General features: G+C 31.9%; 2 protein-coding genes and 1 long non-coding RNA gene across 3 annotated transcripts; 1 reads left to right on the top strand and 2 right to left on the bottom strand.

Annotated features, from left to right (window-relative positions):
• Window positions 1-3072: 3072 nt before the first annotated feature.
• Window positions 3073-4678, top strand: LOC132725841 (uncharacterized). Its single transcript, XR_009625119.1, has 2 exons — window positions 3073-3211; window positions 3551-4678. It is a non-coding gene; the product is annotated as an uncharacterized LOC132725841 (long non-coding RNA).
• A 23753-nt stretch (window positions 4679-28431) lies between these two features.
• LOC132725838 (homeobox protein slou-like) lies at window positions 28432-39357 on the bottom strand. The gene is made up of 2 exons (XM_060711022.1): window positions 38351-39357; window positions 28432-29708 (listed from the first exon to the last, which is right to left on the bottom strand). Exons 1-2 carry the CDS (start codon window positions 38913-38915, stop codon window positions 29164-29166), a joined length of 1110 nt encoding a protein of 369 aa, XP_060567005.1. The 5' UTR covers window positions 38916-39357; the 3' UTR covers window positions 28432-29163.
• A 13497-nt stretch (window positions 39358-52854) lies between these two features.
• On the bottom strand, window positions 52855-63466 carry LOC132725839 (homeobox protein slou-like). The gene is made up of 2 exons (XM_060711023.1): window positions 62809-63466; window positions 52855-54534 (listed from the first exon to the last, which is right to left on the bottom strand). Exons 1-2 carry the CDS (start codon window positions 63272-63274, stop codon window positions 53999-54001), a joined length of 1002 nt encoding a protein of 333 aa, XP_060567006.1. The 5' UTR covers window positions 63275-63466; the 3' UTR covers window positions 52855-53998.
• Window positions 63467-72089: the final 8623 nt, after the last annotated feature.

The raw sequence follows: 72089 nt of genomic DNA, 5'->3' as shown, positions 1-72089 counted from the left end.
TTATGTGTTGAGTTTAAGTGATTGTTGATGGTTGTTGTTATAAAATGTGATTCTGGCCAGACTACGTGATGCGCCCGCGATTTTTTTGATATACTCGCGTTTTTTTTAAAAAAAAATATGTAAGTTATCCCTGTACCCCCTGTAGTTAGTAATGTGTTGAGTTGAAGTGATTGTTGATGGTTGTTGTTATAAAATGTGATTTTGGCCAGACTACGTGATGCGCGCGCGTTTTTTTGATATACTTACGATTTACAAAAAAAAATCTTTATATACGTTATCCCTGAACCCCTGTAGTTATGTTTTGAGTTGAAGTTATTGTTGATGGTTGTTGTAATAAAATGTGATTCTGGCCAGGCTACGTGATCCGCCCGCGGTTTTTTGATATACTCGCGATTTATAAAAAATCTTTATGTAAGTTATCCCTGTAGTTAGTAATGTGTTGAGTTGAAGTTATTGTTGATGGTTGTTATAAAATGTGATTCTGGCCAGGCTACGTGATGCGCCCGCAGTTTTTTGATATACTTATACTCGCGTATTGTATTTGACTTGTGTTTTTAGAATTTGTGTACTATGATTATGTTTGATATGTTTAATTATGTATTTGTTTGCTCTAATACCTATAATTTTGTATTGCAGATCTATTTGCCAGGTTCTTTAAATGTTTTTTTTTTGCCTATATTCTAATGTTTTGTGTTGTTTTTTTTGTCTTTTTGGAAACCTCCTGGAAAGAAGATGTTGGTGTTCTAGTTCTACATTGTGGCGGAGACGTGAGGATGTGGATGGATGTGTATCATTGGTTGAAAACTAGCATGATGGAGAAATTAGGTATTTTACAATATTATACTTTAAGGATTTTTTTTGTAACCGTTTATTTGTGTCTGAATAGTATCATCTATTTAAGAGATAAAAAAAATTCAGCTATTTCAACAAACAGTTGATAGAAATTGTCTATTGGAGATAGTCTTTTAGCTAGCTAGACTGGAAGGTAAGTGGTTCTACTAGGCATGAACTTGCCCCACCCTGAAACTCTTTTGACGCCTTTATCTGCCATATAATAAAGTATGGGTCATCATATGATATAAAACCAATGAAATATTGATAATAACTTGCTTATTTGAAAAGTAATTTGTAAAGACATGATAATTATTAACATTATAAGATTAGAATGTTATTTTGTAAACACATGGGTGACTAGGAAAATAATAGGTATTGGTACATTTTCTTTGATTCTTTTTATTCTGTTTTACTTGTGTGTCTTATTTTAAGCCTTGTGAATTAGAATGTTATTTTGTAAACCCTGGTAATTTTTCAGACCATGGAGGAGTGATGAAGTGGAAGTGGACAAGACTATCAGTTCTTCGAGAGTTCCAGTGCCTATATACTCGCAAGAAGGATATGATATGGAATAGCTTAAAGTACATCTATGTGCTGGCAGATTTGTACAACAAGAAGTTGTTCCAGTGTGAGGAGAGATGCATGACAAAAGGTAAACCTTGCTCTTTGATGCTATTGTAAATCATAATGAGGATAATGAATCATAATAAAATCAAAATACAAATTTGGTTGAAATCCTGTGCAATTTAAACCAAATGAATATAGAGGTGAATATCCTGTCAGACATTTTGGAGACTTGGGTTCCATTCCCTATCTATGTTTACTTACAAAATACAATTTTGTTATATTACTTATGAATAAAGTATACATTTGATAGGCATTGTCAGTTGTAGTTGTCTAACAGGCGAACTTTTGGTATGTTGGTGGTTCTGTAACTTTTTGTGTTGCCTCTACAGAGTAGTGGTGACATATAGGGATCACTTCTCCGTCGTCTGTCTGTCCGTGCAAAACACATGGGTGACTAGGAAAATAATAGGTATTGGTACATTTTCTTTGATTCTTTTTATTCTTTTTTACTTGTGTGTCTTCGTTTAAGCCTGGTGAATTAGAATGTTATTTTGTATCCCCTGGATTCAGTGTGGAGAGAGATGGACACGGTCAGTATGCAATTTGATAGGAATTATCTATATTAGCTAGTCTATAACTATGTAGACTAGAATATCTGTGGTTCTACCCTAAATTTTCCCTGCCCTTGTCTGTCCATTTTGGGGCATATTTTTTCTGCCAATAAAGGTGGAGAGTCGCCATATGGCTTGAGAACCAACAAAACAAAAGTGATGTGTTTATTTAAAAAGACTGTTCAACATATATGATTGGAATGTTGTTTTGTTAACCCCAGTGAAATTTCAGTTAATCTTAAGACCAAGGAGGCAGATTTGCAAGAATGGCATGAAACATGGTGATGATGGATGGACGTGTGGATCGTTAAAGCCCAACAGTGACAGAGTATTGGAGTACTTGACGTGCATTGTGAAAGTTGATCGAGACTATCAATTCTTCGAGAGTCCCAGTGCCTATATACTCGCAAGAAGGATATGGTATGAAATACAGCTTGGTACACATCTGTGCTGGTAGATTTGTACATTTGGAAGTTGTTTCAGTGTGGAGAGAGATGGACACGGTGTATTGTACGGTAAACCTTGCTCTTTGATTTCATTGGTAAATCTATTTTAGCTAGTCTACAACTAGGTAAAGCTAGTCTATAACTAGGTAAAGCTGGAACGTCGCCATATGACCTATACTGTGTCGGAACGTCGCCATATGACCTATACTGTGTCGGAACGTCGCCATATGACCTATACTGTGTATATGACCTATACTGTGTCGGTGTGACGTAAAGTCCATTCAAACAAACAAACAAAACCTGCCCTTGTCTGTCCGTTTTGGGAAATATTTTTTCTGCCAATAAAGGTGGGGAGATGTCATATGACTTAAGAACCAACAAAACAAATGTGATTTGTTTAGTTAAAAAGACTTTGTTCAACATATAATATATGATTTGAATGTTTTTTGTTAACCCCAGTGAAATTTCAGTTAATCTTAAGACCAAGGAGGCAGATTTGCAAGAATGGCATGAAACATGGTGATGATGGATGGACGTGTGGATCGTTAAAGCCCAACAGTGACAGAGTATTGGAGTACTTGACGTGCATTGTGAAAGTTGATCGATACTATCAATTCTTCGAGAGTCCCAGTGCCTATATACTCGCAAGAAGGATATGGTATGAAATACAGCTTGGTACACATCTGTGCTGGTAGATTTGTACATTTGGAAGTTGTTTCAGTGTGGAGAGAGATGGACACGGTGTATTGTACGGTAAACCTTGCTCTTTGATTTCATTGGTAAATCTATAAATATCTATTTTCGCTAGTCTACAACTAGGTAAAGCTAGTCTATAACTAGATAAAGCTGGAACGTTGCCATATGACCTTTACTGTGTCGGAACGTCGCCATATGACCTATACTGTGTCGGTGTGACGTAAAGCCCAATCAAACAAACAAACAATACCTGCCCTTGTCTGTCCATTTTGGGGAATATTTTTTCTGCCAATAAAGGTGGAGAGATGTCATATGACTTAAGAAGCACTTTAACAAATGTGATTTGTTGACAAATGAGATTGGAATGTTGTTTTGTTAACCCCAGTGATCTTTCAGTTAATCTTAAGACCAAAGAATGGCATGAAACATGGTGTTGATGGATGGATGTGTGATGAGATTGGAATGTTGTTTCGTTAAGGCAAGGCAAGTACAGAACAGAAAGGTAAAATTATTAAAAAGATGTTATATTGTATTTATAATAGGGGAATGATATTATGAACAACATAATATGTTAGATGAAATTGAAATTGTGTATATGAAAGTTGAGAGTAAACATTATTGAAAGTAACATTGTAAATTGTGAAATGATCCCTGGTGGATGACATGAAGTCATTAATGAAAACTGGACATGGAAGTTTACTGCAGTGAAAATTAGTGAAAAATGAAATGGAAAGTATCTGTTGAAATATGAAAGAAATGAATTGAATCAGCAATAGGAAAATACGAAAAGTGAAAGTGAAAATGAATGAAAATAAATTGAAAAAGGAAGGAATGCATGAAAATTTGAATTTTCAAAAAAATTGAGAACAATAATGTAAATAATATAGATATTATGAAGAGTTGAATGAAGAAATTTGAAAGTGAAAATATAAAGATAGTGAAAAATGGAAAGTATCTGTTGAAATATGAATGAAATATAAATGAAGAGCACAAGAGATCAGCAATAACAAAAGGAAATGTGAAAGTGAAAAATGAATGAAAATAAATTGAAAAAGGAGGAATGCATGGAAATTTGAATTTTCAAAATATTGAATCGGCTTCAAAGAAATGAAAAAGGAGAACAATAATATAGGAATTTATGAATGAAATTTGAAAGTGAAATGAGTTCATAACGAAATAAAAAATGAATGAATAATGTAATGGAAGATAATTTGGTGGTGCAAAGATCAGACATGTGAAAATATAAATGAAATAGATTTGAAACAATTGGCTTTTCTTGACTGTAGAAAGTCAATGATTGTTGATTGTCTGCTCCTCCCATTCATAGTTCTACCATGATGTGGAAGTGCAGACAATGCAGTTATTCTAATTGATTGTTTTTCTATTTCAGCTCAATTTTATATTGACCTTTGACTTGACCTTAATCAATCTGCAAGTCCTTACCAACCTGACCACCTCATTTGATGATCATAAGCCATGGCTTTCCCTAGTTGACCAATCAACTTTTTTAACTACTTGGCATAATTAACGTAAAGGCCCAATCTTTGACCAAAACTTTCTCCGGTTATTGGTCAGACATGGATATTGGATATTGAAGCTCTGATTATGGAATGGTGGGGGATGTGTAGCAAAACCAAAACGCGTGACTATCTAAACCATATCCTGTACAGTGACAGACTTACCATTCTTCAGAGCTTCAATCAAAGGTTAATAATTTGAAAAACTAGCTAAACGCCATTTTCCGGTACTTTCTGTACATAGCTCTCGGGAATTCAATGAAACGTTGTATAATAATGTAACGATCTGTATTTTTTTGGCCTTTTCGGGATTGAATAGAGGATATTTGTTTAGTTCAGTGTAAGATCGGAATATATTTCACCGAGTGAGCACCAAAAGGTATATTTCACGAGTGGCGCAGCCACGAGTGAAATATGAACTTTTGGTGTTCACAAGGTGAAATATATTTCAATCTTACATTAAACTAAACAAATTTTCTTTTTATTATATGCAAAGAAACGTTTTAAAAAGACATTTAACCTAATACTAAATGGAAAGCGCGCCAAATAATAATATAACGTCATTTACGACGTCACGTCATTAAGTTGGTTCTCAGTACTGTGCACGCTGGTATTTCGTGAAATTATCAAAGTGGTAATTTCACTGTTTCAAACAGTGAAATTACCATTTTTATATCACTGATATATTTCTATAAACCACCGAAAAGCATGTAATAAAGTGAAATAAAATGATTATTTCATTGTTAGATCTTGTTATTAATAATTCCATGAAAGAAAATGTGATTTTCTCAAATAGTGATTTTATAGCTAAACAAAATCACTGTTTGGAGTTCGGATGTGATGAATTATATCACAAGGTCATAGCCCGAGTGACATAATGATGCACATCTTAATGACAAACAATTATTTTATCAAGCGATAAAATCACTGATTTGGATAATTATTTTATCAAGCGATAAAATCACTGATTTGGATATCTTATTTCAATTTTAACACATCAACAAATAAATGTGTAAAATTTGCGATAGATAAACGGTGAAATCTTGTGGTATGAAAATTATCATATTTCACTCGTAGCTACCACCACTCGTGAAATTTTTCATTTTCATACCACTCCATGAAAATAAATCATGTATTTATAGAAAAAACTTGAATATCGTCTATATACTTCATTAGGTGTAATTCCCAAGATCTTCATATGTAAAGTACTGGAAAATGATGTGCAGCTAGGTTTTCGAAAAGGTCAATCGCTACACTTCTCCCAATGCTGCCTAGTTGTAAAACAGCACACTTCCAGATTCATATTTAAATAAAATTAATTATATGTTGCATAATTAAGTTAAATATTTAGATTTGAAGTTCAGAAAACTTTATAAAATTTACAAAGCCATAAGTAAGACTTTTATTTATTTCCTATTATGTATTAAAATATTTAGTACCTGCGTAATATTATTTTGTTAATAAGTGGGTAGAATTAATATAACAATATTTTTAAATATTTGTAATAAGCTAATTTTGAATTGAATGGAAGAAGTATGCATATCTTTTTTTTTACTTTTCCTAAATTTGGATTGATTTTTGAAGAAATTTAAATATCTGGATGTGTGCAGTTTTAACTTCTAGCATGTCCCAAGCCATGGTAAAAGCAGAGGGGGAGAAATGAATCTTGTATTTGTATTATCAATGTTATTTTACATATCACTAATTTTTTTTTACATTTTTGATTGCATTGTTCGCCATTTTCTTGATGTCTGAAGTGATAGAGAATAATTAATAGGTTGGTGCCTTGGATCTAGCGAGGCGGAGGAATTTTTTTGGTGAGCCTTTGGCCAGATAGTTTAAGTTCTCCATCCATAGCACCAATCATTCTATTTATCCTGTTATCGATTTTTTTTATAAAAGAGTTTCATTTAGAACAGAGTTAAATTGTAATGTGTTTTTGAAAGTTTTGGCCTGTGCGCAGTAAAAAAGTAGTTCTTATTATTCTGAAATATTTAACAAGCAAAAATGTCAAACCAGTCTTTTTTAGTGATTTTTAGTCATTTTTACTTGTTTTGCCGCGTAACGTCATGCGTTCTTTTTCATGACGTCATCATATGATGTCACAGTACCAATGTTGAAATTTAGTTCCGTAAAATTTCTCGAATTTGTTACATTTTAACACAATGTATGCAGTTATTTACTTGCTTCTCCTATAGAAGCAAAATTTACGTACATGACAGAATTTATTCCTGTTGATAATTCAATTTAGTGTTGTTTTTTCATTCATCATAACAGCACATGCCTTAGATTCGTAAAATAAGAACCAATTGTCAATATTTTTCAAAATCTTTTAGAAATATGTAATCCGGATGATAAAAAAAACATTTTAAGTGTGCTTTTTAAAAAAATTCTTATGTGCTAAATAGTTGAAATGATTCTGAGAAATCCTTTATAAAAGTAAGGAATTTTTAGGATAAAATTGTGAATTTTGGCCAGTTTTGTTTTTTTAAATAGACCTATATTTGACCCTTACCTATATTTGGCTATTTAAAAACTATATATAGATGCAAAAAAGTAGGAAGAATGTTAATCTTTTAAATAACAAGCCATGGTTAGTAAGTTTTAAGCTCTTGTAGTTTAATTTTTAAAATGCCTCTTTTATTGTATCACATACATAAGAGGAGTTCTGAGTTCAAATCTCAGTGGGAGCACTTATTTGCTGATTCATGGTTTGTAAAATTAAAACAGGGCTGTAAATTTTATGTATATATTAAAGTTATGCTTTTATAAGTCATTGTTTTTATAAATCATTGTTTTTATTTGACATTTATTAAATCAAGGTTTTTGAAACTTGATAAGAAATTTGACAGTATGATTTTAAAAACTATATGATTTTAAAATTGTGCAACTATATTTTTTGCTGTACCTCAAATCATAATTCTCTTTTATTCCCGAGACTAAAGAGTATACAGTTGTTGATCCAGATGGTGTTCAATAGTGCCTTAGCTTTACAGGTACCTAGAATGCCCTTTTCATAGAGAATGTTAATTTCCAGGTCAAGATATTGGGCAGTAGACTTCATTGGCTTATCTCCTTTTCCTAGTCTTTTAAGTGACAACAACAACGAGGATACCGGAAGTTCAAAGTGAAAGTACATTCAGGAGAGACAGATATTTCATGGTATTGTTTAGATTTCGTCTAAGTGCAAGTATTTTGTTAATTAAACATTGATACAATGTGTAGAAAAATAGTGTTTCTATTGATCATATTAATGCAAAGACATGTCTAATTCGCCTAAGTATTAATCAAAATCAATTATTTATTGTGAAATAGTGTCGACAATATAAGCGGCAGATTTATAGCAAATTAAAGGTACTTTCAGGACTTACCATTTTACATCTAGTTATATCAAAAACAAGCAAAGAATGTCATCTTAAACACCGAACATTATACGCTGTCCATAAAAAAGATGCAATTAAACACATAGCATATTAAAACATGTGAGTTTAATGGTTCAGAAAGGAACACATGAAGTTGCGATTACATGATAGTGCATTCAGTAATCATAATGCATGATTGTATTCAGCAATACGTAGGTTTCCATTGTCATAAAGAAGTATGGAAGCAAGCGTAATGTAAGTCCAAATATCATCAAGCAAGATGGAATAAATGCACTAATTCTGTTCCATAGTTAAAGACTTCTTACAAGTCCGATCGTTTTGAATGAACCCGCCCACAACCAGTGAAGTTATTTTGTGAACATTAGTCAAAATGTAAACCGCAACTCTTGTAGTTCTGGCTTCCATAACTTTATAATTATGTCGCTGTTATTTTGACGTTGTGCAGCAGGTCTAGCAGTACTATAAAACCTGTTCGCTGAAATCTCTTTAGCTACAACTCTTGCGGAATAAAACGAATTAACAAATTAAAACAAATTAATGGTTGTCTCCCTTATATCACCAAAGTGGTGTTGCAAGAACGTGTTGCCTACCACATTTGCTTTTTGTTATATACTTATCAATTGTATAATATTTTACAATATTTGATGCAATAAAATATGTTTTAACTAAAAAAGGGGGGGGGGTAAATCGCTGTACATAGGTATACTTGTTGGGTTTGGATGCTTGAGTTGGGCTTGAGTTGGGCTTGGGCTTGAGTTGGGTTTTACCGAAATTGTATGCATGAAAGCATGCGTAATATTTTGAACAGTTAGAATTATTTAAAAGAACTTTGTTAAGGCTTTTTTACAATTTTATTAGTTTTTTATCTCAATTTTCAAACAAAATGTCCGATATGAACCCGCCCAAAACCACGTACATTGTAATTTTCTGTAAGTACATGTAAATTATAGTACGGTATCTGCCAAAACTTATAAGTTATGTTATAGTTTTATCAGCTAGGGTCTTTCCTGGTTTTAGGTAATCTTAGTATGCTTATAACCAAACCATTTTACAATACATACAATGCAGCTTTACAATGTACTTTTACAGTAGAAATGCTTAAATTCATAGTTTTATTTAATGCATTGTAATTATATATACTTATATATGATTTTACTCCCAAAAACACTCAGATGTTATAACGTGTGTTCTTCTTGCAAGTTGTCAGAACAGTATCAAATGTACATGCAACTCTTACGGAATAAAAAGAAATCAAATTAAAGGTTGTTTCCCTTATGTCATCAAATTCTTACCTGTAAATTATCCTGTTGTTTTGGGCTTAGTTTTGGTTAGATGGTTGAGTTTGGGTTCATGTGGTTTGAGTTCAGCTCAGTCAGATATTGTATGACTGTATTTTACATGTATACTTTCCATGGAACTGAACTTCAAATGAGAAATCTGTTGAATTCTCAAATACTTTAGTGGTACATTATATAATACCCCAGCCTATACGTGCTATGTATATACAAACATGTATATTCAACAAGTTACCATGATATACATAAATGTTAAGCATTTCATATAACATTTCAAAAAAAGTGATATTTAAAAAAATAACATATTCGAGACAAATGTTTATATAATCAAAGGTGAAACAAACAAAAACAATAACCAGAAATACGTATTTAACAAAAAACACAATATTACATATTTGTATGTATTAAGCTGATAGCCATTGACATTGACGTTCTTGAAACACTTACACATTTATTTTGCTCTTGTAGTCCCTCTTTCCACATCTTACACCCTAAAATCAAAAGTGGAAATGGTCCGCATTTAGATCGGATAAAACATACATTTTATTGATTTTTTTTAAAAAAAAAGGCAACAAAAATACATAAACACGAGTTCATCTGTAGTAAACTGACATTTTGTCGTTTGCTTTGAATTGATTTGCTACATTCATTGAAGACACACAATGGAGTCGATGATTAATTGGAACTGGCACCATGTTATAGGGAAAAACAGTTTGTTGTGCTTATGTCGTTTACAAAATGACAACAAGAAAAGTGAAGAAATTGTAACAGATTATGATCGGCAAGATCATGTTCAGATTTAATCGTGGAAAAAAATGATAACATTTGTAACATATGTTGTTGTGCCATTGTTTTGTACGCTTGCAGTTGCAAACATTGACAATTGTGTTGATGACATCTAATCAAAAATTTTCCTGAAGAAATCACACGCTTTAAAAATCTTTAATGCATTTACGTCAGAAGTGTTAATTTGCATTAAGAACTTGATACAACCCACCTCCTTATTTGCGTTATTTTTTAATGAAAACTTTATTAAAACAAAATGAATTAATGTGTAAGATTTGTCTTTTGAACACAAATTCAGTGATTATTTGACCTAGCCATATGCACCAACTTTTTACATAAATTAACTACTTGTCTTTATATCCTATAAATATTCACCAAAATTACTTATTTACTGCGTTGGTTATAGGGTAAAAGCTTGGTGTTAGAAATAATAAATTATGTTATATTTTGCATAACGTAACACATTTAAAGATTTACATGGTTGGTTATTCTTTATACAATTCTTAAGGTATAAATAAAATTTTATTTAATTCTTTTTTGAAGTTCTGTTTATATTCCTCATAACACATTAAGATTTACATTATTTATAAATCTTTATACAATTCTTTAACTATGAAATTATTTTTTTCCAATTGTTTTTTCTTAACATTTGTGTTACTCATCTCGGAGCATTGCTATTTATTTATTTATTTATTTATTTATTTATTTTATTTATTTATTTATTTATTTATTTATTTATTTATTTATTTATTTATTTATTTATTTATTTATTTATTTATATTTATTTTGATTTATTTTTTTATTATTTATTTTTTTATTTATTTATTTTGCTGTCTTAATGTTTTAATTATATGTGTATACATGTAATTGGAAGCAAAACAAAAAAAAACTAGTAGAAAACAGACGTTCGCACATATATCAAAGCATTTCAGCACACTCGTTATAATTATTGTCATATTTTACATATATTATTCCTACCTACAAGATTGATTTTTTTCTTTTTTATCCCTATCTAGACTTTACATTCCTCAATATATTTATATTTGAAATATTATATATAATGAATTATTTTTGTAAGTCTCATTTTTCGTTCTGTTCTTCTCAAAGCTATATATCTAATGTGTATACGATGATATTGCGTTGAATTTAGTGATAGATGATTTAGAAACACCAATTCTCCGTTCTTAACAAAAAGGACTTTGAGTGTTGAAAATTGAGTATCGCTCAAGCCGGTGCTACGGGGCGTAAGAGATGTTTCACTTTCACTGTCACTTAAAAGTTGCCCAGTACTTCGTTGATTGTTGTTACATTTTTTGGTCCTTCGGGATCATTGATGCTAGCACTTTGTGTGCCGCTCAAGGCGGTGCTAGAGGGCGTGAGGGATGTTACACTTATTCATTTTCCCTCGTGTACAGATTCAATCAAAACAAAGCTGCAGTTTTCATGTTATTTTGTTTTGATTAATGTTTCTTGTTGATCCCACTTTTTCCAGATTTTTTTTTTTACTTATGGTAAAGAGTCTAATTTAGATCCTGTAACACAATTAATTTTTTATGGTTTTAAATCATAAATATGGTGCTCAAATTAAGATTTATCAATATTGCAGGTTCCGAAAAGCATTGTTTATAAAGATATAACCGAATTTACAATTTCATGTAAATAAAGGGAGGTAATAAAAAACTATTTTCTATAAAGTTTAAGTCAAATTTTACAATAAGAAATAAATATTTTAATGATAACATATAATATGCACAAATATTTGCAGAACATATTCTTCGATATTTGAAAATTGTTTTATTTGCATAATTATGTACATATAATTTCATTTAGTGTGGTTTACCACTTTGATCACAATATACAGGATCTTTAAGGAAAAAATTAAAAAGTGGGACACCTTAACTGTGTCACCGTAGAACATAGAAGTCAATGTTCTGAACAAAAATCTAATCGTAGCTTTATAAAAAAAGCTGTTGTCAGTGCACCCGTTACTCGTGCAGTTGTTTTGTTTTTCTTTCTGTAACAGTTTTTATGTCCTTAATATGTCATTGATTTTAAAACACACAAAAAAGAACCACAGAAGTAAATACCATTTCACCGTTATAGCGTTGTAATTCATTACAGTCATCATAATATGAAGCAAATAGTTTTTTTTAAATGATCCATTTTAATGTACATAACTCTAATACATGTATATAGTTATATACATGTAGATGATGTATGCATCAATATGTCACCATTCAAATTTTTAAGTTAATTATATCTCTTTTATTGAAATGATTATATTTTCAAAGCATTTTTACAGAGAGTGTGTGTTTGTTTTTATTCTGCCATTTAAAACGGTATAAAGCTATATCTGATGGAATATTTCATAAAATTTAGAAATAGTAATTATGCTGTTTCCATAATCTAACTAATGATTCCCTAAAAAACCTGTAACAGAGAATGATTCTGTTATTTAACACAAATTCAAACAGTGCGTAAACATTAAAAATATTCCGCAATAAAATATGATACTGCTATTTTAAGTACGTTTTCAAACGTATAGCAACGATTTCGTGTATATTCCATATGCTCAAAAGACATTCTACCAATATATTTCTTTTATACAGGTATTTTGGATTTTTCTGCTTCAAAATTTAAACAAAGTTTGTTCAAAAATACAAAACAGCAGATTTATAATTTTATACACTTTAATGTCTGCTATTTACGAGGACGAACTATACTATAAAAATTAAAATAAGCTGCGTCATGACAAAACCAACATAATGCGTTTGCGACCAGCATGGATCCAGACCAGCCTGCGCATCCGCTGGTCAGGATCCATGCTGTTCGCTTACAAACCCTATAACAAGTAGAGAAACTGATAGCGAACAGCATGGATCCTGATCAGACTGCGCGGATGCGCAGGCTAATCTGGATCCATGCTGGTCGCAAACCCATTATGTTGGTTTTGTCATGGCGCAGCTCAAATTGTCATTTGAAATACATGTACATGGCAACATATAGGTCTGAATAAATTCTAAAATTCCTAATACTTGTTTTACAGTTTGAGTGTCACTATATCTTCTGTCATTTAAAGTTTTGAAAACAAATTATGACAACAGATACAAAATATAATGTATTGCGATGGTTAAAATTGTTGGCATGGAAGCTACATTAAAATGATTATGAAAAGGAATGGTAAATAGCATATAATTTTACCCATGGTAAATAATTTATGACGTAAATTTTTAACAGAAGGAAACTATCCCCTCTGGTCTTAAAAAATTCTCATTTAAGGAAAACATTCTCTCCTTAAATTGTTACATTTAGATTATTAATTGTTTAATCTTAAATGAAGAAATACGTTATTTTATCGTCTGTCATTGGAATGATGTTAAAAATTAATTGCCGAAATTATATGTAAGAGTTGCATTTGACATGACAAAATATAGATAAATTCAATGGCAGATCTTGTCGTAATTTTTCCATATAAGATAATGTAAACCTTCTAGGGTTAAAATAATTTAAAAGCACATTATACCATAGGGGAAATATATATATTTTTGCCATGGCAACATTTTGTCATACATACATACATACATACATACATACATACATACATACACATGTACACACGTACACACATACATACATACGTACATACATACATACATACAGCAGAGTTTCTTGTTTTTAATTAATTAATCATATTGTTTTATTTTGCGTGGTTAAATACTATATTTGTTTAATTTTTTAATGCTTCTATAGCATTTTGGCAATAAAAATATTTAAAGTTTTGTATAGAAGTCAAAATATACCACTTTGTTTACATTGACACATTAATTGATTTCTAGCTGCACTAAGCTGAAAAGCATCTAACTAAATCCATAATTTTCACATGTTTGATTTTTCTATAGTAGAACATAATTTTATATATTTATTTATTTCCCAGGTATAACGCGCCTTGAATAAATTTGCCATTCATTTTACATATCTGTTTATGTTATTGTATATTATTGAACATTATTTTGTTCCCACATTAAAAATCTAACCTTTCCTTCCAAAAATATATTTTATGGCAAAAAGAATGCCATAATTAGGATAATGACATGCCATTAAAGTGGGCATTTAATCTATTCTAGATCCTTCTATCGAGCTAATCGGATTATGTGATCTTTCTTTAATTTTGCCAAATCACAATATTGCATCCCTTATATCTAATTTTGGAAATAATTGTACAATTTATCGCATTATTGCTTTACCCAGGGGACCACCGATAACAGCATCTAATGTTCACCCCTATTTCCCGAAAGTGTTTATAGGGGGTTTTTGTCATGGATACTTTGTGAATTTTATCCCTTAACTTGATTGGGACAGGGAGATTTTCAAGCCTGATTTGTCCCTAAGTGAAGGGTAAACAAACCGTAGGGAGACGCTATTATAGTAAGAATTAAGAATGCTTGGCTGGATTTTTTCTGAAACCAGACACCCATCTGTCAAGGGGTTTCTTGTCGACCATGTCAATAACTGTGTCTTGGATAGCCCATGTTCATTTCGAGCTAGTTTTAATTAGTAATAAAATTCATTTCATTTCATACTATTTCATTCATATTTACACATACACATTACAAATATAGCTAGAGAATGTCAATATACATATGTATATAAATAACAGTAAATAAAGCAAGCGTTATTATTTTATTACTTAAAGGGACAATATCCTCTACGCATGTAATTATAAGTGAACGTGCATTAAAATTAAACATAAAGAAACTTACACGTTTAAGAAACATATAATGCGCAATTTAATTCATTTTCAATGTTTATCCCTATGAATATTTTAATTTATCCTTTAATCAAATGTCAAATTATTTTATTCTTTTTCAAGTAACTTTAATTCTTTCAAATAAGATATAAAGATAATTAAAACATTGCTACTTCTTTGTAATAAACATGTAACAAAACTGTGTTGTTTATTTGACAACGTTTTAAAATGAAGCAAATTCTGCATGAAGTTTCTTTTTTATTTGAAAATAATACAACAAATAATATAACAAAATAATAAAACAAAATAGTATAACAAAACGATATAACAAAAATAATATCGTGCAGTTTTGGGTCAAAGAGTTAGGAATACAAAACACGCTAAGAAGACAACTGTAATGTAAGGACAAAATATATTAAGTTGACATAGAAATATAAAATAATTAAACTTGTCTATACATATGATTATGCCTTTTGGATAAGTAACCTGAAAATAACAATTAGGTAAATGCATCTTTATTAACAATTAATATGTAATTTATATCAATGTACAATAAATGTATGTTAGATTAACAATCATATAATTAATAACAATTAGGAAAGCGCAATTTAGATCAACATCCTTATAATGAATACAATGTACTGAATATACCCATTTACGATAAACCCATCATGAAATAAAAATAGATTTATATATAATTTAGAATAACAATCATTTACTTTTAGACCACCGTTCTCAAATCAGACCATTTTTTCATATTTTAAAAGACATAAAGAATATAATGAAAATTCAACGAAACAAATATGTAAATTCTCTTAAATTTAAAAACAACAATATACCAATAGAAATACTTTCACACATAACATTTGCCATTTTTAGAATAATTTCTGATTGAAATTATATTTTCAATGACAAGTCAAAATTTTCTAGATTTTTATATGTTTTATAAAAACAACATAATACAATTAGATATATATTTTGTGTATCACAAAATTAAGTAGATTTTATCTAGCATGTATACTATTAATGTGCATATTTTGACTTAAATATTGTTATCTAAGTTATTTTATATATATATATATATACATATTTACTTATACCTTCTCAATAATTTCTAACGGTATTATTATCATAATTTCAAAGTTCAGCAAATTTGGGAAAAGTGGGCTTTATATTCAAGACCATGTCTAGATAGCCTTTGTCGCCAGTATAGAACCAGACATGCTTGCACGTCCGCGCAGTCCGACCAGGCATAACACCGTTGGCCGACTTCTTTGAAATTGTCATCTTGATGTTTCCAAAATTGATAATGGACAGTTAAAACCCCACAATTAGAAGCTGTGCGAGCACATTTAAGAAGTACAGCATGAAATAGGTTAAGACAGCAACGCTAATCACCAAAAGAGAAACTGAACAGTCGGTGTTATTACCTCTGTTCTTAAAGGACAACACATTTTGAAATGTGTCAGCAACGCCTCACCGAAGCACCGGTTCATAAAATATAGGTTCCGACCGATCATACTAAGATATACGTTTGTTCTTTCTTGATATGTGATATACTATTGACATTCATTCTTATAATGATAGGGAGATATAGACGAATATCATTATTTTGACAGCTAGGCTAGGAAAAATTATACTTTAAAATCTTAAGTGTTGTTTTTTTACAGTATTTATCATATTATCCATTAAGCTTAGTGGTAAATATAGCTGTTATCTTGCCGTATAAAGATATACAGAAAGCAGATAATATTATACGATTACCGAACGAAATAGTAGAATCAAATGTCAACGTAATAGCTGAAGATGACAAAAATCTAATTAAAAGAGATGTCAAAGTTATGTGAAAGCTTTTTTTTACCATTGCATACCACAGAGAGCGTCTAACAGTCATATATCTACTATCTCCCTTACATCTTTATGAGCATGTCAGATCGCTTGATTTTTTTATATTTCAAATGAATGAAAAAAATGAACGAGCAACAGACAAAGTACATTTTAAGAAAATGCGCCGTGAAGATCTATTTATATTTTTGATTATGCTACTCTGAAAATACACATAAATATACAAAACTAAGCTGTTACAAATCGTCATGTGATTTCAATTCAAACATATGTCATTCGAGTGCCATGTTGCATGTAAATTAAAATTCATTTTTTTTTTTTTTGTTGATGTTGCTTTTTTATAACGACGCGATGCAGTCGTGTCTTTTTTACTGACTTCTCCCTTTGGCATTTAAATTGTAATTATTCCTTTTGTCATTTCGAAGTTATATAATGGCTCGTTAAGTTCGATCACAATGCAATCAAGTTCTGACTTGAGTTAATTAGCACCTACCATTTTCTTTAATAATCAGAATCAATAAATATAAGTTTGCGACTTTTACTATTTGTTTTGAATTCATTGCTCTTGAGGGATCGCCTCTGTCCAGAATTGTTCATACTTTTATATAACAACAGGTGTTATGTGTCTTGTGGTGACTCGGAAAAGTCATCTTAGTGTTAATGTAGTTTTCTGTTACTTCGGGATCATTGATTCCAGTAAACCGGTGCTTGATGGCGTGAGAGGTGTAGCAGATCCTATAATCTCTCATGAACAAGACTCAGTCAAACTGAAGCTGAAACAAGACTCGGAAAACCGAGTCTGAAATTTCCAAATGTAAGTTTTTTTGTTGTTTTTGTGTGTGGTTTTTTGGGGATGTTGTTGTTTGTTGTTGTTGTTTCTTTTCTTTTTTCCTTTTTGGAGGGGGTCGTTTTTGTTGTTGTTGTTGTTGTTTAATTGTCCTCGAGGGTTCTCCTCGTTTTTTTTTCAAAATTAATACTTATGGCATCATAAAAATGCATCAATACAAAATATGCCACCGAATCATAGACGACGAATACATAAAAATTATGTTCTTAATTTCCAAATATCTTCCTTGATAGAAATTACTACCAAATGACATACCATATGGGAGACAGAAAGCATTTTTCTATACATGTAATAAGCTATCATTTGTGAAGTAAAATCAATGAAACGATTTGTTGAACTGTTGACACATCTCTAAACAAAAGTAAATTTAAAATAACTTGACAATTTTTTGATATAAAACAATACTCAAAGCCTCTTCATCACTTGAAAATTTATACTCAGTAACTAACATTTTCTCTCACATCTGCCCAGGCCAGTTTGCACTCCATCTGCCTTTCTGAACCTCTTTAATAGACTTGATCCGAGATGTAGAAATTTAAAGTTTTCCCAGCTAGACTACGGGTACAAAATCAGAGGAACTTGTTGGCTTGACTATTGTGAATGGTAATGTACCATGAAACTTTAACGGTAAAGTAAGTATTACAAGGGGATTAGCTAGGAAAATTAAAAAACTTTTGCTGAGTTACGGGTAAAAACTATTTGTGGACCTTGTCATCAGCTATTTTTGTTCGGTTTTGTTTAGTTTTTACACATTAGAATGATAAATATATTTATTACAGATTTTTATATAATCTTTAACTCACTAATGATTGAAAATCATTCCGCATCAGCTTGAAAGGAAATCGTTTGTTTTATCATAAAAAGTATATGTAGATCTCAAAGTACTGTATGGACGTACATATGCCATTTAAAACAGAGAAAATATATCTTACTTGTAAAACGGTGTGACCAGAGCTTGGCTTTTTGTCGACGCTTGGACAGGAATATTAAAATCTACTTGTTCTAATTTTACCTCTTTCTACTTTATCAACAAATGATTTACTAAGACTTTTTGTCAATTACTATATTGAGACATTGTCTACCATGTACTTTGTCATTTAATTTCAATCCAACATTTATCAACGTCTAGATTCTGTTTTGACTTTTCGATGGCTTTGTATTCCACCACACTTGCTACCCCATATAATATACTAAAAGCAAAGATTGTTTTAGGGCAATGAAAACAGAAAAGATGAACAACGCAGGCTAGTACCCTAAAACCGACTTAAGCAGTAGTCCATCTTCAACAAGTTTTGAATCATTTTTCCCGAAGAACCAGATATGATAAATTTAATAACTTTTATTAGGTATGGGGTAACTTTTATATCTGCCACGCAACACTTAACGCCTTCTGTTTTGACAACTTTGCAACAAGTTTAGCTCTTCTAACTCCAATATTTTCATAATCTTATTTAACTCGATAGTTTATCTGTTCTTTCCATCTGTTTAACTTATACACAGCTTCATAATAGTGTCTTACTCGAATATCTAACGTCTCTTTCCCCTTTTCAACCCCTAGATTGCCTTGTTTGTTTTTCCTACCGCACATTAGATACCGTAGATAACTTTTTTTTTTCGCAGATCACCTAGAACTTGTTGTCAAGATGTATTTGTCGAAATATAGCTGTACCTTAAAATTAACCATCGCTTTAGCAATCGTACAGTTGTGTCAGTTCTGCCAGCTGAAAATATCATGCATACACGTCTTATATAAGTAAATCTATATATGAGCCGCGTCACGACAAAACCAACATAGTGCGTTTGCGACCATCATGGATCCAGACCAGCCTGCGCATCCGCGCAGTCTGATTAGGACCCATGCTGTTCGCTATCAGTTTCTCTACTTGTGAAAAAGTTGGTAAGCGAACAGCATGGATCCTGATCAGACTGCGCGATATCAGGACCAAAACACACATGTTGTCATTTCTAATATTTTTCGTTTTCCAAAATAAAAAATACATTACACGAAACTAATTAAGTACGTAAAATTGCATAAAACAAACTATTATTCTTTTATTACATATTTATGTAATTTCTTCTATTCACAATGAAATGCCGTGTGTGTTTTGCCAGGTAATAAAATATGATTACATCGCAATATGGGCTCATGATATTCTATAACATAGAGGACGCTCCATAATATAAAGATGCATCCGCAGATATGTTGATATAGAAAACCGAATTACCAATTTAATACAAATGTTTCTAATTGTTCTTGTTCTTGTTGAACAGCTGTTCACAGTATAACTAGATAATTGAAACACTTTCTAATGTAATTGTAAAAACAGCTGGTAAGTTTATAAATTAATACGTTAAAACATGTTTTTTTTTGTTAACAATATAAGTCTATGTAACAAAATTATTAAATATTTAGTCTCCCTGTATTTGTCTGGTTTATTTTGATTGTATTTGGTATGTATCACTCCTTTTGAATTGCTGATATGATATTGTTTCATACCAATAAAATCGAGCTTATGACATATGAATTTCATTCGAAAATGTTAGTTTCAAGAAAAGTTTGGAAACTGGGAGGTCCTTCAACAGCAATGAAGCAAAACATTAGACTGTGAAAATTGCAGATTTGGTTTGATTTAGATTATACATAAGTGGCAATAGAAAGAGCTGTATATGGCATACCCCTAACACCGACTGGAGCTTTATCCAATCTTTATCTTCTTACTCCTGCGTAACTTTATCATTAATCCCCCAAGGACAAGACAAATGAAGCAACATTGCATGTTGTGGGTTCTTATAGTCTGAGATAAATGTAAAAAATTAAAATGTGAAAAAATTGAATAGTTATTAGATAAATTATCTTAAATTATAAGAATAATGTACATGCAATGTAATAATAATAGGAGATGTGTCTTGCTGAAGAATATTCATGTTCCTTTAGCATAGTTATTGTTTTTAGTTTGGGGTAGGCCGGTGTCGGGTAAAATTTCCTACATAACATCTTCTCTTTGCTGTGACTGCACGGATATCACGAATAATCGCCCTAACATCAAAAATTACCGCAATTACGTCAAAACTGGCAGCTATTTTGTAAAAAATCCTGCGCCACTTTAAATTTTTCAAAATCTCATTTAACTTGTCTCGTTGTTTTATCAACGATTTTATATAGATGTACTAAAATTCAATGCAGTTATCAATATTTTATCATGGGGTGAAAAATTGCAAAATTTAACATGTTTTTTTTAAACTAACTTTTACCATCTATTAGATCGGTTACTTAGCAGAAGATTGTTTATCATTTTGCACCATTAATTTTGATTCGTAAATGATATATAGCCACTGAAAATGTAAATTATGGAAAAAAATAAATGTTTCGTCTACCTCTTGACAAGATAATTACTGTCTGATAATAGTGATTTTATATCAGCTGTACCATCAAATCGAAAATATAAATCATAATTTATTGTAGAAATAGATATATCTTCTATTAACAGACACCATTCTCGTGTAATAACAGATCAAACGCCGGGCCGCTTAATATGCACAGTGAAAGATTTTATCAACATACAGGGAAGGCCAAAAAGTGATTTAACAACCAACAAGATTACTAAGCAAGACTAATTGAGATATAAAAGGAAGGTACTTCTGATCAAAAATGGCTCATTAGATACGGTAAATATTATACAGGAGATGGTCCAGGCTGTTTCAAATATTCTTAAATTGAGCGAACGTTCCCCCGAAATGGTTTTGTAATAGCTTCATTTTTATTGCTGTCAAAATGGAAAATCAAACTTAATTTATATCGTTAATTAAACCGTTGAATTGGTGCATTTTTACAAGTCAAATTAAAGAAACATTTTTTTTTTCAAATTAAAAGGAAAATAAGAGCCGTATGCAATTTTTTCAGGTTCTCTAGAAGTGAAGTTTTATTATATAAAGCAAACTTAGTGTATAATTGTTCAGAAATGACGTTCATCCTATGGGAATTGCTTTTACACCTTTGGGTCTCCTTTAATGACGACTTCCTAATGACTTGTAATATCGAGATATTTCATAACAGTTCACCTGTAACTTGCTCATGAATAATTTGTGTTAAAAACATCATACCTGATCAAAATCGCTAACGATTCATGGAAACTAATCGAACGGCTTCTTCGAGTCAATTTACAGATAATGTTATTTTTCTCCTTCATGTCATATCCCCGTTCATTTGATTTGAAGAACCTTCATTTTCGTTTTGCAGTTAATTATTCATCTTTTTTTAAAGGTAAAGACATCTCGTTCGTCATGATTTATTTTAATTTCTTCAGCATAGAGAAAAAAACATGGTGATGAAGAAAAAGTGCACCATTTCTCATTAGTGTTCATATGTCACGTTACCACAGCGACTCTCCACGTCAAGATTTTTTTATTTCATCTTAGCAACAACATGTTGAGGGCAATAGACTCTAGTACACCAAATGAAGCCACTGCATCTAGTTTGTTACCATTAATTTTGACGTGTTGAATTTCTTAAAGATTCTAAGTCAGTTTCCCTTGTTTACTACTGTCTATCATTGTGTGTATATATGTATAAAAACTATACTTATGTATGCTTATGTACTACAGTGTCTATTTATTTTCCCATATTGTATGTAGCTTGGCCCTGTTGCATCACGTTGCAAATTAATTAGATTGTATTATAATACTATTATTTTATATTATTGTATTGCTTCATATTGAATTACCGTTTCTGTGTGTTCTTTGGTGATAAAGATGGAAATTTCAAGCTGTCCATCCAACAGTTAAGAGTCTTGTTAAGTGAATCTAGACGGTTTACCTGACAAAGGTTGTTCATTTCCCGTTCCTACAAAAGGTGTTGAATATATGTTGATGGTTGGTAAGCTTCATGTAGAGGTTATTTCGTGTCATTTGGTGGTTTCCATATGCTCTTCTGTGCATTGTTTTGAAAACCAGCTAGTACCTTGGAAATATTAAAGTAGTTTTGAATTATTAAAACAAAACACAAACATCAAACCTTACGAAGATTTCAGATATATATATTACCAATATTTCCCTATGACAAATTTTATGCAAATACTTTACAGTTTAGGCAAATATAATACACAAATTTAAAGCTACATATGCATCTTTTAAAACTACGAAAGCTCATAAATGAAAGGTGGTTTATCAAAACTTTTAAATTTGGAATCTTTGTCTGAAAGCCATCTGACTAAACAATGGTTGGAATTTTGGCAAGGACTTCCCTGAATATCCTTGCAGCTTCAAAGACAACATCAACGGACGTTTCTGAATTTCCATTTATGTCTTGAAGATTTACTTAAGTGAAAGGTCGCATCATGACGAAGAAGTAAGTGATTATGTTTATATGACACTTTTTTAAGTGTGAACGTGTCGCACTTCGGTATAATGGGGATTTTACAAACTTTTAAAAAAAGCAACCGGTTTATGATATACCAATGTAAAAGACAAAATTCTTTAAATAGTATATTTAGCTTTATGAAGTGAAAAAAATATATAATTTATTGACAATAAAAATGTTTTGTTTACATAATATTTTGGTCTATCATCGAAGGAATTGAAACATGGAATGTCTCTGGGTTTTTTTAACAAACATTTAGATTGTACGTTACCTTATATAATAATCTTGAACAAAATATTATGCTGCAATTGTAAGAAGGGTTTTACCGTTTAGCAATGATTTCTTTCATGTGTTTTTTATAAAATATGCAAAGATATTACTATCATGCAGGCATTTTGAAAGCATTATTTTCTTAGAATTCATAACTAATGTTTGCAGTAAATACATACATTATACACTTAAAAGTCATTATCTATGACCATATGATCTAATTATTGATACATGTGTGTTACTGTAATATTAAACACCTTGAACTTTAGATTAATGCTTACTGAAAATGTGACGTTAAGCGTTTACAAAGTCAGAAATCACGTGATAATTCTAGAGAGAGCAATGTCAGCTAAGCAGAGGCGGCATGTAGACCATACATCTATGTTGGTTTGTGAAACATCTTGCATGTCCTCTAGCAATGCTTAGATAACAGTCAGCATTCAGGGGGGAAAAGATCTGACAGGACCAGAAGAATATAACAACACAAGGAATCGTAAAGGATAGGTCGCCAATATAAAGGATGATTCTTGGAGATATGTTTACAGCTGCAAAGATTAATGTTAGGTACATCACTTGATGTCTTTGTTTCTTTCTGTAGTTTGTGTATTTTATTGCTTAGGGCCATTTTGTCTTTAAAGACATATCATTTATGGATGAAACAATGTAATCTCGATTTTCTTAAATGGTTTATATGCATTTGGATCATTTGTAATGTTTTGTGTCGTAAGAGATATGCCATACCCAGTGATTGTTGTGACACATAGCTGTTATTTTTTATGAAAGCATTTAAAGCTCCTGGTGTATCAAGAGTCATATCAGCACATTTAACTGTCTTTTAATTAAAAAAATAACTGATGCAAAACAGCTGCGTAGTGATATTAGTGCACGGCACATTGTTAGTAGGAAAACTGAAAATTCTTGATGAAAACAAACGGCGAATTACACAGTTGCTTAGCTTCAGTAATGAAATAATTAGTTCTCAGCGGATCAGTATAAATCGATCCAATCGGAAAATCATGTTGATTTTTTTTCAGACTAAAAGCAAAATATGACTATTAATATAATCGTTTAAATCGTTAAAGTGAACATTTAATCTCAGAGAAAAGAATGGTTTATAACCACATTAGTCCCATATTAGTTTTAAGAGTTAAAATGACACGCTACATTTATGTATCTGCCATGGGCTATCGTATCTAACCGGCGTTGCTTTCCTGATTCACAGTTGTAGCCAACGTCAAAGAGCGATTCTAAACTGATATGGATTTTGTGGCGGCGAGTTCTTTTAATGTTTGCGGCGACTTTGATCTAAAAATGTAATCTGTTTAAAGCATGCAAAACACCTTTGTGCCAGGAACTAACTTACACTCGGTTAATAACCACTGCTTTGGGTTTATGTGTAACAGGTTAATCATGCATAGCGGTTAGGGGACTAAATTTATTTTTTTTTATTTTGCAACAGCTTTAGGCGTCAGATCTACAAATGATATGATAGGACTGTTTCTTTTATTTATGTAGAATTTGCATGGTTTCTTCACTTTAAGCTCCTTACCATTCCTTTGTCAACTGCTAAAACAAGTCTTGTAACTGCGTAACAGTAAGCTCAGTAAATAATGGATCGGTGAGTTCGAGATTCGGACTTGGAACATGATCTTTGCAACGATGCCGACGACGACGATGATGCCGATGGTGAGTTTTAGGACGATATTAAAATGGTATTACACAGTATTCATCTGATGCTATTTCAAACGCGTCACTTTTCTGTTCCTTTCAAAATCAGCACAATTCAGGTTCACAACCCTTTGATTCAAGTAAGATATATTGTCCAGCACTAAATGGGTAAGACACTCAGCAATAAAAAGACAAGTCAGAAACAACCGATTACATGTAGTTAGAAATGTTTTCAGAGAGCTCTTTCTTTTTCTATTTTTTTTTCATACTTTTCGTTTCGATTAATAATGCAATCTCAATTAAAATACACGGGATGCTCGAAAAATATAATGTCTTAGGGAGTGGTCAAAAACATATTATTGAATTATTACAGCAATTAAAATGGACATATTTCACTGTGTATAAAGTATTTAATTATCTAAATATTCTAAGCCATTCAACCTTATATATTACATGAAACTAGGGTATCCCTGATAAAACACTGACCAGATATATATTTACGTTGTTGCTTACACTGACTTTCTTGTCTATAAGATGACATTTGTTGTTTTTCAATTATTATTATTATTTACTTTTTATTGGTTTATTTATATATTCATTCATTCATTCATTTTTGCAACATGCCTTCAGGAATTCCTGGCTAGAACTTTGAAATATAAGATATGTATATTCTACGTGATTTGGCTTTTCAGTCTACTTGAATGTAGACTTTGAATTTTAGAAATAAAAGTATGTAAAAATAAACCGCATGATATATAAGAAAATTAAATATTTGTTATGTATAACTGACCCTTAATTGACCCTTAATTTGCTCTTTTTCTTCGAACGTATATAATTAATCTTCTTTTTTAATTATGAAATAACCAGTAATGATGCCGTATGGGGCATATATGTTAATGTGCTAAGTAGTGCTCGTTCCCATGATCCCTGGGTTGAGAGTCAGATTGTATAAATCTCCACCTTAACTTGCTGACATTTTATATTGATGACTTCACCGCAGTGGGTTCGAATCCCGCCACGAACTTTAGATTCTTTGTATGTAAGGAAGCTATCCAGCTAGCTTACGGAATCTCAGCGGTTTTTACTCAGATGCCTGTGTGTGCCAGAAGTAATGCATGAGGGGGCATCTGAAGTCTTCCTCTTCCAGCAAAGCGGAAAAAGTCGCCTTATGACATTTGCAGTGTCGGATTGACTTACGACCCAACAAAACAAAATTTATATTGATTATTTAGACTATATAAGGCAACTCCCGTATTTCTTTCAAACAAAAATATTGTCAGTACAGACGGGAGGTAACTTGTCTTTTAAAACCAGGTTCACATGTACATGGACAATGTTATCGCGTTATGTGTCAAAATTGTTCCAATTCTCGGAACGGAGTGGATATGAAAATGCATAAACGAAAATAACCATAGTTTCCGATTGTAAGTAAATTGGAGATAATATTTATTAAAATTTAACTGGACGGTTCATTTGTTTATAATTCTGTGCCAATAAGATACATGTGTATTTTAAATATAGAATATGACATTAGAGCATAGGATGTTCTAGAATAAGATATAATAAGAATTTTATAGAATAAAATATTTTATCTTATTCTTATAAGCACAAGAAAACACACGAGGATTATAAATATTCCCACCATTTCATTCAGTAATAATGGACATAACTCGGAATGCTTACTAGCAACACGAGCGTTGTTGTAGAGGTACTTTGCAACAAATTTTGTTAAAACAACCTTTTAGTTCAGCCTACTTTTGGTCCGGGTTTTTTTGTGCAATTAATTTGTGTGGAACTCCTTAAAGTAATTCGAAATTTACAAAAATGTGCAACAACACTTAAAGCACTGTATAATTTAGTTGGTTTCAATTTTATTTTCGTTGGTTTCAATTTTATTTTCCACTGTAATTTTCGGTCTTTACAAAAGTTCATTTTTCGACTCCAGAAATAATTTTGGGCTTTAGTACTTAATTTGATGGTAAGCTGTTTTTAAAAGTACTTTAATCTTTTGTCTTTAAAGGAACTCCACTCAGGTCCAAAAGCCTAAAACATAAAAAAATTGAATTTCTTACAGAGACCAGCTTGGGCACTGAAAACAGAAAAATATGCAAAAGATAGTAAAGAAATATATTCAGAACTGTATTTTTGTGCTACTCTTAGCCCGATTTAAGTGAAAAGCGTTTCAATTATGGGTCATTTTTCACAATTGGAATAATTAATCTGGAAAAACGGAGTGAGCAAATTACCTGAAATTTAGGACACAAGTTATTGGTCTAGACCGACCTACATCAAATGGAACATTAATCTAGAAAAATTATTTCCAGTCTCGCCGTGTCAAAAGTCAAAAAATCTCAGTGAAGTCCCTTTTAAAACAAACATCTAAGTAAGGATTCCCAAAAGGTTTAAAATGTGCCATCATATCAAGAACTTGTTCAATTAAACTTTCAATGGACGAGTACTCGTAAAAACTTTTGCTTATTTTGTAAAACAAAAACGTATATCCGGTAACATCATTTAATGAATTCTAAACAAGAGCACCCTTTTGTCAGACGCCGAATCTTTTAAAAAGCGGAAGCATCCGTCTTTCCCGAAATTGCCATTTTCGCTCGATTAGCAGACGACATTATTAATGGTTTTAGTGCCTGAAAATTAATAGCGATTTCGTTAAACAACGACATGGGCCTTGTACAAGTAATTGCCTTCTGCCATAAGTAAATAGTTTTTGTTTCGCTAAATTAGCATTATATTTAAAGCACACAAAAACGTACGTTTTTACACGTGTTAGTTTCGCGGGCTTTTGATCAAAACGCCAAGAAAAATATAGTGTTATGTTTTACGAATATTGGATACAAATTAAAAACTTTTCGCTACATTTAAACCCAAATTAACATGACATAAAATCCTCGCCTTATTTCACGGTTCACTGATTCTGGTTTTTATTATTTTTTGTTCGTCTTTAAGTGGATAAACCGGTAAAATTTTGTTTATCTGAAATGCTATTAAAGATCTTGTTTCCAAAGCGATGCTGATCTGACTTTGGGGCAGACTTAATGTATTTAAGCGAGTTTCGGAGAGTTTTGTTTAGAGAAAATAATTTCTATAAAGAAAATTCATGTGCAGAAGTATTCCTTACGATAACTATTTCTGCATGTTAAAGATTTTTAGCTGCATTTTACGTTTATACATGCTTGAAAAATCTTTGGATGGTTTAGAATAGTCTATTAGACTACTTCTAAAACTTAACCTTTAATTCCAGATCTTTTAGAGGCGAATCATAATGCTGGAACAGAATACTTTTCTCGGGACTTCAGAGATCGCGAGATTCTTACTATGTAAACATCTTATTTCAATAAATTATTCTGTATAATTATAAATAAGCTGGAGATGATAGATGTAAAATTCTGGTCAAAATGCTTTTTTCTTCTTCTTTTTGCAAAACATAAAACCGCATAAATAAGGCCAAGCAAATTCTTATTTTGCTGGTCAAATGACGGTTTGAAATAATTTGCGATTTATTCTTAATTGTGGCCAAATGAATTTATTGAAAAAAAAAGAGAAATGGATTATATTAAATAATTTATTTCCATAAAGAAAGAAAGTGCTGACAATCACTAAACCTCATGACATCTATTGCAGTCATCAAAAAACTTGCATACCCATGTGCACCTAAACATTTCAATACATTTAAACCCAAATTACATAACATTTTAAAACAAACTGGCTTGTAAAAATTATATAAAAGAAAAGTATTAAAAGTTGTGTCCAATCTGTAAATACCGGTTCATCAAAAAAAATTGTAAATACGACACCCTCTTTCTATCCCTTTTACTTTTACACAATAAAGCATTCAATAAAGTAACTTTCAGAAAATTAGCAATAATGTTTCCCAAATTTACTCCCCTTTGTTCTTAAATGCGATAAATATATTTTAAATGCAGAAACTGAATTCTTATTCTTGATATATTTTATAAGCCTGGAACGATGTACATTGCATTCTTATCAGATCAAGGTCTATTACAAGTGTTTACAAACATAACAACCTTTTTTGCGAGATTTGAAATATCCTCAACAAAATACTATTTGACTTTAAACTGACTTGAAATATTGACTTTAATTGTGCAATAGTGCTTATGGTTAAACAAAGTTTGTGGCTTACACTTTGAACAGATGAATTTAACGATCAGCCTCTAAACCCTCAAAAGAAGCACATGTACAACATTTTACTTATATATTCCCACAAGCAATACCTAACATGCATTGTTTACCATATAAGATATTCACGTGAGCATAGAGAGTCATACATTTTGAGAAAAATGTTGAGGAAATACTGGCAATTGTCCGGCATAAGCAGTCCTTGCCTTCAAAAGACTATACGACCCTAGTGTTGGAAAATAGGGATGCAGTCCATGAGTATACAACATACTTCCGAACGGTGAATTGTACGATGCCGCACTTCCGGTCGGTGGAATTGTGGGACTATTTACGTCAAGACCCGGATTTTGTTTCTTCCATTTTGTTCTTCGGTTCTGGAACCAGATTTTGATTTGAGTTTCTGTTAGATTTAATGACAGAGCGAGGTTAAGTCTCTCACAAACTGATAAATATCTGGTAGTTTTGAATTTATTCTCCAGGGCCACTAATTGCTCGTATGTAAATGCTGTCCTAGCGCGTCTTGGTTTCCCGCCTCTTGAAGTGTCGTCTGCGTGAAGTTTGTGCTCCGAGTCGGAAAGATCATCTATATCACAATTACCCATGCTGTCGTCGTCGGAAAGAGTTTGATCGCCATCTTGTTTGTAATCGTCAACGGAAATTTTCTCGTCCGCAGGGCAATTGTTTAAATCTGAAAGTAGATAGACATATTTTTGAATATATATTTCACAACATAATTAATTAAAGGTAGTTTAAATGTGATATATATTTACAAATAGCGTGTGCTTTTTTTAAGAACACCTCAACTATGTTAACGAAATGATACTTAAGTATGAGAAAGAAATACATATAGTGTTTTTGTACTGATTTAAAATTCAACTGTAATTTATAAGCAATGCTAAAGATAACAATATATATCAAAACAAAAAAGAGAAAAAGTTGATGATTTTGGTAAACTTTTTGCAAAATACAGTGAAACTCTTTGTTCAAACCCACCACTGAATGAAACGGACATGTCGAAAATTAAGTTACAAAAGGCAACCAATTTATTTTCTCGGTGTTATAATTGCATGTGAGATATTCGTTTATTTATAGTCGCCAGGGGAATTCCATGTGGGCGACTCACTCCAGGAAGATAGTGGTTAATCAAAATTTTGGAACCTAGAAATTACTCCATTCCACGAAAAGCAACTTCATGTATGTGTTCTTTTATGTGCAATGTGTGAAGCATCGTTACTTAAGACCTCACTTTTTAAAATCACGCCCGAAAGTAAATTGAAATATACTGGTATTTACAGTAAAGTAAATGTTTAATTGCTTTTATACACCGACACTCAGCAAAACGGAATTCATTTTTTCCTTGTGGAAAGACTGGTATTTTAAGGACAGGTTTGACTGTAGCGCGAAACAAATTACTGAGACTATTATGATAAGCCTATCGTATGGCATGAAATCGTAACTAATGTCAGTGTCACATTTTGTGGATTGTTACCACGTCAATCTAACAAATGCTCGTGCCAATCAACAGATAGCTCGTGCTAAATGTGGCATGACGTGGGAAATTTTACACCAATCAGCAAATTGTTCAGATAAACGTTTAAACGCTGGTTCTAAGGAGATTATTAATTAGAGCTATTAGTCATAATATTAGTTAATAGACGCGTTTTGATATTTTATATCACGCACATCTCGGTATAAAATAACATCAGCTTTTAATTGATTTTCGTTTTAAAGTACATAAATATGTTGTTCGATTTAATTAGGGACTAGCTTAATATACGAGGTGATAAATATGACCATCATGTCTTGGACGCTTGAAGGAAAATTTAACATGCACGAAATTCTCGTATTGACCAGCTCCTTCGACTAACCTAAAGCTACACGGAAGTCAAAACTACCAAACGCGATCATAGCGTTGTTGTTGTTGTTTTTTGTTCTTGCTGTTGTTGTTTTAAACTGAATCTTAATATCTAAATAATTTACTTTTTTGATGGCTTTTTTGTGTTTGTTTGTTTGTTTGTTTTTTTAAACTGATATTGGCATTCCAAACGGCACAACGGTTCTGTTGTTGGTGTTGTGACTGGTTGGTGGTGGCCAGTCTCTTTTTTAAAGGCGTCGAAAAGACAATGATTTGATAGCAATTAATTTCTATAAAATAGAAAAGTTGCAAAAATTATATCTGAATTAATACAATAAGCATTTAACTACTGGTAATTTCTTAAATGTTCACCATTAAAGCCATATACAGCGTGTTAATGCAGTCGTCTGAGAAATAGAGTATTTCACTTGCTGTAAAGCAATTTGCATTCAATCCAAAAATCTTTCCCAATTAAAGCTAAACACAATAGACATGAGGAAACAGTTATGGGTCCCTAGGCCTCGTTCAAATGAGATTAATTGACAGATTATGTCCCTTTAATAGCATTACGAGACCTTCTACACAGCACAATTTGTCAGCGCACTGAAGAATTCCTAGGAAAGGCTTGTAATGGGAAACATAAATATACATAGGCTTGTTCTTGGTTGGGTTGTTTTATATTTAAAATGCTTTATTTTTGTAAAAGATTTATTTGCACTGCCTTGAATTCGGAACAATCCATATTAATTCAAAGGGGTTGCAATATCTAAAGAGCAAAATTTGAGCGGACAATAGGTCAGAGCATGACTTGATTTCACGTGAATAGGGACCGGCGTCACTGCGTGTGGCAGCCGTAAAAAGTTGCCATGTACTTGACTTCAGTGTTGCTATACTTTTTTGGTCCTTCGGGATGTTGAGTACCGCTCAAGCCGGTGTTAGGGGGCGTGAGGGATGTTGCACTTTTCATTATCCCTCATGTACAAATTCAATCACACTGAGTCTGCAATTTTCATGTACAAACGTAATTTTATTGTGATTGAGGGATCACACCTTTACCAGATTTTTATCCTGGTGACAAAAAAAACACATGTATATATTTCTAACTGAAGGGTTCCTCATAATATTATTCACATTAAATTTCCAGAAGCCAACTTAAAACATATTCTTTGCAAGGACTATGGGACAGGAAAACGGTTTTACCATCTTCTTTCCTTACAACATTTGATGATGTTTTATATAATTTTATGAACAGCAAGAAAACGAATTTATTTTGAATTATACTGACTTGAGTTATGGAGATATTTATTCATGTATTTGGGCTTTTTTATGTAGACTAAATAAGTACTTTACAGCTATAACTGGATCCCAAATCACTGCGGTTAGTCGTTAGTAGAAAATTTTACTTTAATCACACATTAATATTAATAAAAGTGTGGAAGTGTGAGAATTTATTCATAATTGAAAGGTTGATCACACGAAGAAAGAAACATCTTTACTTCAATTTAAAACGCAATTTTCAACTAATTCGAAATAACTTTAATTCTAATGATGCGTTTTATAGTTTGTGGGTGAAATAAGTGGAAAGCGTTTAAGGTAACTCATTACCCAAATACGTTATCCATTCATCGGTCGATTAAACTAATAAATGCCATGTTTTTCCCTTCTCCCGCATCTTTTTAATAATGTATTTATGTCTCTTTGTGTAATTCCATTTAGAATATGCAAAATATATGACGAATTTATGCAATTTCAACCTTTCTCTGGTGGTTTTTGCTTTTATTTGTTAAGTTTTCGTTGATTTTTCATCATTTCTATACAAATGCGAAGATTTTATCAATACAATATTATGAAATGATATTATGTTATCTTACATCTTCCTTCAGTTGCTTTTATGTTATTGTTGTTGTTTGTGTTGTTGTTGTTGTTGTTGTTGTTGTTGTTGTTGTTGTTGTTGTTGTTGTTGTTGTTGTTGTTGTTGTTGATTGATGATGATTGATGATGATGATGATGATTATGATGATGATGATGATGATGATGATGATGATGATGATGATGATGATGATGATGATGTTTTATGTAGCAGTACATATATAATCTTACTAATAAAGTAATAATTTGTAAAGATAGTGATGGCATTTGATGTAATATACAAATATTTCCTGTCATGTATTGTTCAATAATTTCAAATTTCAAGAAATGTCCATGTTAAGACATTGTCTACGAAATATACTGCGGGAACGAGCAGAGCTTAAAACAACGACCAAACTGTCCAACGAGCGAAATGTTTTGTTAAAAAAAATATAATTTTAATATGTCTATATAGAAAGTACATTTTGATTGACTAAATTGAGATTCATTATAATGAGATAATAAAAAATATATGTTCTGTTATGTTCATAATATCATTGCATATATAATTTCAATATTTCAAATACAACTATACATAATATAAATGTTTTCACCAATAGTTTTCATTATTCTCTCGATTTAAAATAAGGCAACAAATAAACAAGAAAATAAAATATTCTTAAAGAAATTAATATTTGTTGAATGGTTGTACATATATATGAATTGTGTTACCTATTTTAAAGTTAAACCTGGTTGAAATTATTTCGGAGCCGGATGATCATTTGAGCCGCGTCACGACAAAACCAACATAATGCGTTTGCGACCAGGATGGATTCAGACCAGCCTGCGCATCCGCGCAGTCTGATCAGTATCCATGCTGTTCGCATATAAACCCTATTACAAGTAGAGAAAATGACAGCGAACATCATGGATCCTAATCAGACTGCGCGGATGCGCATCCTGGTCCGGATCCATGCTGGTCGCAAACCCATTATGTTGGTTTTGTCTTGACGCAGCTCATTTGTTAAATGCTATATTTGTTTGGGGTGTGTGAAATGATATATTGAGTATGGGTAAGAAACTAAATTAACTTTTTTTCTTCTTTTATAACCCCGATAACCGCGTCCAAGATTGACCCTTCAAAGTTGACGTATGACGTATGATTCGCTTATTGCATTCGATAATATTATTTAACTATTACATATTGCACACGTAACTTATTTACGATCCATTGTTGTCCTAGTTAACTTTTTTTATTTTTGTATATGAAACGATGCAATAGCATATTTGTACATGTCAAAAAAAAGAATGTATATCCTGTTCTGTCCAGTCTTGTTTTGTTCTGTTCTGTTCTTTGATTGTTTGCCCCCAAAATCGCACGCGCAAATTATTGTTATCTTTGTTAAGATAGTTAACGATCTCGGGCACCATTTTAAACGTTAAAATAAAATATCATCAAGACTTTGCGTTAAATGGAGGGTGAAATATACATTTTACACTCTCATTTATTGATTTAATCATATATCGGTGTTCTTCACACGGGAACCTTTGAAGTTTGAAAAATAATTGTTCAACTCTCATTTCCAGATAGGAATCTTGTTACTTTATTTTTTTTCTTTAAAAAATGAAATTGAAGAAACTTTTATAAAAAAAAATGTAATGAACACAATTTAATGCGCTTTAGTGATAAAGACAATTTTTCCCTCAAAGTGTTGGTTTTTGTTGAAATTGTTTATTGCCTTATTTAATACATTTTGCATAACATAATTGCAAAGTTGATGGTGCATTTTTGAACGTAGAAATAGTTTATACAAAAGTTACTACATTTAATCCAGCATTAAAGTGTTTAATACACTTAAAATATTTTAACAGATGATTTATTTTCTAAAATTGGATGCAGGAACATGATTTTTTCAGCATTGTTTATTTTATTTATTTTGTACTCATTTATTAGGTCTTTTTTAATTATGTTAACTATGCGTTTAAAAAGTGCTCGTAAAATTTGAATAAAGAAATGATGGTACATAATTAAATGCATATCTATTTACATAAACGATAACTACGGTACTAAAGAAGAATTTCATTTGAAAAAAAAGGAAAACATATTTGAAGAAACAAATTGCTTCTCCATAATGAAATTATTTTCATCAATTTAAATGGACTAAATGTGTATTAGAAAAAAAATACAGTTACAAGTCTTCGCTACATTAGAAACTATTTAAAATATAAAAGAAAAAAAGAAAAGAATAGAAAGAAAAAAAGAATCCCTATAAAGAATGAACAAAACGACAAAATTAAACGGTTGCAGACTCGAAAACTTATATATACATATTTCTAGAAATTTAATTTTAAAAGAATAGAAAGAAAAGAAGAATCCCTAAAGAATGCACAAAACGACAAAATTAATACGGTTGCAGACTCGAAAACTTGCATATTTCTAGAAATTTAATTTTAATGCGTATAAAAAACAACAAATGATGGTGCTAAGTCACTTCCCTTTTAAATTCATTATTTTCGAACATACTTTATGTCAGTACATTCATAAGGAAGAAAATAGAGAGAATTTAAGAATGCCTGTCTAACGTAAATGACGCGAGACGTTAGATTTGACGCCGACAAACCGGCACAGGTGACTAAACAAAACAGCTGAATTCACGTGCAACCATGTGTTACCGAACACGTGTAAATGTCAAGAGAGAGAAAAAAATGACTTCCGTTTATTCAGATAGTTAGCACTGTATGATTTTGAATTAATGATTCCTCAAAAAAACATTCTTAGTACGTTAGAAATGAAAACGAGCAAAAATAAACAGTTAGAAAAAATCAGTTTCGGTATATATTATGTGGGGTAAAAAAGAATCTTTTGAAATTGGACAACATATACCAATAAAAAGTACTCTTTAAATGAGGTAAAATAAATTCAATTTGGTTTCAAAATAGAAGGCTTCAATTAGTTAATTAGATATTAAAATATTAAATTATCTGTGTTTGATTTTCAAAGAGATAAAACTCATACGAAAGACTCAAATATTCAAACAGTCAAACAAAAAAAGGTCCGGTGATTATTACACTACAATCAAATTGAAAAGTTGTTGCATAACAAATGTGTATACCAACTCATTCATGTCCGCTCAATTTAATACATTATTAATGAAATTGATTATTTAATGCAGATATTATATGTAATTGTAGTACAGGTTTTTATTAAATATGACGTCACCAACCTTTAATACAATAAGATAATCAATAAGTGATATTTAATACTTTTTATTATCATTCTCCTTTAAAATTATTTTATATTCCGAATCGCCTACAACGCGGGTGCATGCTTATAGTAAAAAACAAACACCGTATTTTACTTTAACGCTGTCTCCATTTGTTTAAAGCGGCCGGCTTGCCAATTAAGAATAAATAATATATCACGGAGTATTTATATATAACCCAGTGACAGTTTTCGCATTATTACTCAAAGCCAGGAACCATTAATTATAGATGTATTCAATAAACTGTGTGAATGAAATGGTATCTTTTTTAAAGCTCGTAAAATGACATCTATTGATGGGTGTTTCAAGTCAATTAGGAATAAATATTTAAAGTTAAACACTAAAGGAAAGTAAAAAAAGATAGTCCAATAGGTAGATAAGGGATCTATGACCATAACAACAAAGTTACAATACAATTAAAGTCGACTAATGTAAATGTTACATATACGTAAGCGAACTGGTAAATGTTACATACGTAAGCGAAATGGAGTTCTAAACTGGTATATACTACTATATACCATAGTGGCGTTGTGATTTTCATACAGAAAAAATTCTTTACAGAAACTAAAAAATATTTATTCCTTTTGAGTTTTGTTTTGTTTAAATAATGGTTTTAGAGCATGTGGGACGTTTGATACATGAATAAAGTAGTGCCAAATGTGAAATAATTTGTCATGAAAGTAACAAAGTGTACATAAAGTAGTGTTTTGACTTCCGTACAAAATACTAAATTACTATAACTTTTCTTACTGTCAAAAAGCAACCGAAGAAAAAGTCGGTTTAGATAGGGTCTTTCAAATTTGAAAGACCCTGGTTTAGGTAATTGGCAAAACGTTTTGGAATATATAAAGTAAAAAAAAAAAGGTTTTTGAGGAAGAGAAATAAAAACATTTCTAGGTATAGTGGGCCTTTAATTACTTACATTTCCAATAGAAAATGAACCAATAAATGTAGAAATATTTGATTACATTAGAAAGATCAATGTATAACGAATACACCTAATAATAAGATAGAGTGTCCATCGTTCTGATGCTATTTCATTACATGTTTGACCACATATATACTACATAATAATACGTTTGTAAAATTCATTGTTTCATCATACATGAAGCTTTATTTTTAAAAAAAAACTTCTCAAAATGAAGACGGTCAGGGAAAATGTGTGGATGTGGCGTGATTATGGTAATATATTATCAGTTATTACTGAAATTAAGTCCAAAAGTAATGCTTAGTTTAAAATAAGTTTACAAGGTTTTGGTTTACTTTTTCATATGTTATGTATAATACTTTTTTTAATATGTAATATATTATACTTTTTGATATGTAAGTCATATGTAAAATATTATACTTTTTGATATGTAAGTCATAATGCTTTTTGATATGTAATGTATTACACATTTTTATATGAAATGTATAATACTTGATACCTTTACTTGAATATATTATTGTTTTGAACATTTTGAATGATTGTATTTTTATATTACATGTACAATAAAATCAAACATGTATCTAAACAAATTTATATTGATTATTTTCATAGGCTTAACTGGCTTAAAGTGATATTTGAGTAGAAAGTTTTGACCACAATTAAATCTCTCATCGGCCAATATTTATGCTAAGAAATAAATTATAAAATAAATGTTAAAAGGTGTCCAAAATCTTAAATTTTAATTAGTGTTTTAAGTAGTAATGTTGCATAAGAGCGTCCCCGACGAGCATATCTAAAATCAAGTATAAATATAAAAAGGACGAGTCGTATTTATATTATTTGCACTTGAGAACTTCAAACGAATTTAAATTTACTGATTATTTCAATCTCAAGTAGTTCGTGATTTTATCATTTAAGTCAACGATATTAACTAGTTTATGGTGTGAGGTATTCTATCGATGGGTAGATCGTAAAAGTTCGGTAATTTTCGTTACGTTTCGTACTACATATGTATATATATTTAAAACAACAGTGAGTTTATAAGATTTCATTTTTTTCTCATTGTCTATAAAATGCTTATATGCTTTTGACGACACGGAGAGTGTCAGAATTTGTCGGAAATTAACGAGCTCGTAATATATTTTATTATCTTGTCCTTATGGCACTGGATCAGTTTTCATTCCAAAGAACTAATATTCAGTCAAAAGTATTATGTAAGTTAAGAATAAACTGCGCACGGCAAGTATAAAACAAATCATACAGGTTCGAACCTCTTACATGTAAGTCTGTCTATTTACAGTCGAGCCACAGCAAACGTTGTAAATTCATTTTTACAATACATGTAGTAATAAGGTAATATGTTAAGAAATGGATAACAATTTTCACCAGATGTGTTATGTTATACTGTAAGAATATTCAAATTTATGTTGTCATACCTTTGTTTTCTCTGTGCATTTCTAAATTTGACCTGGAGTAATCTCTAACACCTTCGTCCCGAAGCCAAGGGTGCCAGACCCGGGGTTCAGAATGACAACCGACGAACTTGTTAGGGTCTAAAATATCAGTCACTGAAAACGCCGTTGTTTTTACTCTGTTTGTGTCAATATCATTTTCATTGTTATTATCAGTCGTATTTTGGTCGTGTTTTATATCATTAAACACTTTATTATCGTGTGTGCCGCAATCGGTTTCTACTTCTAAACTTGTCTTTTCGTCAACACTTCCGTGAAGTCTAAGTTCTAATTGTTTATCACGATCATCTTTCCCAGTCACCAGACTTTCTTCGGCTGATTTTGTCTGGTTACATTTTGTTAAGTCCTGTGAGAGTTTATTTGATATTCTAGCCACACATTGCCCTGGTATTTTCGTCGTGGAACTCTCATGTTGAGAGCTGTTGACAGATTTTACATCCTTATCATTAGCACGATATGTTTCCAAGTACTTCCATCCATGGGGAATACCCATGGTTTCTTTGTCAATGTCCATTGATGGCATTTCCATTTGAATATGTATTGAAAAGTATGTATAGAATCTTTTATAGTTGTAAACGCCTATGTTCCCTCACACTATAGATAATCCGTTGACTTTTCCAAAATGTGTACAAATTTACACAGATAAAATGTTCATTTTCTTTTACACATAAGAGATCATAACTATCTTCGAATAAAGATTCATTTTGTCCCCGTTTCTGTAAATAATGTACAAATATATTTATGATATCTCCAAAGTATTCCCGCACCCTCGTGTACCCAACTCCGTCGTATAAACTCAATTATCAAACACTATTTGGATAGGAGCCTTCCACACAAATTATATTATTGTCATCAATTATAAATATTATTTGCTATATCTGTATAACCGAGCTAATATTACTACATTAAACGCGATCGTTTAGAGTGGCTCATTTTCTTTACAAACGTTCTATCTCGTTATTAGCCGTGTCCAAAACCAACATCGTCCGCGCATGCGTATTCCTAATTAAGGCTTACAGCCGATTGGAGCGGAGGCGGAGTTTGTAAACGCCAATAAGAGACAATGTTTGTGTATTAAATTTTCCATTTCGGTTTAAAAGAAAAAAAAATAGAAATCTAAACTTCTTAACTAAATGAGAAAATGTTTTATACATTAAATCAACAAATTTGTTGTAATTTTAACGCAATCGTCAAAAACCAAAATCCTTGGATAAATAAATCAACGAAAATAGTACAAGTATTAAGTAAATCGTAACATAATAGGAAAAACAATTTTCATTAATCAACTGTTTTCATTCAATGATAAAATAACACACGGTTTCATAGTGCGGTTCATCAAAAAAGAGCAAATCCGTTTAAGGTGTATTATTATGGTATTATCTTTAGTTTAACAATAATTTGAACCGACCTTTCTTTTAGATATACGGCGTTTGTCGTTACACTATGGAAATATTTTTACAGAAAAAGAAAACAACATTCCCGATTTATAAGTAAATCTTGTCTTCTGGGGTACAAGTGTTTTGTGTCTGAACATTCTTTTTTGTGTTCACTTTGTCGCCTGAACTTTAGTTCTAGACAAATAAGTTATAAATAAAAGTTTTTTTTAATAAAAAGTTTTTCAACGAAAAAAGGAACTCAGTTTGAAGAAAATTTCCAAAACTATTTTTTCTGCAAAACGCACGGCAGACGATAATATAAAAAGTCGAACTCCATCATTCCGCGATTAATTTAATAATTTATTTACGAATTCATTTTCATCAATATTGCCGTCATCACCTACAGAGAGTAACTCTACGCTGTTGTCAACATTTTATCTCCAACTTAAGTATAATTTCCCATCTAACAGTTTTGTCATATTTTATATCTTAATTCATTTACAATATTTTAATTCTTTGTCGTTAGGGTGTAAGTGATGAAACCAACGATTAGAAATGACATAAAAGTGACACATTTTTGCGTTATCACTAAATTTGTGATATTTTCTGTCTCCAAACCAGATATCAGTTTGCATCTTCAAAACCTTGTCAATATCACGCTCCATTACATAGCATTATGTACCTGGTACCGCAATAACCACTGTCAACTTGGAGACGACGACGATGTTAACGTTGAGTTATTCGTTTATAATTTATTAAAATCAAGAGTTTTTTTTAATATTTTCGTATGCAAAACTTTGAATTTAATTGCTAATATTGTATAAAATGGATAATGATTCGTTACCGCGTTAAATGTTGCCTTTATTTGATTTTTATACCTATGGCGCATTAGAGTACCATTATGATCCGGGTACCGGAGAAGATTGTTGGAAATTAAGAAGGATGTTAGTCACAATAAAAACAAGCGTCTGACGGTATCTTTTGGGTATTTTTTTTCTCAAGAAAATTTGCAGTAAATTAACAGGTATCTATGTACAATCAACACATCATCGAGTCAGAAAATGTTTTGCTTACAGACGTAATTTCTCCTGATTTTATGATATCACCTATAGTCTAATACTTCCGGTATTTTTTATATGTACATGTATATGCCATGTCTTTATTTTCAATAATTGACAATCTGGATAATTATCCTTAAACCACGCTTGCATGTTTAAAGCATAAACATTAAAATAAAAATTTCCGGAACCGACTCTGGATTCGAATGCTTTAAATTTTCGCTTATCATTTCCGTCTATCAATACGTTACTCAAACATAGGCCGATGTTGTTCGATGGATATCACAGGTTTATTTGATACAATTATGGCCGCTTAGTAATGATTACAGATATTTAGCATTAAATTTTTTACTATCATTCCGCGTTTTGCAGTTCTGTCGTTATTTCACGAGCCGTTTGTTTTATTGCTTTTCATAGATCTGATTTCTTACGCCAGTGCATCGGTCGTTTTAACAAACAGCAATTTGTTCCATTCAGTGGTAATTAGCGAGATGAAGATTACGAGTTTATGTTGCACAAGGCGAAGCATTCAAAGAAACTCCGAAGCGCAAATGACTGTACAGTGTTCAAGAATGCATTTTAGTTCTTTGAAGGTTTCTTTAGGGAATGATCGGCACGAATAACACTTGAATCAACACACCGTAAATTCAAATGACCAATCGCGTAATGATACAAAAATGTTAAATATCTTTCATCTCTATTTCCGGCTAAGTATACCCATGATGGGACTAATTTGTTTTGCAATTTCTAATCTAATGCTAAATGAAGACTTCTCTCTTTGAACACATCCCCGTAGCACCCACTACCCTGCTGTGAGGCAGGGATCTCTGGCCATTATCGAGAAATACCGGCCTAAATTAGATTCCCAGGATAATTCCATCTACTCTCAAAACTTAGGTCCCTCTATAGATAACTAACGTTAATGCGTATTTCATTTAATATGGTTATTTTTTTCAAATTATAACCCCGACATAAATGGTTGCTAAGCACCGTTTAATTGTATCTTGATAGCAGAAAGTTTCAAATTTCAGGCCCTCATATTTTCAAGGTTTTGATATTAAAAGTTACACTGTTGAAATAATAACAATATTTTACTGGTTATAATGACAGCGTATAAGCAGTGGTAATAATCAGAGCCGTTAAGGAATGCCTATACTGCGGTGGTGGTGTTGTTGGTAGTTTTTCACTCCGGATCACGACAGTAAGCCACATTGAATTCAACAGAGCACTGTTCAACCACCGCATCGTTCCTGGGCAGGCTGTCAAGCATGTTACCAGTACTAGTTGCCACCACTTTGGCAAGGAACTGAAACTTCTGTACATGCTAGAGCACAGGTACAGTGCGAATGACCGTAATAAGGATTTCATGATCAATCACAACGAAAGTGACCTGCGCCGTCCGGGAATCGAGCCCGGGGTCGCCCGATTCACAGTCCAACACTCTAAATATTGAGCAAAAGGGACGGCTTGCTTATACTGCAAAACAACCGTTTATATTTATACCAAATACTGTTTTTAGTCGAACAACTGCCCAATGAAAATCGACTATATAGACTGGCTATACTATAATTTATCACTCATCTTTAAAGGAACTCCACTGAGGTACGAAAGCCTAATAGAATAACATTTGAAATTCTTACTTAAATCAACTTTGGCACTTTAAACAGTACATGCAAAAGATAAGTAAGAAATATACTCCAAAATATACCCTTGAAAATCGTATTTTTTGTGGCTTTCTTAATCCAATTCGAGTGAAAAATGCAACGCTTCTCAATTTTTGGGTCATTTTTCACAATTCAAATAATTACATGTATTCTGAAAAAGTGATTCAGCAAAAGATCTGAATTATTGGTCTAGACCTATATCAAACCGAAAAATAATGTCCTGCCCCGTCATGTAAAAAAACTCAGTGGAGTCCCTTTAACATTTGTAACTTTCTTCTTACATTTTCTGATATAAAAATACAGTACATTTTGTGCGAACTTAATATTAAGGAACTTTTTACAAGTCTAAGACGTCCATGAAGTGTTTTTTTCTTCTAAAAATATACATAAAATGTATTTCAATATGTGTAAAAAAATAATAATATTTTAATATGACAATTTTGCACGTGCTAAAAGGAAATAACTATTCAACTGAATAATCCACATGACTGGCCAGTCAAATATTTCGAGCATCAAACTTTGACCTCACTGGTTGATTCCAGCTTCGGATTCAAGAGTGTGTCTATAAGGTCATAGCTTCCTGGACAATCGAACTAAAATAAGTCGCGTCACGACAAAACCAACACAGTGGGTTTGCGACCAGCATGGATCTAGACCAGCATGCGCTTCCGCGCAGTCTGATCAGGATCCATGCTGTTCGCTATCAGTTTCTCTACTTGTAATAGAGTTAGTAAATCCTGATCAGACTGCGCGGATACGCAGGCTGGTCTGGATCCATGCTGGTCGCAAACCCACTATGCTGGTTTTGTCGTGACGCGGGTCAAATAAAATCATAAGATGCAATGATCGTGTGTTTTTCTGACAGAAGGCGTAGTTGTTCAGTTGTCTTACAATTTCTGATAAGATTGGTTACTCCAACAACTTTTCTGTTGAGACGACTTTGAACCTAGGCATAAGAACCAGTGGTTGCTTTTGACAGTGTAATTCTCTGTGCCCGTTGCACTATTCTCAACAAAAATATAACAAACACTTACGATGTTGAACTAGTTATTTTAAATGTTTGCAACATGCCTTTAGTGAAAGGGTGCAGTTAACCAGATAAAATAGAGTTTTTACTTTTAGATAAACGCTGAAAACTGTCTCTTTATGGCGCAGTAAATTTAGAGTAAACTCACAGACTCCTCAAAGAAAACACACGTGTATATATTAAATACAACAAGATGCTTCTTATACCAAACCTCCCATAAAGAATATCAATTTAACCGAACTGGACCCTTGATGACTTAATGGCTTTTCCACACATGCACTTGGTGAGGGATCGTTTCACCAGTTTTCGGATAGTTAGCAATGTTCGGATGTTGTAAGCGTAGTAATTAGATACGGATGCCAGTTTAAGATAAATGTTGTGATTGGAAGTGTGATAGATTGGTCAATATTTTAGAACAAGTCTCCGTGAAACAACATGACACCATGTCACCGTATATTACAGTCTACTTGATTACTGGAATTTTCAAAGGGCATTGCAATGATAAAGTGTTATACGCGAGTAAATGGCAAATTTTTTAGTTAGTACATAGAATAATCCTTACAGTATATCTGTCCATTTACCCTTAGCTGCTAAATTTGAGTAATTGTTCCGCCTTGTCTTGAATTTTGAACAGTCCATTATTGCTGTAAATGGTTTCATTGTTAAAAATCTAAAATTAGCAGCAGAGTTCCTCTTACGTCCAAAAGCTAATACACACACAATTTTAAAACCTAGGAATTTCAGTATCAAAATAAAAACATTGATACGATAACCTGGCCTACAAGTTGGCCTGACTCTATATAGGTCGCAAAGGGTTATCACTTCCGGTTCGTTCTAGGAGGTAAAGCGTTTTTCTCCTGAAAAAAAAAACAACACACCGATGCCGAAGTACAATATTAATATATTAATACGTTTAGATAATCTATCAGGCACGCACATTGTGTCAGACGACCATGGAATAAGTCTTGGAATCATTGTGATACTATGAAAAGAAAAGAAAACATGTGTATTCGCCATTAACATGTTCTTTATGAATAAAGCTTAGTTGATTAATTTGTGTGTCTAAAGATTATCATTTAAAGTAGCAGCGAAAAAGAGCCACCTCTCCGCGCCGCTTATCGGCCCAGTATCAAACTCCGTCCAAAAGTATTGATGTTTCATCATCGAGGGACGCCGCGTTCCATCAGGGCACTAAAATCCGTCACAGGTCGTTGCTTATCGGAACTAATTTGTTCCAATGAGCGAAAATGAGATGAAATTGACCGGATCAAGATAGTTGTTTGTCCGGAATCAAACTGACTTGACCACAACACCTGTCAGTGCAATCTGGATACATTAAAATGATGTTTGTTTTTTTTATAAAATAGTATTCTTCCATCTTGAATCTTGCACTAAGCCTGTGCAACTTAATGTGAACACGGATTACTTGTTTAAAGTGTTCTTAACTGAACTTGAATGTTCATGACATGAAATTCCTAAATCTTAGACATTCAACAATGTTTATAGCTCAAAGATATAGGATTATTTTCCACCATAAATAATAAAAGCATTTTATTTTACTCAATTTTTCCCATCTTTGCTAATTCATGTTAATCAGCATATGTAGAATAAGACGTTGTATTAATTATAACAATGAATATTGCAGTTTTTTTATCATAAAAAGAAAAAAGAGGGAATCTCCAAAGATTGTCCAAAACGGCAAAACTTTTGATGTCGCAAGCTCATTTTGGTTACGCCTTTTCATGAAAGCTACTCGAAAGTGCAAGCAATCCACCTCCCCTGCCTCCCTAGAACTAGCTTAATTATCATAAAATTTTGAATTTATCAGTCGCCTATAAAGTGTTTATCACACTGATTTGTTAAGTCTTTGATATTAAGCGTTTGATAAATTTGACGACTTTAGTTATTTTGTTTATAAAAGAAACTAAATAATATAAAAAATATGTTTAGCTATGAACTTCCGAGCTAAGTTTAACATAATATCGGTTCAATAAAAACAGCTGACTTTGAACTGGTAAATGTAGAACACACATCGATGTGCAAAAAGGAACGTGTTTTAGATGTATCTGGTGTATTTTCTTCCTTCAGTTTGAAAGAATGATATGATACTCACGTTTTGAAAAGAAAAAAAAATGTTGAAATAAACTCAAAAGGTTACTAATTATAAAGCATGTCATTGGAGTACTTGCCATTTCGCGTCAGTGCCCGGCTTTTCAGTACAGCGAGTGATGCGTGACGTGCGAAAGACGCCGCCAGTAGAGGGCGCTGAGTGACGACGTTGTTGTCGTCTGCTAGTGTACCGGGAAGATGTTGAAAGGTATTGTGAAAACATTGTAACGTAAGAATGGTTCATTCCCCGCTATACTGATGTTATGAAACTTAGGACTACCTAACGGTTTGAAAGTGAGGGTGTCAAAATTAATTTCTCACGACGTTTTTCTGGGAAATAAGAATATTTTGAATTTTTCTATTCCCCTGACATAGATTAACATGTCAGTGTGCTTCGTCTCGTAGTAACTTTGCTTGGTAAAAGTCCGCATGCTGTTTTCCAGTTTCTTGAATAAACAAGGTCGTGACCCTGGTACGGATTCGAACCTACAATGTACGATTGCTGCCACCAACTGATTATTTAAATGGGATTAGCTTTGGTTTTGTTTCTCCTACATAAAATTGTCATGTTATAAATGTAAATATACATCACTGTGTAACTTAATTCTTGTTGATTATTATTTTCATTTTTTTTCTGACCAGGGTCTTTCAAACATTCTATTTGAAAGACCCTGTTCTGACATATATTGAAAAATGAGCGCAAGAGAATGCGCGCAAGGTGTCTGCCGTGCTTTACGAGGAGGAAAAACACACACACATTTGAGCCGTGTCATGACAAAACCAACTTAGTGGGTTTGCGACCAGCATGGATCCAGACCAGCCTGCGCATCCGCGCAGTCTGTTTAGGATCCATGCTGTTCGCTATCATTTTCTCTACTTGTTATAGGGTTTGTAAGCGAACAGCATGGATCCTGATCAGACTGCGCGGAGGCGCAGGCTGGTCTGGATTCATGCTGGTCGCAAACCTATTATGTTGGTTTTGTCATGGCGCGGCTCATTTAAACTTTGGTTTCATTTACAAAATAAAAACAAGATACTGAATTTACAAAAACGCGTGTGCTTTAATGTTCCGAAATGCACAAAAATGGTGAAGTAGGTGATTTGTCGCTTAACATATTATAAAAATTACTAAAATCTCCATTATTTTGAGCCATAAACGTTTTAATGGATTCTAGGTGTTTAGTGGTGCAACCTGGAATACATTTATGGTGCAGAAAGGAATTCGATTATAAGTAATAAATATCTAACTTATGCACGAATGTTTGTGCAGTTACCATAACTAACTTTTGTAAATTTAATTGTGTGAAATTGTGTGAATAATACGTTAGGCCCTTTAAACAGATATACTCTTCACAACTTTGTTAATAGCCCAGAAAATTGATGCTGACTTTATGAGCATTATTGCGTTTCTGCTTAAAGATTTTCTTTGTTACGTAATAGTCAAAATGTAGACCAATAAATGTTTCACTAAAAGCATCGCATTGACCGATTTTCTGGCACGCCCGTACAAAAGAATAAATATATTATATTTATGAACGTGTATTACAGCTCCTAAAACGAAATGTAATGAAGATGTTGTTGCTATTGTTGCTGCTTTTATGCTGTTGTTGTTGTTGTTGGTGGTGGTGGTGGTGGTGGTGGTGGTAGTGCTGTTGTTGCTGCTACTGCTTTTGCTGCTGCTATTCGTGCTTTGGTTGCTGTTTTGTTGTTGTTATTGTAATTGTAGCTTTAATTGTTTATTTGCGACAGATATTTCTATTAATTCCATTGTTGTTAACCGTAGTGCTGTTGCTACTTTGTCAGGTATATTGTCGTCGCTGAATGTCCGTGCTGCTCCTGTTGTTGCTAATGGTGTTCTGTGGTGGTGTCAACGTTTAACTTTTGCTGATGCAGAGCTTTGTTGTTACTGTTTTGTGATGATGTTGTTGCCATTTTGTTTTGTTTCATATGTACTTGCTACTACTGTTATTGTTATTGTTGTTGTTGTTGTTGCTGCTGCTGTTGTTGTAAGAAGTAACATTTCAAACATGAATCTTTATTATTATCAGGAGCATCATTGCCAAAGCACTGGAAATAGGGGTACTTTGTTTCCTTATCTATTATCCTGATAGGCCTTCTGTTGGAGTTTTCCCTCCTAAAAACAGTTCGTGAGAAAATGCTACATACACGTTGTTACATCGTAATGTTGAGAGGACATTTCTTAAATCGAGCACTTGACTTTAATTATTTCATCAAAACTCCTTTCTGCGTTAATTTCCTCATATTTAACATTGCCGGCCTCACAAGTGCCTTAGTATTACCACCGATTGTAAATTGTCCGCCAATCCGTTCATAAACTTAATTCAAAATCTCGGACGATTAAACATTGATAAAGGGTTTCCGATTTTCTTTGAGAGAGTAATAAGGACAGGCCCTTTTTGGGAGCTGTTTCATTATAATCCGCTTTTATCGCCTAAATCCTTCTTATTGACTCGTTTTTCGAGTCAGTGCCCACTAAAATGAGTTAAATCACTGTAAAATGAGAATGAGGTAATTAGAAAACGATGTAGTGAAAGAGAGCCAGATACAGAGCTATGTTGGTAATCGATTAATTTCAAATATTTTCAAATGCTGTGAAGTGTTATAAATGGAATAACTTCATTTTAAATCCATTAGCACTATCAACTTGATGTATACAAATAAAATGGAGATATTGCATTAGGGCCAAAGTTAACGACTCGTTTGTGTAAAGCTCGATTCTTTACTACTGTATTTATGCTTAAAAATGAAAATGTATTCGTGAGGTGTTTTCCGTATTAAAAGATGTGAACTTTACGGTAATAACTCGTTCGTTTTATCTAATTCCTTAAATTACATTGAAGCTGCGGTAAAATAGTCATGAAATGTTACTTCTTTCCCGGAAGTGTCTTCATGTATTAAGTTCTATTTCCGGCGCCACTTTGTCCAATATTAGTCTATGCCAGCATACTTTTTTCAACAGCCTCATGTTAAATTCAATACTTTGGTAATGAAGATTTGCTAAATCTGTCGAATACGAGCTCAAAATAACACGTTTTTCTCGTGCAATAACGTTGTTAACGGGAATGTGTGAGATTCGAACTCTTAATGAGTTTTACGACATGGTTTCGTCATTTTATTGACATCCCGTTTCTCTAACTTCAAATGTCCGTCACGGTTGCGTCTAATTCCGTTTCCTCTGTAATTAGAGTAATTAAACAAAGTGGTAGAGTTAATTACTTAATTGTACTGACAAATAAAAATCATTTGGTGCTTATTTTCATCAATAATTCAGAAAATACGTTACCGTAAATTGGTCGCATAAATATTCGATTAAAACGTGACACTTTCCAACGATTGGCTTTAACACCGTGAATTCGTACACTATGGTTGTAATTAGCACCGATTGTTTATTTTTACGACATAATGCGAACATAACATCACTTAGAGATGTCGTTTGGTCGAGAAAGAAATGATGCACGACACCTTTTTGTAGGTCACCTGCATTTTTACAGCTAGATATTTGACTAATCATAATTCAGATCGTCTGCAAAATGTGTATGCTACTAATTAGGAAGTAATTAAATTTGTCACGCTTGTTTGTATGCTTTTAATTCCTATCGATATTTTATTGTAGTTTTGACTTAACAGAGACAATGTGAAGGTCACGACAGCTCATTGTCAAAGTTAATTGCAGTTTGATGTTGTAGTGTTTTGCTGTATTGTTGTTGTTGTTGTTGTTGTTGTTGCTGCTGCTGCTTGTCGTTTTGTTGATGTTGTTTTGTTTGTTAGTTGTGTTGTTGTTTGTTGTTGTTGTTTTAATTATTTGGTCTTGCTTCTGTGCTGTTGTTGTATGTTGCTGCTGTTGTTGTTGTTGTTGCTGCTGATGCTGAACATATGCTTAGCGTTAGATTGTACAGTTAAGTTTCTTTATTGAATATACTGATATGGGCCTGATATGTATTTATATTGTTGAAATTTTCAATCAAATGAAATGAAATAAAACTTTCTGATCTTTTCTAGTCCATTTAGTCATCTATGTTCATAAAAACATTAACAATTCATTCTAATATATGAGCATGCTATATGTATAATTCATGATGTTCAGTTCAAGGTTATATCGTCCTATGGCACATGTGCCCGAGAGCTGGCTAAAACTGAGCTATGTAGAGAAGTTGGTAGCTACTTGCGGAAAGCCTATTCAGTGAGCCAGCAGGCGGTAAGTATCAGTTTGCTGGTACATGACAGGCGATACAACAACCCAATATCCATATAGAGAAAGAATGATATAGATGAAGAGTATTAGGCTCCTACACAACAGGTCATTGGTTCGAATACCATTTATGGTGAAACTCTCTTATGACATTCACAATCAACATTGGTAATATTCCTGGTCACAACACCAAGGGAATATTGTTATTCATTTGAGCCGCGTCATGACAAAACCAACATAATGGGTTTGAATCCGCGCAGTCTGATCAGGATCCATGCTGTTCGCTATCAGTTTCTCTACTTGTAATAGGGTTTGTAAGCGAACAGCATGGATCCTGATCAGACTGTGCGGATGCGCAGGCTGGTCTGGATCCATGCTGGTCGCAAACCCATTATGTTGGTTTTGTCATGACGCGGCTCAAGTGAATTACAATATTCCCTTGGTGAAAGTATCAACGGACAGACATAAAGTGAAACCATGACTAGTATATGAATATCTCTGCATTTATCTTAAATTGCACGCGCGGTATGATATATTAGCATTACTAAACGTGTACATACATGTGCATATTTGCATAATAAATTGCGTGACATGTTGCACACATGTACATATTTGCATAATAAGTTGGTCTACAGGTTTGTGTATTAATTTCACTAATGTCAATTAAATTAAAGTAAATTGTTTTACATGAAATTAAAGGGATTTTAATATTCTGTGTTTGCCAACTTTTAACTTTTAAGTGAATATCAAACCACGCTAGATTTCCCACAGTGTCACTTAAGATAATTAACAAATTAGTATAAATACCATTTATTTCGCATCCTGCCAAGAAATCTTCATTAAATATTTATATTTAAATGGACGTGTTCCAGGTAAAAAAAACAAATCTGTCAGAATTTCTAAGAGAGATCGATTCTTTTACTCGTCACAGATAATTAGATGAAATAAATTTAACAGAACAAACATGTTATTTCAGATCATTGCATCGCCATGTTAATAATAATAATATACACACTATTTTATTTTACAAATAATTTTTACATCATTGACCAGACGTATGCCATTTGTTTATGTGAGCCATAATATATCCGGAACCAGAACTCAGTGACCTTTAGCCTGCTTGTCTCAATATATTTCAACCACGTGACTAGTGCCGACCAATGCCAGTCAGCACGTCCGTACTGTGTGATCATGGTCTGCACTGTCAATCAGTAGTCAATCAGTAAATATTTGAACCGCGTCACGACAAAACCAACATAATGGGTTTACGACCAGCATGGATCCAGACCAGCCTGCGCATCCGCGAAGTCTGATCAGGATCCATGCTGTTCGCAGTCAGTTTCTCTGCTTGTAATAGGGTTGGTAAGCGAACAGCATGGATCCTGATCAGACTGCGCGGATGTGCAGGCTGGTCTCAGGATCAGACTGCGCGGATGCGCAAGCTGGTCTGGATCCATGTTGGTCGCAAACCCATTATGTTGGGTTTGTCATGACGCGGCTCATTTTTGATGGATGGTTTTGTCCAGATTGAAAGAAGGAGGACAAGTCTATTTAAGATATTTGGTGTGGTAATGGATAATATTGACACCTTGACTAAGGGTGATCTGTGCGTGGATTGGTCACTACCCCTAACCCCCATCCAATCATTCACAAATAACTGCAGTGTTGTTTTTAATTTTCATGTTACATGCGAGAGAATATTACATGTATATATACATATACATGTATATATTATGTATATATTATGTATATATATAATGGGACAATATTTCTTTCATTAAAAATACATATATATATATATTTATATTTGGTAAATATATATCTTTTTTCTTTTACTTTTTTTTTAATGAAAGAAATGTTATCACCATCATATTTATAATAATTAAACCCATTGTTACATAAAAAACACTGATTGTCCGGGAAATGTTGGGGTTATAGAGTTGGGCTGGGGGTAGTGACCATTCAGCGCATCGAACACCTGTGAGCTTGACCACCATGGTCTCTAAATACCAATATTTCTGCCCAAGTCCAATGCTTCGCCAATTCCGCATTTCAATGTCAGTAGCCTGGTTAGAAAATCATGATAGAACCTAAAGCAAGAGACCTAAAGAATATCTTGTTGTCGTCGTATGTTAAACACTATTATTTTATTTTAGAAAATTTCCATGGAACACATAAGTCTATGACTGCCGCCATATTTTCTTCACTAACATCAGTACCGTACAGATCACAATTTATATGCAAATATAATTTTAGTAACTAAAAACGAATTATTTTTGCGCCAAGAGCTTTTGATTTTCTTTTTATAAAAATACTAAAACAGTAGATATCGGCCTATAGAAAATGGTATACATTGTACTTTAAATGTATTGTCAAAGCTTTTAAGTTTTCGTGCACTCTTGTTTCAAGTCAAAATTCTGTAACATTTCAGTGATCATGCAACGCTAAATGAAGGAGATACAGATTAAGTTAATCGTACTTTTTTGTATTTTTTTTATTTTTATTAATTTTTTTTATTTTTTTTTTTTTTTTTTTTTTTTGGTCTTCTGTACTTCTTCTTACCCCGACGGTTCTGTTCTGTTTGGTTCTTTTCCCTGTGTACATGAAGAGTTATCTCATATCAATATTTGCTTAACGGTTTTTACGAACAATCAATTCAATTCCTTACCAGTTTTATAATGCAGGAAACTGGCTCTTACCATCTCCTTTTAACATGAAATTAGATTAAATTTAATCTACTTAAGGAAATGGCCAAAAGTAATTAGAAATCTTGTTTTTTCAATTAACGGAACAACTTCTATTCGATTTGTTTCCTCGTACAGTTAAGGTACATAAATATTAGTATTCGGATGCTATTGATATCTAAATTCTCAGTTAAATGTGAAATAACCTACTTGATCACCGTGAAATCTGTATGATAAACAGAAAATAAACATCACTTCAAATCTATATAAATATTTTAGGGATTTTCGGTAAAATTAGCTGTAGGGGTGAATAAATACGCAAATCAAAGAGAAGATTAGACGGTTTTAGACAAATATATTTTACAGCTGGTAAATTTTGTAAACAGTTACAATAACAAATATACAAATACTCTCAATAACAAATCATTTTGGTACTCGTTTTCTAAATTAAGCCGTTTAATAAAAAACGAAATCCAATTGCCTTAATGTCGTTTACCGGAAGTTGAGCATGCGCAGTGATCGACATTTAAAACAGATCATTAGATTTTGTACAAGATGGTGCAAGGTCAGTCTTGAAGAGCGTCGCTTAATCAATTTTTTTATCCACTATTAAATATTGATTTGTTTATGGTTTTATTTATTGAAAGAAATAAAAACATCTGTCTAATAATGATTGAAGCCCTTGCTTTGAATTAAACAAATAAAAAATCAATTTTTAAAATAATAATGGTTACCCTACGTAATAAAAACGCAAACTTACAAAAAAAGTCTTTTGCAACCAAATTATCTGAAATTAATCAACTCTTGTGAAAATACATGAATTATAAAAGCCTATTTTTCATTACTAGATTGCGATTCATTAGAACATTTTCAACAGAAGTCTTTAAATATTAATTATCGACCTTAAAGGCCAATAGAACGGTATTTTGATATCAATTAAGGAAATAAATTTAAACAGTTTAATGGTTTAATGATTATCATATGACATGTTCTTTTCCATTTTACCGGCGAAGAAAATCGAACGAGACGCCATCAGTCAGTTAAATTTTGAATTCAAAACAGATGGTATTAATATAATACATCTCCTGTGTGATAAAATAGTATAAATAATCATAGTGTATTATGTAATAAAACAAAATGTAGTTATTTCAAGGAAGAAATTAATACAGCACGTGCGTCAGGCTATAAGTGAAAACAATGTAACCACATAGTCCACAATCTTGATATATACACGTGCAAAATGGAAGACACTATTGAATAAGTTAAATTATCTATTCAAAATTACTAAGATATCTTAACTTCAGAAAGCAAAAATAATACACAGGAAAAAACACAAATATGGCATTGATAAATGTCTGTTAGTTTTCTTTTGCAATTGGCATATCTTACACGTTTCTTTACATGAAAATAATTAATATCACTTATCCGAATATAGTGTTATATCCGAAATTTCACATTTTATGGATGAATTGATAGTGCTGTTGTTATCTCGACTGGGATAGATATGAATAATATAGTGGGTGTTTCTGGTCAAGGTATGCTGGATGTGCTTTTAATAATCCAAGAGCCCCACTTAGATGTGGTGCCGACAAATATGGATGCAAAGCCTGTCCGTAAAATAAACCAGAATAAGGGGAGGTCAGTGATGCCAAACTTCCGGTTGATGGCGGAAGTGTTGGACTGTTAACATCCATTCCAGGATTCTGCTTCTTCCATTTTGTTCTTCTGTTTTGGAACCAAATTTTAACTTGAGTTTCTGTTAGATTTAATGCTAACGCAAGGTTCAATCTCTCACATACAGAGAGATATCGTGTTGTTTTAAATTTGTTTTCTAACGCTACCAACTGTTCGTACGTGAACGCTGTCCGTGCCCGGCGAGGTTTGCCATGTTTTGAGGAGTCAGATAACTTTCCTTTCATTTCGTTGCCGTCTGCTGTGTCCATGTCACTTACTTCACTACAAGCGCCATCTATATCATCTCCGTGATGATCATGGTCACAACTTGAGTCAAGGTCACATTCTGAAAATACATGATACAGTCCATAGATTCTACGATTGACAGTGACATACTTTAATAATTTATTCTTATCTTTTTGCAATTATTGGACGTCCGTGGCCGAGCGGTTAAGTTCGTTGACTTAAAACCACTTGCCTCTCGCCGCTTTAGATTCTCTAGGCACTTTGAATTATTTCATGTGAGAAAGCTATCCAGCTAGCTCGCGAAACGTCGGTTGTTCTGTTCAGGTGCAAGCTCGCCTTAAAAGTGCAAGGAAGGGTCACTTGAGATCTTCCCCGCCAGTAATACTGGAAAGTCGCCATAGTACGACCATTTCAGTTTTGGTGCGTGACTTAAACTCAGAAATAAAACGATAAATCGTATTGCATTTTGTAGCACATGTGTGCCTTCCCAGGTTTTTGTTTACCATGATAAGATTCATTGAGTTGTTGTGTATACAAAGACATTAATACATCCGGTGGTTGAATTTATGCTATTACCGTGCAAATTTTCAAGTATAATCATAAATTGAAAGGTTGCCCTCTTCCACCTAATTTGATATGTTGGCAGAGAATACCGTATATCAAACGTATTCTATCATGTCTGGCTTACACTTAGCATGTAGGTAATTGTAATCTAATCTTTGGAGAAAGACATAGGCCCATTTGGGTTCCAAGGTAACAGAGTGGCCGCTTGACTCAATTAGTCAACAACTTGGACTAATTACTTATGAAAAATTGATGGACTTCTTTCGGGAGTTCAGACGTAACTCTACGCGACAAGTTATATGAGATGATCGTCACCCGAACTATGTCTGTAATTGAATTGAATAATTTAGTAAAAGAAAGCAGTCCTTTCCATCGCACACTTATACAATTACAAGAAATATTGATGTCCATTAGTCGTCGCGGAGTGATACACTATCACACCGCCATGACAGACTCAACTGTCACATATTCCTACGCGTTCTAAACATACAGGCTGAGCGATCGTACACGCTATTCGACGACAGACATATTACGTTTCGTAATTAGGGCTTAAAATTGTTCCCTAATTTAATTTTGTTCCTTTTTGGTCGAATTTTAATTGCAGTCGGGTCATAAATTAACACCCGGGTCTCTTTAATTGTATTTAACAAGAGATTACGGCGTCTGGCAAGGACTGCGTTGACAAGCGATGGTGTTGAGACTGGTTCACGACAAATGTTTTCATACATTTTCTTTACCAGAGCCGTGATATTAGCTTCTTTTACTTCTTTCAAATGTGTTTCAAATGCTTTACGTAATTGGCTAAGCAACTTAAAATGGATGCCGTATCTTAATTTGTCAACTATAATTATCCGAAATTACTGCAAAAAGACGCTATAAAGTCCAATTGATGCGGTTTTAGTAATGGGTAAACAGAAATTTAGAAAATTAAAATTTACACTTTGTGAAGAATTAGTCTGGGACTAGATGTCTCAATGCACTTAAAAATGTCCTTTTTTACTTAATATTGACTTAAATTGGGCCAGATTTTAACATCTTTCCAAAAATACGAGAATAGAATATAATTATGTATACACGAAGATAAAATTTAATCTGCTTAAACAATACTTACAAGTGATGCTTAAGTAAAATTTATACTTGTCTAGAAATTCTTCTTTTAATGGTTCTTGTCAGAGAAAGAATTTAAAGATAGAAATATAGAAGAAAAAAATGTATAAAAAAACAATTTCAGAAATAACAGCAAACGTCATAATTTCAATTATTTCGGTAGCGCTTTCAATTGAGTATATCATCAGCCAAGTTTGGAATATTTCTGCATTTATTTTATCTACTGAAATAAAAATTACAGCTTCATGTGTTGTAGAAATTTTGTATTGTTTATGTGTAAATGTATAGGTAACAAGTATATCGCGATTTTTCAAGATATGTTGCATTACAACACAACAGATCTTATGAAATTAACGTTGCATTTGTCTTATGGTCTTACAATTCATTTGTCTTTGTATATTGACAAAGCATGTGTCTTATGAAATTAAAAATGCATTTCTCCTTCGATATTAAAATACATTTGTCTTATGAAATTAAAAATGCATTTATTTTTTATATTAATAAGCATTTGTCTTATTTTATAAATGCTTTTGTAATATGCTATTTACAATGCATTTGTCTTGTGGAATAAACAATGTATCTGTCTATTAAATATATTGAATATACATTTGTCTTATGAAATTAAACAAAAAACATTTGTCTTATTACATGAAAAATACATTTGTCTTTTATATTAACAGTACATTTGCTTTAAAGTATAATCAATGCATTTGTCTTATGAATACATAAAATACGTTTTTCTTATGAAATCAAAATTGCATTTATATTAACAAGTTATTCGTCTTATGAAATTAGCAATACATTCGTCTAATGATATAAACAAAACATTTGTCCTCTGATATTAATACAACATGTGTCTTCTTATATTAAAAAAGCATTTGTCTTATGACATTATCAATACATTTGCCCCTATTAAGTTAACAATACATTTGCCATTATTATTATATTATCAATACATTTGTCCTATGATATCAACAATATATATTTGTCTTATGAAATTAACTATCAATTGTCTTTTATATTAACACTTTATTTGTCTAATGATACTAACAGTACATTTACCTTTTATTTGTCTTATGAAATTAACAATACCTCTGTCTTTTACATTAACAATACATTTGTCTTTCATATTAACAATGTATTTATTTTATGATATTAACAAAACAGTTGTCTTATGAAATTAACAATACATTTGTCTTATGAAGTTAACAATCAATTGTCTTTTATATCATCAATATATTTGTCTTATTACATTAACAAAACATTTGTTTTTTATATTAACAATGCATTTGTCTTATGAAATTAACAATACATTTGTCTTACTATATTACCAATCCAATTGTCTTTTATATTTCAAAAACGATTAGTTTTATAAAATTAACAATACATTTGTCTTATTATATTAACAAAACATTTGTTTTTTTTATATTAACAATGCATTTGTCTTATTATATTAACAATACAATTGTCTTTTATATTTCAAAAACGATTAGTTTTATAAAATTAACAATACATTTGTCTTATTGTATTAACAAAACATGTGTCTTATTTATATTAACAATGCATTTGTTTTTATATTAATAATGCACGTGTCTTATAATATTAACAATAAACGTGTCTTATAATATAAACAATGCACTTATCTTAGGATGGTGATGTTGCGTAAGTCTTAACCGTACAATTTGGACAATTCTTATTTAAATTGTGTTTTACAAATGATTATTTTTAATGTTATGTAAAGTATGAAACAACGTGGATCTACAAGCACTTTTATATAATTATAACAGTAGTAAAATAGATGTTACCTAGATCGTAAATTACTAAATTTACGGAAATTGTTTTATCTATGCAACAAAATGTGACCCTAGTCCGTCAATTTATTTCTCAAAATTTTGCATATTTACAACAATTTGCTGCAGCCAATACTGTTTTTAAATGCATATGAACTATTTTCGTCTGTAATCTATTTATGATTCAGCATAGCCCATACCTTATATATAAAAAATATTATGAAACACCTTGAAGAAGTCACTCCTGTAGAAATCTGACTTATTAAGTACTACACGTTTTAAAAAAAAGCAACATTATTTATTCGTGAAACACATACATTCTTTTATGAAAAAAAATACGTTTTACATAATTTTCAAAATAATGTCATTATTACATACAAATATTGCATGTTACGATGAAATCTATTTTTCAGGTGCAAACTAATGTTTCCTCAGCCAGTAATTACAAACAAACTATCAACTCATCTAAAAACTCTCAATTTTGTAATAAAATAATTAAGAATAATCTAGTAAACGTTTCTCGTGCGTTTTGACGCCATTTCCTTGCGTGCGAAATTTTCGTGATTTTATGATAGTACCATATTAAGACAAACTCGCTCATTAAAGAAATTATCCCCGAGGTGAGGACGCAACCAAATGCTTAAGTGTGCAGTATAATTTTCATTTGATATTTCAAGTTAACATGTCATAATTAAGATTTTCGGCTTTGTTAATTAGCCGCGTGTCAAAATTCGCCTGATGAAAATTGATAGGCACTAAAATGCAATGTTTTAGTTATAATTGTGGTAATTACATTGGTTTTTTTGTTGTTGTTGTTGTTTGTTGTTGTTGTAATCGACAGAGATGATAAAAAGAAATGTGGTGATTTATAAATATAACAAAATTTGGTTTTTTCCCACCCAGGGTCCAAGGGGAAAAAAGCATTTTTTTTGGACCTTATCTAGATCTCGGTTTTTGGTTTGGGCCGGAAAAACCAGCAAGAATGTATTTGCCCAATGAAAATCCTGATTTTTTTGAGACAAATTCAAAAAAAAAGTTTTAATAACTTTAAAGGGAACTGGGCAACTTTTGTTTTAATCGGGAAAAAACCAGCCCAAATTGACCCCAAGGGGATATTTTAGTTGGCTGGGGCTTTGTTTCCATCAACCCCTTTTCCCTTGCTGATGGCGAACTGCCCAGTTTTCGGGTTTTGGGGAAACATTAAAGGGGCCCTCTTTGTTCTTTAGCATAAAATTTTAAGCCTTCCGTAAGCTTCTATTTCTTCTAACATGATATAATTAAAGCTGGGGGATACGAACTGGCAACAAATTAGGGACAGTGATTCAAAACAATGCGCATCGGGCGTTTACAAGTTTTTTTGATTTTTTTTAGCGTAGTAATCATGTTTTGTAGATAGAATAAAAAGATAAAATCTTTTGGGGAAAAAGGGGAAAAGGGGGGGGAAAACAAATGTGTAATGGGGCAGGGAGAAAGGAAGGGAAAAAATGTTGTTTGTTATTCAGTGCTATCTATTTTTCGAAAACAACGTTTAAATAATGTTTAAAAAAGGAAATTTTAACCCCTGAAATTTGGTCGGTTTTTCCTTTGGGTTTATGTGTTTTCAATTTGAAAGGAAAGACTAAATTCTAAGACTTATCATCACTTATTCAAAATCCATCACAAAGTCAAAGTTATTGCGGCCTATAATAGCCAGTCAAAAAAGAATATTCATAAAGACATAAAGGCAAACTGAAAACTGTTGAACAGAATTTATGAATTTATATAAACTTTGTATATGGTAAGGGAAACAAATAAAAGAAAAGAAAAATTGGCAGTTCAAATTTTTAATAAATTTTATTCAACAGTTTCCATTCTAACATGAAAAGTACAACAACAACGCGTATTTCATATCTTTTTTAATTTACATATTTTTTTCTTTTTTTATGTTATATGAAACCTTAGCACACGTCATTAACTATTTAGTAAAGATGCTCTTGTCTTCCCTTCTTCATCAGAGATATGTTAACTTTATATAATTAAGCCGCGCTATGACAAAACCAACATAATGGGTTAACGATCAGCATGGCTCCAGACCAGCCTGCGCATCCGCGCAGTCTGATCTGGATCCATGCTGTTCGCTTACAAACCCTATTACAAGTAGAGAAATTGACAGCGAACAGCATGGATCCTGATCAGAGCGCGCGGATGCGCAGGCTGGTCTGGATCCATGCTGGTCGCAAACCCATTATGTTGGTTTTGTCATGGCGCGGCTCAAATGAAATAAAACTGACTGTGGTTGTTGAAATCTATCCTATATTGTTACAATGGCAAACTATTTGTTATTTTAATTGTTACAGAATTTACATTTACTAGGAATATGAAATATTAGAATGCTAAGTATTAAATTATTTATCAAGTAAGTCATGCCTCATAATGAGTAAAATAAGTCTTAAAAACACTCTAAATCTAAGGAAAATGCCTTTATATTTTTAGATGTGTTTTTATAAATATTTTGGATCCGAATGAGATTTGAAAGTATTATGCAGCTTTATAGAATTTACTAGTTTAATCTAAAAATTCAATCACGTCAATAAAGGAGTAGGAGAATTTTCTGCAGAATTTGAAAAGTGTAAGGTAATTTCTGTGGAGCGCTGATAAACACACCTAATGATACATTTTGATTTAAATTTTTCCGTAAAAACAATCTTATTTTCAGCACATTCAGTTTCATTTTTTTTATTATTAGTATTCATTATTAAAGTTTCAAAAACATTCCCCCGTTTTTTTTTTTTTCTTTACATTTAATTTTTTTTTATTTATTTATTCGTCCTTTTCTTTTTTCATTATTTTTTTCTTGTATTTTTTCTTCTTTATTCATTATTATTTTATTATTATTATTATTATTCAAAAATTTAATCATTTAATCATTCAAAAATTTAATTCAAAAATTTATTTATCCCTTCATTTATTCATTCATTTATCCAATATATTGATTGATTCGTTCTTTTTTCTAATTCTGTCTTTGTTTCTTTTTATTTGTTTGTTTGTTCGTTAAGCTGTTCTTTCTTTCTTTCTTTCATTCATTCACTCATCAATTTATTCAATCATTCATCTGTCTATTTCTAAGACTTCTTTGCATTTTATCCTTGCAAACCACTAACCAAAATTCTTGAAATCTGGCTCGTTTGCTTAAACGCTTCCTAGAGAAATCCAAGCGTTCCCGGGACATTTTTCGTTGTCATGTGGGTGAAGCTGACACGTTATGTCAACAGTTATCAAAACACGTGCTGTATATGAAACGATTATTTTATATCATCGGTAGGTACCCAAATCTTGATTAATTGAAGTTAATTAAAAACCCATCTGTCAAGTTTAAGAAGTCAGTTTTCATCTATTTTTAAACAGATTTGATACTTCCCCAGTACTATTTGTACAAGAAAATTAAAGAGCTTTAACTCTGTGATTTTGCATTAATTTAGTAGAATTTTATTTATTTAAATAATACAATACAATATTCTTTTATTTCTGTAACATTAATAATCTGGAAAAAAAATAGAAATTTAGATATTTTACTGAAACGAATTATAGTCTACACGTCTTTGTCAGATGTGAAAACATTTCATTCTTTTATTTGCTTTTTATTTGTTTATTCCTTTACCCATTTTTGTTGTTATTGTTGTTTTTTGTTTGTTGTTGTTTTTTGTTATTATTTTTACAATAATTGTTTATTAACTCCGGGCAAAAAGCATAAAAATGTGAGGTAAATTGCAAAGAAGAAAATATGTTTACATATGTAGATAAAATTATTAAATTAGTATTTAACAATTACTTTTCATAAATGGACAGATGAAGGTTTATTACTTATAACATACTATAATTCAAAATAAATGTTAAAAAAAATGATAAATTGTAATATAAAGAAGCTTGTTTTTTTCTATAAGGATTCATTGTACTTATTTTAATGACCATATACATGTTATTGAGTATTAGAAAGAGTATGAAAGAAACAATGGAATAATTATATAGGAATATACAAGAATAATATAATATAATAATATATAATATGTAATAATATACATGTATAAGAATTTGCCTGCATTGTATCGTTGTCATAACCTGATTAACATTTCCCCCCAGTAAAAAAACGTGCAATCTCTAAGTTCAACATTTTTAACACAATTTTTATATAAAAGTTCACATACAAATTAAATTAATTTGAGCCGCGTCACGACAAAACCAACATAGTGTCTTTGCGACCAGCATGGATCCAGACCAGCCTGCGCATCCGCGCAGTCTGATCAGGTGCCATGCTGTTCGCTTACCAACTCTTACCAACGAACAGCATGGATCCTGACAGACTGCGCGGATGCGCTGGCTGGTCTGGAACCATGCTGGTCGCAAACCCATTATGTTGGTTTGTCACGGCGCGGCTAATTTATCGTTAAATGACGCCCTGACAAATTTTGATATTAACAGAAGTATTTGGGTAATGACGATATTTTTTTCACAAGAACTCACCGCCTTTGTAGACATATCATAATTTGATTGGGGAGTCGTGTTACACAATTACATGTATCTGTCCTGTACGGTTCTTAAGATTGTTTCACGCTGTATTTAATTGAAATATAACTTCGATTAGATAACATCTGTTCCTCGTAAAATCAAAATATCGTGTCTATGAAAGGATATTGGCTTGTAGGTCTGACATTGTCAGAACAGAAAGCAATTAATCTTCTACATGAATTAGGAGAATTTTCTCTGCTTTTTAAATAAAACATTACCAAAGTGAAACGGACATTTTCAAATTAAGTTGTTTTTTATCGATCTGAAAAGTTGAAGAAAAAGAAATCGATGGAAAAAAAGGCCAGGCAAAACTGGTAATAGTTTTAGTAGGCCCTATTATGATTACAGTAAATTTTGGATATTGAACTAACCTAAATCTTCCCTCAACCTTTCGTCTTCAAGCTCGTCAGCATCATTGTCTTTTCTACTAAGCCATGGGTGGATAACACGTGCTTTGTGACTATTACTCCCGCCATTTTTCGTGGATCCTGTGAACTTTTTTGGATCTAAAATGTCTGAAACTGAAAACGATGTTGTATTTGCTAAAACCGGAGATCTGTTGTTTTGTTCTCGGTGGACAGCGTTGTCATTGGCAGCAATTTCTCTACGATTAGTGTCATCGTTAGGACCTTTTACACATTCTTCTGTTTTCTTTGATTCGAACAGTTTTGAGGACGTTTCGGAAGATTCGAGCAAATCTTCGGCCTCTGACTTCTCGCCGTTCAAATGCTTTTCGTCAAAATGTTGTTTGTACATGTTAATAATGCCCTTTCTATAATCACATTTAAGTCCATTTGAATCGGTTATAGATTTATCCAACTTAGTGTGTTCACCCATACTGTTTTATTGTTCATACAGCATCTGTTTACATTGTATTTGATGAAGTAATTGTTTATATGCTTTATGAAATTTTGCAAAATTTTATAAAACAAAAAAGTATCACGTAGCAATTGTTAAAGTAGCCTAAATTTGTTTTACATTACGCGTATCAAATACACTATTAATGGGCTGTACTTTAACCATCTGCGCATGCCCAGTGGGAGGAGTCTATCAAAAATCCAATTTCCCTCCCACTAAACAACGTCTATATTTCGGATGCTGTCGTTTATTGGCTACCGAAATAATTACTAACATGAGGTATGAAATTAGATATCATTAACTTTCTTTCAATGGATAATCGCTCGTGAATGCTAGAGAATTTCTGGCAAATTGGATATTTATACATGATTGATGAAGTATAGAAGAAAACGAAGAAAAATTGCCTCTGGAAGGTGTTATTAGTCGCGCACACGTTTTGTGGCGATTTTTATGAGCGAGCTAGACTATTAGGGGTGATAAGTGGACCCGATTGACAAACTTTGAGGGGAGTCTCTTTTCTGAACATTAATGGGTTCAGAAGAAATCAAAAATTGAAAAACTTTTCCCGATAAAATATATTAACAAAAACAAACATTTATGTCGTTAATCTATAATTAATTTGCTCTTTAAATTGTTCCTTCTAGTTACTTTAAGTATGATTTTATGTTTTTATTATTTCTTATTTGGTATTAATTTTGGTATTGATGTTCATTTTATTTTGTAATTTTAAGATTTGGTAAAAATAAAAAAAATGCAATTATGATTTAATCGCTTGATATAAAAAAAGGAAAAAAAGATAAAGCAAAAACAATATACGCGAGTTTCGCTTTATTTAATTTAGTTGTTTTAACACGACGTGCAAAAAAAATGAAGCGAAAAACGTTAAAAAAGTCTTTATTCATCTGTTTATCTATTTTTTTTTAAATATCACGAAAACTAACTTTGCTTTACTTTTCATTCTTTCCGTTTTTTTTTTTTGTTTTTTTTTTAGGGAAAATGCGAATTTAAGCACGGCTTGATCCTTGGACGGGAAAAATACAAATTTCTAATTCCGGTAGCAAGCTCGCCAGATGTGCTTTGAAGTGGCTCAAATCGTTTTGATTGGCAATATTTGCCACTTGTACAAACTTATTTGCGAAGTATATCTGTATTTAATTAGTCTCGCAGGGAAAATCATCTTCATAAACAGCGTTTCAATGGGACTTATAGCAGGATCGATTTCTCCCGAGATCTGGACAATCAAAGAAATGTAAATAAGTGATCATCACCAGCTAGTTGTCCTTAAACACGAATTAACGTTTCACGGGATACCGTCATGTTTGTTCTTCGACTGATACTAAAATATTACTGTTTATTTTCCATTTAGACCAAAGAAAGTTGAGTTTGAACATAATTTACTAATCAAAGAGCCCGTTCATTGAGGCTATTAAGATTTGTATAAGGTGTAAACAGTGGTAGAAAGATTTGAATTAATTAAGCATTTATGTACCGTCTTTTTGCTGACATTTTTTTCTTAAATCGCGGGGAGATTTTAATACAAGGAAAATATGTTCTAAATGTTTCAGGATAAAAAATTCAAAGTTCATGGGCGCATTTGTGTAGACAAAACTGCACGATTTAAAAACTGCTTTTAACACTGTTTAAATATAATGTCTATTTGAAACATTCAGATTATTTTTGTTCTTTTTCGCTGTTATTAAATTAATTTAATTCTCATTCAGATTTCTTGGATGAAATATCCTTTATGAACATCTCAAAGTTAGGAATGATTTATTATCATCTTTCAGCCAAAGTCAGGGTACAATCATCACCAATACTAAATCATTATCATCATCATTTTCATAACATTCATTGCCAATATTAAAGTGATTGTTTTCATAAAAAAGTTAACATTTACCTTTTTTCATCTTCTATTATCTGTTCAACTGAATAAAATTTTGAATTTATTTTAATAATTGTTAGTTTTATTTCACCATTTTATTGTGATATAAGAACCTCTCATCCTCACCAAGAAAAATGTGGGAAAAAAACTATTAATTCATGAAATTTATTTTGTTTCTGTTTCTATACCATATTTTTCTCATGGAACGTCTATTTCTTTTTCAGATTGCTTCAATAATAAGGAAATTGACGTCGATAAGCCTAACGGCTTTCCCTAAATTAATTGTAAACACGACTGCAATCTTCTTCTAAAAATGGAAATCTTCAACAATCTGCGGCAATCTATTTTCCCAATTGATCATGCGAGAAATAAATACTTCTTAATTCAGGATAATATTTCTCCTTCAGCAACTTTTCCTCCTAATCCGGCCATTTTTCTCTATTTTCCGTCATTTTCATTTCTATAGGCATTAATACATCTATCCGATTGGCTTAAAAGGTCTCAATGTGCTATCCGTATTAACGGTTTAATTGTTTCCCTTCCGCTGAAAACGATCAATTTCGTTTCTTTGCGAGTTATACACAGAAGCGCGAAAAGTGATAACTTAATAAAACACGATCCGAGTGATCACAATTTAATTAAAATGGTAATGACACCAGATGGAAAAAGAATATTTGCGTTTGTCTTCTTAGCAGAATTTTCCGTTCTGGCGGCAATCGTGGCAAATTAAATACTACTTTCGCGTAACGACAAGCCAGGAACGAGTCGGCTATAGGCCGCTAAATATGGATTTTCGTTGTAAATACCTAATTCAGTTTGAAACAGTGGTGCAAACATTCAATTTTCCGGTAACAACATTATATCGCTCGGGAATTACGGTGATGGGGGATGATTTATTAGATCGCTTTCAAGAAATTTGTAGTATAAGACGAGGATAATAGACAATAAAATGGCCACTGATTGAAAATGATTGAGGTTTCAAGCTACAATAACAGGCATTTTATTATACTTATATAATCCATTACAATTTACATGTCCGTCAAAATTTGAAATTAAATAAAAACAATAGTTAGTACATATGCTCATTTATTTTAATACAATTTGTACATTTTTGACGAAATTCGACAGTAACGGAAAACTAAACGAATATCATTAGATATGCATAGGAGAAAAGTTAATTTTAGTTTACTGCATTATATATACGTATTACGGATTGTAAAAGATATTTAACTCTTTTGAATAGAAATCTTTTAATACCATTAATTTGTTGATACATTAGCAATTTGGCAGTTGACTAATACATCTTTAGGCGGCCAACAAATTGTATTTTAGTCATTTCGGTACAAAGAAACAAATATTTGTAAAGTTCGCAAAGAAAATAAAGTTTTCATATATATAGTCAATGCATATTTTTAGACGTAATGTTTTTACAAAGACCGGACTATGTGGTCTACATGTTTAGAGCACATCATTGCGCCGCATTTTTCGGGATACCGTTAAATGTAAACATTTTGGTAATTTGTTTACATTCCGGGGCGGCGGTAATTAAAGATCTAATACAACAAAGTAATACACATTTAATCTGATTATTGTCCAATAAATCATTGATCGATTATCGATCAAGTGCAATAAGTCAATATTGATTCTCCATGCCGCCACAATTCAGTTCTTTGTCAAGTTTTGACTTTATGCATGCATATAAATAAATGTAAAGATAAAATTCCCAACCATGATTCACGTTCCAGATCAAGAAAATGACTTTCATGATTTAATATTTTCAATAAATAATACAGAAAAAGACACAAATGTGACTAATTCTGTGGTAAAAGTATGAAATCGTCTTGCGTAATTTAATTATTATTAAATATTCGTGCATAGATTGAGTTGTTCATTGGCTATTGCAGTTTGTATATATGTTCATTAAGTAAAATTGTTAGTTTATCATATATATGCCTTTTCTTGTATTTGTCATATTTACATAATATATACATGTATATAAGTATGTATAAACGTTGATTAAAACTTTTCCCAGAAAATGTTATTTGAACTAGTTCAACATTTCTTTATTACATGGAATTTCAAGTAAATATATGCTTGTTCATTAGTATATAAGTATTATCATTATTATTAACTAATGAATTGGCCACGTGGGATTCACTATAACAACAGTTAAAACACTGAAATTAAAAAAGAAACTTTTGTAAAATTGGGACACACGCACTTGCGAGATTCTTTTTTATCTACGAGAGTCCTAAAATAGTGTACGAATTATGATACAAATACATATAACTTGGAGTGAACAAAGTCGTAATTTATAAAAGGTATAACCCGGTGTCACGCGTTTTGATAGAAGTATACGGTTTGGATAAAATTATATACGTTGTAATATTATATTGAATGTTGAAATATTTCTATCATCTTTTTGCAGCAACTTTTAGAGTAAGTAAAGACATAAGTTTAATCATTTCTAACCAACATTCCAAAACAAAACTAAATTCTAATTTCACTACGCATTTTTTCTCAAACTTGGGATGCACGTGAATTTCGTGCTGTTCAACAATATCTGATTTGTTTGAAATATATGCTACAATCGAACGTAAAACATGTAAATTGAAAAGTGGACTAAAAATACATTTGCAACACATTTTCACTCTTTGATATTGCATTTCGCATAAGTTCTAACCTTCCTACCATGTTAACTACGGCTAATCCATTTGCTGTCATAAAACATTTAACCTTTAACCTGCCGGTACCGGAAGTAATCAGCCTTTTGTCACCAGTATATAGTCAGGTCATCCGTGCAGTCTGACCAGGCTCTATACTGTTGGCAGCTAAATTTTTGATATTATTAATTTACGTAGATTGTTACAAATGCAAAGATTGGTGATTCCAATACATAAATTCAAAAAGGTAAAAGGTTAATACAATGCCAGCTATTGACAGCGTGCATATACGATTTTTAGTTTACCGAAAAAAGGACGAGCGACAAAAAAAACACCCTAAACTTATTCGTTTAAATGAACAACATATTTGATAACTGGCGCGGTCTGTACCAGTCATTATGTTTCACTATCGTTGAATGTAAAAATTAATAATAAAAAAAATTGAAAATGTAAACGTATAATTTACAAAATGGTAAAATATAAGATTAGTTGATGCATCGCTTAATAGATAAATATCGTGAGGATATCTTTCCATTAAGCGATGCGGTGTAACCCACTCTGGCAATTAAACATAAAGTTATAATCCCCGAGATAGCACGAGATAGCACGATATAGCACGAGATTTTACGGGATTCATGACAAGTAATTAGAAGCAAAAACATTCATCAGAAGCTAAATGAGCCGTGCTACGCTAAGAATATATACCCATAAACACTAACATGCCCGGGAATATTTTTTTGCAAACATGCAGGTCGAAATTATGAGAACGCGGGCGATTAAATCATAACTTAATTGCCTTAAAGTCGTGCCTTCGCCCGCCCGGCTCCTTGCATATATGATGGGAGATAATGAGTTTGAATCCCTGAAATAGAAAGATTGTTGATATACCGACCACTGCATGCACTAAAGAAAACATAATTTATTCCTTGTGCAGCAAGATAAAAAATGGTAGGAAAAAAACACAACTTTAAGTCTTGAGGAACTAACTGTCACGAAAATTGTCAAAATGATTATGAATATTTATGTTAGCCTTTATATATATTATGCAAATTATGGGTTACACGATAATGATATGTATAAAAAATCAAATGTCTTGGGTTTATAAAATACACGCACATATTTGACATCAGTTATGATTATATAATACTCGTACTCGTAACTTTACCGAGTTTACTAATTTTGTGTAGGCATCGCAAAATAAAACTCCATAACCCCCCACCCCACATCTTCTGCAAAACAACTTTTTTAATGTCACGTGACAAGCCCTAGGAAAATCTCGGAGAAGGTCAATATAAGATGAAAAAAGCGACAAAAACAATTCAAAAGTCATATAAGATGCTATAACGCTTGTTATTTAAAGGGGTTAGAAAATGGAGGGAGAGATAAGAATATTCTTTCTTCTGTATGTTTAAACTATGAAGTTTCTTTCTTTTTGCGGGAAATTATAAAGATATATAAATACATTCACATAATATTTGCCGATCATCACCTGTTAAAGCATTTTCTTACCATAATTTCCACTTTTATTTACAAAGTAAATGCTTATATCTGAAGACGCTATGGATAAAAGTTGCTTCCAACATCATTTATCTTTAAAGGTTGATGTTCTATTAATTTCAAGTTTGTACCACTTTTAATTTCAATGTAATCAAGCGAGCGTTATAAGGTTTTGGTATTTAATTGACTCATTCACATAGACAAGTCAATAATTAAGTCGGTTAGAATTATCTCCCCTGAATACTTACCTATCCGTAATTACCGAACTTCCAAATAAACGAATTTGAATAAAACGTATTGTTAAATATGTGCAAGCGTAATTAAAATTACGGTATTTTTTTGTTCCAGAAAAGTTGGAAAATGTCACGAACGTAGTTTTTAAAGGAAAGTTATGGTTTTTTAATATTTAATTGCAAGTTGACAAAGCCTGCCAAACTGCAAAGTGAGGATCATGGGCATCGCTTCAAATTTCTTAGTAATACATTCTTTACGTTTTATTTACCACTAGAAATTAGAAAAAAAAGTTACATAATTATTTCTGACATTGCGTTTTTAGATATAACATTGTAGTATTGAAATAACTGGCACCAAAATAGAACTGATTTTTGTAAAGGATTTATATATATTTTTTTAATTTGTTTATTAATGTATGTTTCTTATAAATATACACGTGCATTCCATGCCGGACAAGTCTAGCACAACCTTTGGCCTGCTGCAAAAGTTCCAAACATTACCAATTAAAAATGCCAAAATTTATTGATAAGATTTGAAAAGAACACTAGCCCCAATTCGCCTCTCTTGGGGGAGGGGGGGGGGCGGTGGACCAAAAACGTTATACCCAGTAACCCAACCAGCATTTTTGTGGTTTGCTTATGTATACAAGGCTTGCTTCCGTTGGGGAATTACCACGTAATAAAATTACACTCAGTTTAAGTTTCGCCAAACCATTATTTGTTCATTGAAGCAATTTTGTTATTTTAATTTATGGTATAAATTATATTATAACCTTAAATGTCAATCAATCTTTACGTGTTTAATCAATATTAAATAAAATAAAGTTGAATGTTCTATATTGATCGTTGAACAGCAATTTTCTTCGTTTGATAATTTTATGTATCACAATTATTTTAATTAAAATATGGTAAGAGCTTTTGATATTAATAGTCATGCGTTACAATCTGACATTTTCTACGTGTTCAATGTCAGTATGTTCTTACATTTCATTTTATGTTTTTCAATGAATTAAGATATCTTTCCAGTGAAATATAACACATATCATTCACTGTTAATCAATACTTACGAAATATATTTCTGGAATTGATCAAAGTGCACGAGTACAAAGATATTTCAAAGTTTCAAACAAAGTCCTTAATATATTTCACTCACGTTGAACGCTCGAAGAGATTATGAGATTTTTTTTTCACTTTTTAAACGAAATATTTTTCATATTACATGTAACCTGATCGTGTCAGCTGTATAGGAACATTTGTATCTTTCATTGTGCAAAAGTTCACCAGGAATTCGATTTATATTCTTTATTGAAAAGTGATAAAAAAAGAAAGAAAAAATAAGTTTTCAAAATAAGTTATTTATATTACATTCCGGTGTTTATTCATTTGTATATAATAATAAAAAAATAAGAAAAATACCAACGAGTAAGCATAGAGTATCTCTTTTGTCTTGGTATTTAGTCATTGCTAATTTGAATATAAATCCTAGACTTATGATTCTGTAAAATAGATCTTAGTTTTAGGAAAAGATATTTTCCATCACACTGTAGTTGTTTTTTATTCTGTTCATTTCCTCTTGAGGGTAAAAACTCGTAAAGTATGCAAACCAATTAAGAGGTTAGTCAACAAGTACAGTGTGGAGAATAGCAACATTTCAAATACCAACGCATATCTGCCGAAGCACTTTTGAAAGCCGCAGTAATTAAGTCATTTTCTTTGTGTTTCATTCCGTTCATTGTTGGTAAATTCTGCACTTGTCGCTGCAAGGAGTTATTGTGCGTAAATTAGTTCTGCTAAATATCTCCATCTCCTAGCTTTTCAAACTTTCTACAATAGACAAGTTTTTAAAAATATTGTACCGGACGTATGGAATGAAGCCGTGAAAACATGGTTTTGAAATTAAGACATACGTGTACAGAATTAAGTGATATTTGAAACCATTTGGGACTTTAAACCTCTTATCAGCCTTATGGCATGTAGTTTTACTTGTTAATGTGTGAAAAATTACATATTGACATTTTTATTACAATTCTTTCTTCACTATCAGCACTTTTAATTTGAGAGATTTTTAGAAGACTAAATTCTTTTCCCATAACGCTAGACTCATGTGACGCAAAACTATAAATAAGAAAGTTATTCTTTTTAATACACCTCATTTTAATTTGCATTATTTAAAGAAGAAAAATAATTATTATTTTATATGAGTGTTTTTTATGTTTAGAAGAAAAAGCCACCATTTACAATAATATCTAGTCTTAAATAGAAATGTATTTTTCAAATGATATACAAAGTTCCGGTAGAATTATCACTAGTCCGCGATAATTCGCGCAGTAGGTGGCATTCGGCTAATAAATTTGCTAAGTTGAAGGCTTTGTTTAAGAATGTTGCGTAATAAAAAGCTCACAAGTTGACAACAGCGATGCCTATCGGGGAATCGTGAAGCACAAAACCTTGTTTGTAATGTCTAATTTGTTCATGGGAACCTGCAAAACAGTTCCTGATCATCTATGATAATTGTAACA

The sequence above is a fragment of the Ruditapes philippinarum genome, unplaced genomic scaffold, assembly GCF_026571515.1.
Source record: "Ruditapes philippinarum isolate M1 unplaced genomic scaffold, ASM2657151v2 ctg380_1_1_1_1, whole genome shotgun sequence".
In the NCBI taxonomy this organism is placed as follows: Eukaryota; Metazoa; Mollusca; class Bivalvia; order Venerida; family Veneridae; genus Ruditapes; species Ruditapes philippinarum.
This window is presented reverse-complemented; position numbering and strand designations above follow the sequence as displayed.

Bases quoted from the DNA above. Each gene is read 5' to 3' on its own strand.
- LOC132725838 (XM_060711022.1), bottom strand. From the start codon at position 38,915: ATGGAAATGCCATCAATGGACATTGACAAAGAAACCATGGGTATTCCC. The intron at 29,709-38,350 runs GTATGACAACAT...ATCTACTTTCAG, and splicing joins AATGCACAGAGAAAACAAAG to ATTTAAACAATTGCCCTGCG.
- LOC132725839 (XM_060711023.1), bottom strand. From the start codon at position 63,274: ATGGGTGAACACACTAAGTTGGATAAATCTATAACCGATTCAAATGGA. The intron at 54,535-62,808 runs GTTAGTTCAATA...ATGTATTTTCAG, and splicing joins AAGGTTGAGGGAAGATTTAG to AATGTGACCTTGACTCAAGT.